A 68,833-nucleotide genomic window follows, 5' to 3' on the forward strand; every position below is an offset into this window, starting at 1 on the left:
TTTCACTACATCTGTACCTTTGGGGTAAATACCTAGTAGTGCAATTGCTGGGTTGTAGGGTAGCTCTATTTTTAACTTTTTGAGGAAACTCCATACTGTTATCCAGAGTGGCTGTACCAGCTTGCATTCCCACCAACAGTATAAGAGGGTTCCTCTTTCTCCACATCCTCACCAACACTTGTTGTTTCTTGTCTTGTTTATTTTGGCCATTCTGACAGGTGTAAGATGGTATCTCATTGTGGTTTTGATTTGTATTTCCCTGATGGCTAGTGATGTTGAACATTTTTTCATGTGTCTGTTAGCCATTTGTATGTCTTCTTTGGAGAAGTGTCTTTTCATGTCTTCTGCCCATTTTTTGACTTGATTATTTGTTTTTTGGGTGTTGAGTTTGAGAAGATCTTTATAGATCTTGGATATCAGCCCTTTGTCTGTAGTGTCATTTGCAAATATCTTCTCCCATTCTGTGGGTTGCCTCATAGTTTTGTTGATTGTCTCCTTTGCTGTGCAGAAGATTTTTATCTTGATGAAGTCCCAAAAGTTCATTTTTGCTTCTGTTTCCCTTGCCTTTAGAGACGTGTCCAGCACGAATTTGCTGTGGCTGATGTTGAAAAGGTTACTCCCTATATTCTCCACTAGGATTTTGATGGATTCCTGTCTCACCATTTAGGTCTTTCATCTATTTAGAGTTTATCTTTGTGTATGGTGTAAGAGAATGGTCCAGTTTCATTCTTCGTAATGTGGCTATCCAGCTTTCCAGCACCATTTATTGAAGAGACTGTCTTTTTCCCATTGGATATTCTTTCCTGCTTTGTCAAAGATTAGTTGACCCTAGAGTTGAAAGTCCATTTCTGGGGTCTCTATTCTGTTCCATTGATCTATCTGTGGGTTTTTGTGCTAATACCATGCTGTCTTGATGATTACAGCTTTGTAATATAGCTTGAAGTCAGGCATTGTGATGCCCCCAGCTTTGATTTTCTTTTTCAACACTCCCCATGGAGCTTCAGGGTCTTTTCTGGTTCCATACAAATTTTAGGATTGTTTGTTCCAGCTCTGTGAAAAAGGTCGAAGGTATTTTGATAGGAATTGCATTGAATGTGTAGATTGTTCTGGGTAGCACAGACATTTTAATGATGTTTATTCTTCCAATCCTGAGCATGGAATGCTTTTCCATCTCCTTGTGTCTTCCTCAATTTCTTTCATAAGTGTTCTGTAGTTTCTAGAGTACAGATCCTTTACCTCATTGGTTAGGCTTATTCCTAGGTATCTGATGGTTTTGGGTGTAAATGGAATTGATTCCTGAATTGCTCTTTCTACAATCAACTTGTTAGTGTCTAGAAATGCAACTGATTTCTGTGCATTGATTTTGTGTCCTGCTGCATTGCTGAATTGCTCTATGAGTTCTAATAACTTGGGGGTGGAATCTTTGGGTTTTCCACATAAAGTACCATGTCACCTGCGAAGAGAGAGTTTGACTTCTTCTTTACCAATTCGAGTGCCTTTTATTTCTTTTTGTTGTCTGATTGCTTAGGCTAGGACTTCTAGTATGAGGTTGAACAATAATGGTGAGAGTGGGCATCCCTGTCATGTTCCTGACCTTAAGAGAAAAGCTCTCAGTTTTTCCCCATTGAGAATGATACTCGCTGTGGGCTTTTCATAGATGGCTTTTATGATGTTGAGGTATGTTCCCTCTATCCCTATACTTTGAAGAGTTTTAATCAAGAAAGGATGCTGTATTTTGTCGAATGCTTTCTCTGCATCAATTGAGAGAATCATATGGTTCTTGTCTTGTCTTTTATTAATGTGCTCTATCATGTTGATTGATTTGGGAATGTTGAACGACCCTTGCAAACCCAGGAATAAATCCTATCTGGTCGTGGTGAATAATCCTTTTAATGTAATGTTGGATCGTATGGGCTAGGATCTTGGTGAGTATTTTGGCATTCACGTTCATCAGGGATATTGGTCTGTAATTCTTTTTGATGGGGTCTTTGTCTGGTTTTAGGACCAAGGTGATGCTGGCCTCATAGAACAAGTTTGGAACTTTTCCTTCCATTTCTTTTTTTTTTTTTTAAACAGCTTCAGTAGAGTAGGTGTGATTTCTTCTTTAAATGTTTAGTAGAATCCCCCTGGGAAGCCATCTGGCCCTGGACTCTTGTTTTTTGGGAGGTTTTTGATTACTGCTTCAATTTCCTTGCTGGTTATTGGTCTATTCAGATTGTCTATTTCTTCCTGTTTCAGTCTTGGTAGTTTATAAGTTTCCTGGAATGCATCCATTTCTTCCAGCTTGCTTAATTTGTTGGCATATAGTTGCTGGTAATAATTTCTAATAACTGTTTCTATTTCCTTGGTGTTAGTCATGATCTCTCTCCTTTCATTCATGATTTTATAAATTTGGGTCCTTTCCCTTTTCTTTTGGATAAGTGTGGCCAGAGGTTTATTGATTTTATTAATTCTTTCAAAGAACCAGCTTCTAGTTTCATTGATCTGTTCTACTGTTATTCTGGTTTCTATTTCATTGATCTCTGCTCTAATCTTTATTATTTCTCTTCCCCGCTTGGTTTAGGTTTTATTTGGTGTTCTTTCTCCAGTCCTTTAGGTGTAAGGTTAGCTTGTACATTTGGGATTTTTCTAATTTTTTGAGAGAGGCTTGGATGGCTATGTGCTTCCCTCTTAGAACTCATTTGCAGTATCCCATAGGTTTTGGACTGATGTTTTTTCATTCTCATTGGTTTCTTTTTTTTTTTTTTTAAGATTTTATTTATTTATTTGTCAGGGAGAGAGCAGAAGCAGGGGGAGCGGTAGGCAGAGGGAGAGCAGGCTCCCCGCAGAGCAAGGAGCCCGATGTGGGACTCGATCCCAGGAACCTGGGATCATGACCTGAGCCAAAGGCAGCTGCTTAACCAATTGAGCCACCCAGGTGTCCCCATTTTCATTAGTTTCAGTGATAGGAATTTAGTGCCATTGTATTGCTGGTAAAACCCCTGTTTCTGTAGATTTTCTGTTTCTTTCTGGTCTATGTGACTCTTGGGGTCTCTCTTTGCTTACAGAATCCCCCTTAATATTTCTTGCAGGGCTGGCTTGGTGGTCACATAGTCTTTCAGTTTCTGCCTGTCCTGGAAGCTCTTTATCTCTCCACCCATTCTGAATAACAGCCTTGCTGGGTGAAGTATTCTTGGCTGCATGTTCTTTTCATTTAGTACCCTATGTCTTTCCAGCCCTTTCTGGCTTTCCAGGTTTCTGTGGATGGGTCTGATATTATTCTGATGTTCCTCCCTCCATATGTAAGAAATCTCTTCCCCCAGCTGCTCTCAGGATAGCTTCTTGGCTCTAAGATTTGCAAGCTTCACTATTATATATTGGAGTGTTGATCTATTTTTATTGATTTTGGGAGGGGTCCTTTCTGTCTTTTGGACATGAATGCTTGTTTCCTTCCCTAGATTACAGGAGTTCTCAGCTATGATTTGCCCAGCTATACCTTCTAGTCCTCTCTCTCTCTCCATCCCCTCAGGGATCCCAATAATTCTGACACTTGAACATTTCATGGCATCATTGATCTCTCTAAGTCTATTTTCAGGGGCTACTAGCTGCCTATCCCTATTTTCTTCATCTTCCTTCCTTTCTATCAGTTTATCTTCTAGATCACTGATTCACTCTTCTGCCTCATTTACCCTGGCTGTTAGAGTATTCAGTTTAGACTGCATCTCATTCATAGCATTTTTAAATTCGGCCTGAGTAGATCTCATTTCTGCCCTTAGACATTCTATATTGTCACTAATGCTTTTTTCAAGTCTAGCTATTGACTTCATGATTGCTAGCCTGAATTCTGTCTCTGACATCCTGCTTATATACATATCCATTAGTTTTATGGCAGAGGACATTGTCTCTGGTTCTTTTCTTTGTTGAGTGTTCCTTCTCCTAGTCATTCTGTCGAGGGATGGTTGAAAATATCAACCACAACCCAAGCTAGATGCACCCTAGAAAAATCCGGAGTGGTCATACACCACCACCGAAGAAACATAGCCAAAATGAAACACAAGAATAAAATTTAAAAATTTAAAAAAGGAGGGGGAGGGAAGGGGGGCTATAATATCTCAGTGTGGACAAAGCAGGGTGTTTCAGTTGTTCCTGGGTGTATTTTGGTCTGAGTGTTAGAGGACACTACATCCCAAAATTACAAGGAAAGTAAAACTTGTATATATAAAAAGGTAAAACTGAATAGAGTGAAAAACGGGCTAAAATAAAGAATGTATCTATAAAAAATATAGGTGTGTAAATATACAATTTAAAAAGCGACTATGAAAAATAAGTTGATACAATAGACATCTAGTTGAAATGTGGAGAAGGTAAAAAAGGAAAATACAACAGAGAAAAAGCATGAGAAAAGGAAAAAAAAAAAGGAGAATTATATCTGAAAAATAAACAAGTCGTGAGGCCACACCTGGAACTCAATATACAATTTTCCCCTGGCATTGGGATTTTACAGTCATTTATAGGATCCATAGGATTGTCATCTGCCTGTTCTTCTAGCCTGTCTTCTGGGGGGAGGGGCCTGCTGAGCTGTTTCTCAGGTAACCCTGCCTGTGCGGAATTGCCCCACCCCCTGTCAGGGGGATGGGCTCAGTGGAAACCGGTTTTCTGTGTGGCTTTTGTTCCCTGGGGACTTTCTGCTCCTCTTCAGAGGATCAGAGCAAAAATGGCCACAGCCAAACCTCTGGCCCAGAGCAGAAAAATGTCAGTCTGCCCTCTTTAATAAACCCTCCAGGACAAACAGTCTCCACTTTTGCGTGTGCTGCTGAAAACCTCAGCCTCCTGTGGTGGGTGCCCACAGCAACTCTCTCAGAGGTAGTCTCAGGGACCTGGGAGTGCACCTGCCCTTTGCAATTCTAAAACCAAGAGCAGCTCTGGGCTCGCATGCGCACCCGAAGCTCTGGAATCAGGTCTGCGTTCCGCTCTAAAGTCCTTTCCTGGCCACTGCTGCTCTGTCTTTTTGCTGGGTCCCTTGAATAGGTTCCAGATTTTTTCAGGCTGTTCAAGGAAAGAGCAGTTATCAACCCTTCCAGCTCATGGTTTATGGCGATTCCAGCTGAGAGTCCCTTTCTGGGCTCGCTGACCATAACCTGCTTCCTGGCTCCACTGCTTGGGCCCTCTACTGTTTCAGGAATCCCCTTTTGCTCTGTGGTCCCTCATAACCTGAGACCACAATGCCCTACCTAGAATTCTGCCTTTTCATTTGCAGAGTCCCCTTCAGAGAGGGATGTCTCTTAGAGCAGATTTCTCCTGGTTCTGATTTTTTGCTCTGGTGTTATATTACTTTCCAGGAGCCAGCTTTTGGAGGCTCCCTCCCCCATCTGTTTATCTTCTGATATCTCCCCACAGATTCACGACTCTGCACGTCCTACCTTGCAAAAAGTAGGCACTTTACTGCTTGGAGAGATCCAGATATATATTCTTACATCTCAGGCTGATTTTTTTTTTTTAATTTTATTATGTTGTTAGTCACCATACAATACGTCGTTAGTTTTTGATGTAGTGATCCACGATCCATTGTTTTCGTATAACACCCATTGCTCCACGCAGTACATGCCCTCCTTAATACCCATCACCAGGCTAACCAATCCCCCCTCCCCCCTCCCCTCTAAAACCCTGTTTATTTCTCAGAGTCCAGAGTCTCTCATGGTTCATCTCTCCCTCTGATTCCCCCCCCCGCCTTCATTTTTCCCTTCCTTCTCTTAATGTCCTCCATGCTATTCCTTATGTTCCACAAATAAGTGAAACCATATGATAATTGACTTTCTCTGCTTGACTTATTTCACTTAACATAATCTTCTCCAGTCCCATCCATGTTGATGTAAAAGTTGGGTATTCATCCTTTCTGATGGCTGAGTAATATTCCATTGTATATATGGACCACATGTTCTTTATCCATTCATCTGTTGAAGGGCATCTCAGCTCTTTCTACAGTTTGGCTGTTGCAGACATTGCTGCTATGAACATTGGGGTACATATGGCCCTTCTTTTCACTACATCTGTGTCTTTGGGGTAAATACCCAGGAGTGCAATTGCTGGGTCATACAGTAGCTCTATTTTCAACTTTTTGAGGAACCTCCACACTGTTTTCCAAAGTGGCTGTACCAACTTGCATTCCCACCTCAATGTGAGACAGGAATCCCTCAAAATCCTAGAGGAGAACATACGCGGTAACCTCTTTGACATCGCCCACAGCAACTTTTTTCAAGATACATCTCCAAAAGCTAGTGAAACAAAAGCAAAAATGAACTTTTGGGACTTCATCAAGATAAAAAGCTTCTGCACAGCAAAGGAAACAGTCAACAAAACTAAGAGGCAACCCACAGAATGGGAGAAGATATTTGCAAACGACACTACAGATAAAGGGCTGGTATCTAAGATCTATAAAGAACTTCTCAAACTCAACACCCAAAAAACAAACAATCAAGTCAAAAAATGGGCAGAAGATATGAACAGACACTTCTCTGAAGAAGACATACAAATGGCTAACAGACACATGAAAAAATGTTCATCATCATTAGCCATCAGGGAAATTCAAATCAAAACCACATTGAGATACCACCTTACACCAGTTAGAATGACATCTCAGGCTGATTTTGTGGGCGGTCAAAATGGTTTGATAGATATCCAGCTAAATTCAGGAGACCAGTTGAAACGGGTTCCCCTACTCCTCTGCCATCTTGCCCCCCTTTATTTCATCATTTTACCTTTTTATATTCCCTATAATTATAATAATGGTGGAAGATATCATCACTGAGACCCTGTATGTGCTGGATGCTTTATATACATTATCTCATTATTCGCAGTAGGCATTATCTTACCCATTGTACAGGTGAGTTCACTGAAATTTAAATAAGTTAGCATACTTTATGCATGAAAATGTCAGGGCAATACTACTATAGGTATTTTAGCTGTGAATTAGTTGACTACAAGTGTTGGCTAGGCTAGACTTACAAGGATGGCTCTGTCAACACTACCAAATTGACTCACTAGAGGAGCTTCTGCTGCAACCATGAAAATGAGGAACCAGGAGGCTGCATTCAGAACTACTAAGTTGAAAAACCACACAACTGTAGCTAAGGTCACTTGTGTATAGTTGTGAAGGTGTTATATAAGCTAGAGGAGACTTGGATTATAGTCTTTCACTTCGATACCTGTCTTAGTCCCCAGTCCCCCAACTTCATCTTTCTGAGGTGACCAAGACTCTTAACTCTGGCCCCTTGCTCTGCCTAATAGGCAAAACAATAACTATGTGCAGAAGGGTGGGTATCAGATTTCCAAAGTCTAGCTCTCACCTTGCTCCTGGGTGAATCCACTCCAGACTCTTGCAACTATTGCACTGATTCTGGGGCTCCCATTCCCTATTTTGCCCATGGAGCCCAAGATAAGGAGAGCGGAAGGAGGGATGCAGAGTAATCCCACGTTTACATACTGCAGCAAAAACTAAAGCTTCTGGCAGCCTTTGGGGAGCTGGGTTATGTTTGCAGAAAGGGTTTGCTCCTTTCAGATCTAGATCTATTTGAACTGCCATTATTTGGGTTACTGATTTCCCTGTTTTCTTAAAGGAAAACAAAACCAAAAAGAAAACAGAAAAGAAAAAGCCCTAGGGCCTTTCTAGTGAAGACCACCTCCTCTGGGAAGCCTGCCTGTCTTCTGGAGTGGCTCTTTCCTCTGTGTTCCTAAGGCCTGAATCAAGTGGACTGTGAGTTCTTTGAGGGCAGGGATCATAACTCATTCCTCAGACTGAAAAAGCCTCGAGAGGTGAGACCACATCTATTTTGTTCACTGCTGTATTCTGAGAACCTAGCACAGAATCTAGCACTTGGCAAACATTCAGTAAATGATCATGAATGAACGGAGTTACTTAGCAAAGGTAAACTTCTTTGATGATTCTGGGCCACCATTAAGGACATCAGTTCTCTTGCCAACCTTTAATGCAGTAACATTTTTTTTTTTTGGTGTCGGTCTAAGCACCCTTAACTAAACATTCCCAAACTATCATACTCTTTGAGGACTTAGATTTATTTTCCTAAAATTCTTTTTGAAACAAAAAACTTACAGAAAAGTTGCAAATCTAGTACAAGGAACTCTCCCCACTCCCTCCCTGAACTACTGGAGAATAAGTTGCTGTCTTGATGCATTACCACCTCTGAACACTTCAGCGTGTATTTACAAGACCATTCTCCTGTATAACCACAATACAACCATCAAAATCAGGAAATTGCCATTGAAACCTCAGCCACTACTTGAGTTTTATCAATTAACCCAAAATGTCCTTTACAGCAAAAGGATCCATTCCAAAAGCATATATTGCAGGGGCGCCTGGGTGGCTCAGTCATTAAGCATCTGCCTTTGGCTCAGGTCATGATCCCAGCATCCTGGAACAGAGCCCCATGTCGGGCTCCCTGCTCAGTGGGAAGCCTGCTTCTCCCTCTCCCACTCCCCCGGCTTGTGTTCCCTCTCTCGCTGTGTCTCTCTCTGTCAAGCAAATAAATTTTTTTTTTAAAGCATATATTGCATTTACTTGTCACGTCTTTTTAGTTTCCATTATTCTACAACAGTACTCCAGCCTTTTCTTGATGTTGATCATGTTAAAACTTTCTGTTATTGGGATGGAACAGTTCCAAGGCCCTTCAGAGCTATTAAATATATGAACATATACACGGGTGTGTACATACACATATATACATTTATATCTATATTTATTTCTGTATCTATCTACATGTCTGCTGAAAATCATAAAGTCACTCTGATAGCTCCAATTCCAACCCAGAACCATAAGAACTGAGTTTTCTCTTTTTCCTTATTTGTGTCTTCCTTCTCTGACACTGAGAAACCTGGTTCATTATCCTTAATATATGTAATTATTTGATCAATAGCCGGTATAACCAGACTTCTATCTCCCCTAGCATCTCTTTCCCATCCATGATGCCCTCCCAACCTTGTTAGGCTCTGACACCCATGCTAGGCCATCACCTCTTGTGGACACCCTCTTTACCCTGCCAGGCCTGACACGTAGCACCGGCCCCGTGTCTCACCCCCACCTTCAGAAATTGCTTGTCTTGCTCTGTCTGCCCCTAAAGGCTTTAAGGTCTACTTTTTCAGTTAGGGGAGGGCAGGGAAGGGGGGGGGTGGAAGGAGAAAGAGCCTATCTCCTTTGAAAATTTTTTTTCTTTCCTCTTTTTTCTTCTTACTTGTCCCTTTAGTCTGCCTAATTCTAACATTCTTCCTTCTTCTAATTTGCTATTTCTAGTAAGTCACTGGCTCAGAAACCAGATTCATTAATTCATTCACTTACTCTTTCATGATACAAAGTTTTTTTATACTGAGTAAACTGAGAGGCCCTAGGTTTTGAGTGAGACCTTTCCTGGGAGTTGAGTTGACTGAGCTTGGGTGCATGGACTTGGAAACATTTGAAATTCCAGAGGCTCCCTTTGCTTCACTCCTGGAGCTCAGCTGGATTCTGCATATGGAAGACTGGTGAGCCTGGGAGGTTGGTGAGCATATCACACATGGCAGATAGGACATTCTCTTTATCACTTAGGGAACCTCTAGGAACTTAGGTCTGTGGTTAGCTCAAAGAGCTGACATGGTGGAGAGAGGTAGATGAGTTGTGTGGGTGGGACCCCTGGTGTCCAGGAGAGGAAAAGTGTGGGATTCTCAGGTGGCAGGTATCCTGAGCTATGGGTGTTGGAATTCCAATCCTGGCTTCTTCCAGCCAATCCTAGGGAGAAATAGTGAGCCCTCTGGGTCAGAACTTTGCTCAGAGATAACAGGAGTGGAGGCTACTTCTTTTTCATGAAACTTCTCCATCCTCAAGTTCTTCACAGTCATGGCCCAAATGGAGGCTCTGTCACTCCTCACTTCCCTTCCAACTCTGAGCAACTGCAGCACAAGGGCTAAGCGGGAGGTGAGATGCAGCATGTTCATGACCTGGAACAGCATGGGACGGGGGAAGCAGGCTCCATGGGCATTTCCCATACATCAGAGATTCTTAAGCCATGAGTTCTAGCCGTTAACCCAGGACCTACCTCAGACATTCCCAGAGATCTTCACACCACTGAGATCAAAATCAGATAGGAGGTAAGGTGGAGAGGGGAGTGTCCTACTATGTTAGAGAAGGCTGTCATATTCCTGGACTTCTTTGCCCTTTCTCCCTCTCCCACCCTCCATAGATAGCTGGGATCAGGGAATCCCTGAGGCCCCCTATTCGCAGGTCTTGGATCTGGCTAGCCACCCCTTCAAACTGCTTCCAAATGATCCCCTAGTCTCTGCGCTTGCCCAGGGGTTCACATATCCCATGCCCTGAAGTTAATAGCCCTGGCAACTTCAACCCTGCAGCTGGAGTCGGGTATTTTCTGGTCCTCCTCCCTGCTCTCCTCCCCCAAACACCAAACTAGAAATCTAGATTGTGATGTGAAATCTTCTGATTGGCTCCATTGTGTAAACACACACACACATACACAGTGCTTAGGCCAGAGACAGCGAACTTCACTGTGTGTTTTGAATGTCACTGTGTGTGTGTGTATTTATATAATTGAGCTATGATAGTTTTCTTCTTCTTGTAGTAAAAACCATTTAAAATAAACACTAAATAATGTATTTTAATTAATCCATAGATGAGGGATAAATGGATAACATTCATCATATGAATTTAATCTTTTTTTTTAAAGATTTATTTATTTTACAGGGGCGGGGGAGGGGCAGTGGGAAAGTGAAAGAGAAGCTCAAGCTGACTCCCCGCTGAATGCAGAGCCCAATGTGGGTCTCCATCTCACGACCTGGAGATCAGACCTGAGTCAGAACCAAGAGTTGGACAGTTAACTGACTGAGCCACCAAGGCACCCCAACTTTAATCTTTTTAGAATTATAAAAGTATTACACACACTTATAAAAGAATTAAACATAACCTAAAGGAGAAGATAAGAGATTTACAAGCACATAACAATTTGAGAGATGGAGCCTACGGATACTTGCCTTAATGTGAGAAATTAGCTTCCAGTTCACTGAAAGGGACTTTGCAAACAAATTTCCTCCCATGCCCAACTCTGCCACGGACCTAATATTCATATACAATTATAGATTTTGTAGCATACATAATAGAGCTTTTAAGAAGGCAAGACCCAACACAGGTAAGCAGTATAAACACAACCCTATCATAACAACTATTTACTGAGTGCCAACTATGTATGTGCTGGGGACTCAGGCTTCCAACTCAGACCCTAGCTTGTGCTCTTTGAAGTGCCATTGATGGGGAACATAGCTAGAATCCTTCCCCTTATCAATGACCCCATGCCCAGGGGCATTTGTTGCTCCCAGCTTGAGGAGACAGGTAGTATTAATCAGATGTCACCTCAGTGAAGCCTCTCAGGCTTGGTCCTGGTGAAGCCTTTTCTCCACTGCCAGGACTGTGCACTCCGTGTTGTTACTGGTCCTGAGTCCATCTCCTTCATGACACCAAGCTACCCCAGGACCTAGGCTGCTTGCTCATTTCTGTAACTTTATGGAGGAGCTAGTACATGAGCTGGCATGATGCTTTTCTTGACTGACACCACCAGTGAAAAGGTCCAGACTTGAAGGAGATAGGAGAGCTGAGGTTTATAGTCACCCTTTTGACCCAGGTGTATCATGTACATGATCCCATGGAATCCTCAACACAATGTTGTGAGGTAGCCATCATCATTCCTGTATTACAGATGAAGAAACTGAAGATCAGAAGAGGTAGACCTGTCCAAGGTCACATAGCTAGGAAAAGATAGACCTGGACATTCTGCTAGAAGCTGAGAGAGGGGTTGCTGCACATTCCCTTCCTTTACCCCTATTCTACCTGAGTAAATAGCTGGGATCAGGGAATCCCTGAGCCCCCCTCTTCGCAGGTCTTGGATCTGGCTAGCCACCCCTTCAAACTGCTTCCAAATGATCCCCTAGTCTCTGCGCTTGCCCAGGGGTTCACTTGGGGAGTCAGCTTGAGCTTCTCTTTCACTTTCCCACTGCCCCTCCCCCGCCCCTGTAAAATAAATAAATCTTTAAAAAAAAGATTAAATTCATATGATGAATGTTATCCATTTATCCCTCATCTATGGATTAATTAAAATACATTATTTAGTGTTTATTTTAAATGGTTTTTACTACAAGAAGAAGAAAACTATCATAGCTCAATTATATAAATACACACACATACACACACACAGTGAAATTCAAATGCAGATGCAGCAAACCTGATAAAAGGCAAATTTTGGGGATAGGGTTCTACATGCTTGGGGCTAATGGTGGAAGGATGGTTGCACAGGGGTGGGCATTAAGCCTCCTCCAACCTCAAAAAGACTAGTCTGTGCGTCTCCCAGGAACACAGGCAGCTATGGGAAGGAAAAAGAAGTCCCTCATAGCTTGGACTCTGTTCTGGGCATAGATTAGGTAGTGCTTTAGGAAGCCTCCCTCTGGTTTCTATAAGTTTTACCAATAAAAGTGCATTTATTTAGGCAGCTCTCTCCAATGTCCAGGCAAAAGAGCCACGTTTAGTCCTCAATGTGAACTTTATGAGATGCACAAGTGAACCTTTACTTTTTCTCTGTTGAGGGATCCGAAAAAGGATCTGGGGAACCCACAAGGGAAGGGACTAGAGAAGGGATAGGGGCAGATGACAAACCTTGGGCCTTTTGCCCCTGCCTAGAAATGTCACAATGCATGAACTCAACAGACAGGTCTCCTGGTCCTTTGCTTTGGCTCTGGGCCCTACCAGCCCTAGCTTTACTCCATAAAGACTGTTCTCTTTCACAGGGGTTATATACCCCAGAGTTCACATAGTGGTCCCAAGTACAAATTCTTTGGTCCTTCTGCCAGAACACAGCCTTACGATCCCTTCTGGAGGTTAGGTACCCCCCACCAGCTGTGTTCCTCACAGGGGTGTCTGACATCTGGTCCCATTCCTCTGGGATGAGGCAGCTGTTGTTCTTGGAATGATTAATCCCATCATTCCTTAGGCCCGTGAAGGGATCTGGTTAGCAGCTGCCAAAGATGTCCTACATCTGGAAGCAGCTGGGCCAGTATGGGATAGCTCCTATCATCCAAAACCCTCCCTCCAGCTGGAGTTCTGTCTCTGGGGCCTCAAAAAACAGGGTTAAACCTTCTTTTGGGGGAAGGCTCTACTGTTCTAATTCTTCCAGCCTGGGTTTCCTTGATTCAGTCCATGAATCAACAGCCTCAGAGGAGCAGAAAGGAGATTTGCTTAGAGATACTCAGGCTCCTTGAGGACTGGACCAAATTAGAACTGAAGTTTGGGCTGAAACTGAAGCCAGGGATATTGGCAGCAACTGCCGCCCTGGCACGTCTCTTGGTGCTGGCCGAAGTTGGAGCTGCTGGCAAATGCCACATTGCAGACAGATACAGTGCTTCTCACCACTGTGGGCCACATGGTGGATGAGCAGGTGAGAACTCTGGCTGAAGCTCTTGCCACACTCACTGCAAGTGTAAGGCTTCTGGCTTGTGTGAGTATGTTGGTGCTGCAGCAGATCTGAACTGTCTACAAAACTCTTGCTGCAACTGGAGCATTTATAGGGCATCTTGCCTGTGTGCGAGCATTGGCGTTTAAGGAGCTTGGAGCTGGGGTAGAAGGTTTGCCACATTCTGAGCAGGCATAGAGTTGTTCACCCAAGTGGATGCACTGGTGCTCAATGAATTGGGCGTGCTCACTAAAGCCACGGCCACGCTAAGTCGTTCTTCATTAGAGGCTTCTTCCCTGGTCCAGACCCTGACCTACACGGTATTTCAGGACCAGCAGCATTTCCCAGGAGGCCGGCTGTCGCATACACATCAGAGAAGGCCGCTCAGGTGGAACAACTCCCCTAAGGAGGGAGGAGCTCTGGGACCCCCGGGATCCTACGTCCGATTCCCCTGCCACTTCTGGCGATGTCGACTACATCGCAGTGAAGACCTGTTTCCTAAGAACCAGCCACTCAGTTCACAAGCTGAGGCTGACCAGGAGACATTCCGGATCCAGGGGGGGGGGGGGGGAGGGGTTCAGCACCGGAACCGGAAATGTCCACTAACCCGTGCCGCTCTAGGAAGTGGCAGGGAACGGTCTCGGTAGGTTTAACCCTCTCATTCACTTAACTGAGCAAGAGCTCACCATCAGTGGCCGCTGTCAGGAACTTGATACTTTGGGCCTGGCTCGCGATTCTGAGTCCGTCAGCGCGGATTTCGGTGCCCGGGCCATCACTGTGGGGCAGGGAAGCGAGCTGGAAGGAAAAGGCAGTCGCTGTCGTGAACACGCGGGGGGGGGGGGTCGGGTGGAGTAGCCACGCCACCTGGAGCAGCACGGTACTGAGACTCCATGGTCGGATGTCTGAGTTCTCCAAAGGAACCAGTCCACTGCGAGGCCCCGGAGAGTTTCTCCTCCGACTTAAGCCAGGCGTGCTAAGCAAGGCGCAGACTACAGATCCCAGCATGCACCACACGCGCCTCTTGGGTTCGCACAACGATTAGATAACCACTACTCTCTACGTGCCTTCTGCGACTGCCCAGAGTACCGGGATTGAGAACTACAACTTCCAACTTGCAAAATAACTGCGGCGGCGCTACTTAAAAAGCGTCAGAGAGGAGGTGCCTGGCCACGCCCCTCTCTTCCAGTTCCGCTCCCTTGGAGGAGCGGCGAGGAGGGGGGCGGAGCTTTAGGCTTGAGCCAAGATGGCGGCTGCGAAACCGACCCTCACGGACTCGCTCTCGTTCTGCCTCGCGCAGCTCACGGCGGCGGCCGGGGAGGGTCTAGGTGGGGGAAAGGACACAGCTACCAACGAGACACCCTTGGGCCGTGCGCTCTTAGCCCTCCGCACGCGCCACGTCAAGGCTGCAGGGGGAATCGAGCGCTTCCGGGCGCGCGGCGGGCTCCGCCCCCTTCTCGCGCTGCTACGGCGAGCGGCTGCAGCGGGTCCCGCCCCGTCCCAGGCTGGCCCCGGCTCCGCCCCCTCGTCCGTCGAGTCAGCGACTTCTGCTGGCCCCGCCCCCTCGCCGGGCCCTGCCCCCTCCGCTGCGTCGTCGTCGGCGCCCTCGCCGCCAGCGCGCCTGCGCAAGACTCTGGACTTGGCGCTCAGCATCCTAGCCAACTGCTGTACGGAAGGGGCGTGCCGGGCTGAAGTGCGCAGACTCGGAGGCATTCTCCCTTTGGGTAAGTGCTCCGCCCTCATTTCCTAGAAGGATTCCACGCGCCCAGGGACTTCTGTTTCTGGGCCTGGGCGGAGTTTTGAGTTCTTTTGTGTTGTAGCCTGAAAGAACATGCCTTCTGACCGCGCAACACCCATAAAGCCCTCAAGCCTTCTTTATCTACACCCGAACCTGATCAGATAATTCAGCCATGACCTGCGTATTGGTTGTTTCCTCGAGTTTGGGCCAGTGGAGACCAAAGGCTTATATGGTGACTTCTAGGTGATTCTTATTCTCCATTTATGAGGTTTATAGCAGACACTCAGTGCCTAGTGGGTGGCCCTGTACAGGGCTACCATTTGACGAACTTGGGTCAGAAGGTGTAATGGTTCTCTGCAGTGAGAAATGGAATAATAACTACCTCGCAAAATTGAGGTAGGGAGAAAATGAAATACAAGTAGAGAACGCAGATATTCTAAGCATGGACTGGCTACTTTGAGTCATTAAAAACTAATACAATAAGAAGAAATCCTAACGGAAGATAACAAGCGGGGCGCCTGGGTGGTTCAGTCAGTCGGCCTTCGGCTCAGGTCATGATCCCAGGGTCCTGGGATGGAGCCCCGCGTCGGGTCCCTGCTCGGCGGGGGGCTCTGCTTCTCCCTGTCCTTCGGCCTGCTGCTCCGCCTGCTTGTTCTCTCTCTCTGTGTCAAGTAAATAAAATCTTAAAAAAAAAAAAAAGATAACAAGCTTTTCTGTTTACCAGCTAAGTTGGCGCCTCTTAGTGGCAATGTTGGGAATATAGTTTATACACTGCCGCCTGTTAGGAAATTGTGCCAATTTTGATAAAATCTTAATTTTTTGGATAAAACGAAACTTTAACATATTTTAAACTTGTATAAAATGCATCTGGACCATAACATGTTTGACAAGAGACCTGGTACATTAATAAGTCCTCAATAAATTACAGGTTTTGTTATTAGCATATGACCCTTGTCATTCAGTCACTATTCTACATTTTAAATATCTCCTGAATCCATCCCCATTTATCCTTCTCCCCTCATGTGCCCAGGGACTGGTGCCCATGTGTGGGGCTGTGCTGGTAGCTATGTTTAAGCCACTGTCCTTTCTCACCTTAACAATGGGGACAGCCTCCTGGCTGCTCCCCCTGCCTTATTCTTTTCCTCCATAACCTGTTTCCCTCCATGGCTACCAGATTGTATCACAGCATTCCTATTCTTAAAATCTTGTGTGGTTCCCGGTGCCCTCATATTCAAGTCCTGTCTGATCCCTTGGCCTGGCATTTGAGGCCCAGCACAGACATTGGATCTCATTTCTGGGCCTTTGCAAAGGCTGCTTCCAAACCTGAAATGCCCTGTAACACCCCCATCCACCATCTTTCTAACAAATACCTATCTATTTAACTTTTCAGACCCATTAAGTGTTAGCCTCTCTGGAGGCCGTCCCTGACCCTCTCGGGTCACATTCTTGAGGTCATTAATGAGAGAGACAAGAAGGAGTAGGACCCTCAAGGGGCCGAATTCTCTTGCAGTGACTATTCTTCAGTGTGTGAAGACAGACAGCATCCAGAACCGAACAGCCCGTGCTCTGGGGAACTTAGCCATGGAACCTGAGAGCTGTGGGGACATCCATTCTGCTGGTGAGAAGGCTATGAGTGTGGAGTTAGCTAGGGCTTGGCGGTGGGAGAGGGGCTTGGGTATCTCCTTGCTCACTCTTTGTCCTCCTCTTCCCTCTCCAGGTGCTGTTCCCTTGCTCGTTGAGAACCTGACAGCCTGCCAGGACTCACAGTGCCTGCAGAGTGTGGTGCGCGCGCTCCGCAACCTGGCGGACTCACCCCAGCACCGCCTGGCCCTGGCACAGCAGGGAGCAGTGCGCCCTCTGGCTGAGCTTCTGGCCGCTGCCCCAGACCCTGCGCTGACCTTGGCCCTAGTTCGGGCACTCTTGGAGCTGAGTCGAGGCTGCTCCCGGGCCTGTGCTGAGCAGCTGAGTCTGGGTGGGGGACTAGGACCACTGGTCAGTTTGGCCTCCCACCCCAAAAAGGCAGTACGAGAGGCAACTATCCTGATCCTTGCCAACCTGTGTGCCCAAGGCCTTGTCCGGCCTGCACTGGGCAATGCTGGTGGTGTGGACGTACTACTGGGTGAGCTCCGGCGGCGCAGGGGGCCCAATGGGGCTGGCCCAGCCTCCCAGCAGCCCCTGGTGCGGGCTGTGTGCCTGCTGTGCCGGGAGGCCATCAACCGGGCCCGGCTGCGGGACGCGGGTGGTTTGGAGCTGTTGATGGGTCTGCTACGGGACCCTCGTGCCAGTGCCTGGCACCCTCGTGTCGTGGCTGCCCTTGTGGGCTTCCTCTACGATACTGGAGCCCTGGGCCGGCTACAGGCTCTGGGACTTGTACCTCTCTTGGCTGGACAGCTGTGTGGTGATGCTGGTGATGAGGAAGAAGAGGGAAGAGAAGCTGCTTCTTGGGACTTTCCTGAGGAGCGGACCCCTGACCGGGCAGAGGCTGGAAGCTTCCGAAGCCTAAGGTGAGTGCCCACCTGATTGCTGTGGATTGAGGGCTCTGGCTGTCTTCACTCCCCTCATCCCCCACTCTGTCTCAGTAGGACTCTTACTGACTCTGATCGATTCCTCGTTCTCCCCGGACAAGACCCCTTTCTAGTCACCATTAAACACATGTCCTCTCTTCCTGGGTCTGCCTTTGGCCTTGACTCTGCCTCAGCACCTCTGAACTTCGGGACCCAGACAGGTTCACTGGGCCTTTTTTATTTTGTTGTCTGTTTGCCCCTCACTAGAATATAAATTCTAGGAGGATGGGGACTTTTGTTTTGTTCATTGTCTGTGCCCAGTACCTAATACTGGGCTTGGCACATAATAGGCATCAGTAATTGCTAAATGAGTTGGGGGTTTTTTTTCCCCATTTCTCTTTCTCCCCTTTCTCCCCTCGGCCCCACCTCCTCTTCCCGGCTTCAGTCACCTCTTTTTGCATGACAGCTCTTGCGGCCCTGCTCCTTTACCGTGGCTGTGGGTTCAGTCTCTCCTTTCTCCCTCTGCAGGTCGTGGCTGATCTCTGAGGGCTATGCCGCAGGCCCAGGAGACATCTCCCCTGACTGGTCCCCGGAGCGATGTCCCCTGCCTCCACCACCACCCGAGCCAGCTGAGCAAACCAGCTCCACCCCGGGTCCCACCTCACTGCGGACGCCCCGCACGCTGCGCACACTGGGCCGCAGCCCTGCTGCCGCCTCCGAGGAGCCTTGGGGCCGCGAGGGGCCAGCGCTGCTGCTCCTGTCTCGATTCTCCCAGGCTCCTGACCCAAGCGGGGCATTGGTGACCGGCCCGGCCCTGTGTGGCCTGCTGGCCTATGTGACGGGCTCGCCAGGCCCACCGAGCCCCCGCGCGCTGCGCATCCTGGCACGCCTTACCTGCAACCCTGCCTGTCTCGAGGCCTTCGTGCGCAGCTATGGTGCTGCACTGCTGCGTGCCTGGCTCGTGTTAGGCGTTGCCCCGGATGACTGGCCCTCACTGCGTGCCCGGCCGGCTCGGCGCCAGCACCGGGAGCTGGGTGTGTCTCCTATAAGAGGCCCCATCCCCCTCTAGTTCTGCACCAAGAACCTCACCGTGCTGCTCACGGTTCTCACTGCCCTCTCCAGCCTACCATCCAACTTCAGTCACCACATGGGAGGAGGAGAGGGACTCCCAGGATGCCAAGTTCTGCCCCATCCTCTGCCCAAGTCTTTGGGCCTAGATAACCCAACACCAGGCTTGGCCCCAACAACTTAGAATCATGCTTGTCTGTATTTCTTTACCCAGTCTGCTCTTGGTTCTGCATTGTCCTGACTGCCTTCCCACTGGGCACACTGACTTGGAAACCCACGGCTCAGGCCCCATGTCTTCCCAGGCCCCCCAACTACTCCCAACACGGCCAGGAACTGCCCTATCTTCTGTGTTCTGACTGCACTCCCTGACCATCACACTTTGTTACTGTCCCTGACCTCCCATTTCCTAGCATCTTGACCCTTTCCCTCTAGGGCCTGTAGTCATCCCCTCTTCCGTGCCCTGAGGTTTTTGCTTCCTTTCAGGGACCCAGAGTTGGGACATCAACTCCCAACCTGACCTGCTGTGTCCATCTCTACAGGTGAGATGTTGCTGCAGAACCTGACCGTGCAGGCTGAATCACCCTTTGGCGTGGGCGCCCTCACTCACCTGCTGCTCTCTGGAAGCCCTGAGGACCGTGTGGCCTGTGCACTGACCCTGCCCTTCATCTGTCGGTGAGGGGGATGTGGGTGTCTCACAGGGGTCAGGGGGGCAAGGTTGCTATTCCGCAGTGTCATCCTTTTTCACCTTTCTTCCCAAAGGAAGCCCTCTCTGTGGCGCCGGCTACTTCTGGACCAGGGCGGCCTCCGTCTCCTCCTCTCAGCACTAACTCGGCCAGCTCCACATCCACTCTTCCTCTTCTTTGCTGCCGACTCCCTTTCCTGCCTCCAAGGCCTGGTGTCTCCCACTGTGATCCCAGTCCTTCCACCTCCAATCCCCTTGGACCTAGATTCCCCATCCCCTTGCCTCTATGAACGTCTGCTGGGCCCAGCCCCCATCCCAGCCCCTGACCTGCACTTCCTACTGGACTCAGGCCTTCAGCTCCCTGCCCAGCGAGCTGCCTCAGCTACTGCCTCGCCTTTCTTCCGGGCTCTGCTAGCTGGCAGCTTTGCCGAAGCCCAGATGGACCTGGTGCCACTTCGAGGCCTGTCACCCAGCGCAGCCTGGCCTATCCTGCATCACTTGCATGGCTGCCGGGGCTGTGGGGCTGCCCTGAGGCCCATTCCCCCACCAGGCCAGCCCCTGCTGGGCTCAGAGGCTGAGGAGGCACTGGAGGCCGCTGGCCGTTTCTTGCTGCCTGGGCTGGAGGAGGAGCTAGAAGAGGCTGTGGGCCATATCCACCTGGGACCCCATGGTGGCCCAGAGTCAGTGGGTGAGGTATTCCGCCTGGGCCGGCCCCGGTTGGTTGCTCATTGTGCCCGCTGGACCCTGGGGCCAGGGCAGTGCCCGCAGAAGCGGGCCTTGGCCTTAGTGGGGCTTGTGGAGGCAGCAGGAGAGGAGGCAGGGCCCCTGACTGAGGCTTTACTGGCTGTGGTCATGGGGGTTGAATTGGGGGCCAAGGGTTCCAGCTTAGACTGTTGATGTTCCCTGGGAGGGGATCCAAGGATGAGTTGGCTATGACGGAGGACTCCCTCAGAGCAGCATGAGAGGAGGCTGAGCAGAAGTCACCATCAAGGATTGATGAGAGAATGGAACTATACCCCAAGGTGATGGTCTGAAGATGCAGGAGTGAGAAGCCAAGGCCGCGGTTATAGTATGGAGCCCTCAGATGGAGAACAGCCCAGGGCCCCAGGCAACCTGGCCTGGCCCAGCCTTCCAGAGTTGAGATTAAAAACTTTGGAGTTGGATACTCCTATTGTGTGGTGTCTCTGCTTACTTTCCTGTGGGACTCCCCCCCCCCCCCCCCCAATCAACCAGCGTCTTGTTCAGGTCGCTGTATCTCAATATAGGCCACCCCTGGCATGTAGGAGTTTACTAAGTAAGTTCCTGGAGTCCTGGGATAGAATAGAGTACTGAGAGGAGCCTGCTTCCTGCTCATGCAACTTCATTGCTCAGACAAATACCCAGCTAGATATACAGACTTTGGTCAGGGATGAAGGGGCTGGGCTGAGGGAATGCAGTAAGTGTGGGGATGTATGTCCAAGGCCTTGGCATTACCGTTTCCTGAGGGTCTTTCACTCATCTTGGGCTTTCAGTCTCTGGGTCTGTTTTCATCTCTTGGGCCACTTATGTATCCTTCTGCTATTAGCCTAAGGGAAGCCCTGCTGTGTTCCTGGAGTCCCTGAGGCAGGCCCTGTCTTGGTTTTGCTCAGAGATAGCCAGAGCCCCGGGGTGCATTCAGGTGAGGGAAGGGCTTATGTTGCGCTATGATCTCTCAAGGCAGGGTCTATCACCTGGATCCCAGATCACTAACCACTCGGGTGGCAGCCTGACTGAGGAGCGTGCCTGGACTGGGCCTGCCTGTTAGCCTCTGGGGAGCTAAGGTTGACACTTGCTATCTGTGCCTCTGTGTCCAGTTCTGTGTTCTCAGGCTTTGCATTAGAACCACCCAGAGAGCTTTTAAAAATGTTGATGTCTAGGTACTTTCTCACTGAATTGACTGAGGGGAGGATGCCCTGGGCATCAGTATTTTTAAAAAGCTCTCCAGGTCAGTTTAATTTGCCCCTAGGTTGAAGCCCACAGCCCAATACTCATGTCTGGATGGAGGGCTGGGTGGAGACCCACAGTCCAGCGGCTGCAACACTGTTGTGTCTGTCCATACTCCTCTCTAAGTGTTCATTTCCACTTTGATTTCTCAGGGTCTCAGTCCAGGGAAGACCTCTTGTCCCTTTTGTGACTGGAGTCTGTGTCTTGCTTGTCTATGTTCACCAGTATCTTGGGAAAGGGCTCTTTTGGAACAGGTCTGGCTTGCCTCAGTGTTGGGGAAGGGCTTTGTCTTGAAGGCTGGCTGTGGTCTGGCTCCCTGGGAATGTCTTCCCTGAGTCTGCATGGGGTTTGGGCCTGGGTTCAGTTTACCTGTGTCTTCTGAACCTGTTGTCTGATCCTTAGACCCATCACTCCTGTCCTAAACCCAAAAATTCTGTCTGGAGCAAGTCTCTCAGGAATGGCCTCAGTGGACAGGGCTCTGTATAGGACTCAGGGTGCTAGCTTCCGGAGGTGTCTGCTTGAGGTCCTCAGTCTGTGTCTAAGAGTCTCACTGAGCAGAGGATCCCGAGCTGGATCTGGGAGAGCCACTTCTCTGACTTTGGCTCTGGCCGCCTGGGCTCCCGGCAGCTGAGGCCAAGGCTGGGGTGTGGCTGCCTCCGCGGCAGACAGGCGGGCTGGGCCTGGGTGGGCCGTGGCCCTTCCTCCCTTACACGCCCCCATCCCGAGTTCTCCCGTTCTTTGCACCCCCGCCCCCCACCCGCCCCCCGCCAAGCCCCATCCCAGCGGGTCCCGGCTTCCTTACATGGTCACGGCCGGGCCTCCAACTCCCGGACGTCCCCCCCCCCCCCCCCCCCCCCCGGACACAGCCCCCCCCCTGCTCGCCCCGCGCGGTGCGCCCGCGCCCCGCCATGGAGGACCTGGGTGAGTGGGGCTCGAGTCCCCTTTTCCCCAGCTCCTCACCGCCATCTGGACCCGCTTCCCCATGCTGGAAACCCCTCGCACTCCCCGCATCTTCCCATCCCCGCCTCCTGTCTTCTTGATTCTGGTCTCTGCCCGCGCCTCCTTTCCGACTCCACGTCCCCCTTCCTGTCTCTCCCTTCCTGCCTTTTCCTGGACTGGCCGCTCCCTCCCTTCTTCCCTCGCTCAGCTCCTCCATCACTAGCTGCCGACGGATGGGCAGGGAGGTGCAGCGACCGCCAGTGGGCGCCTCGGCTCAGGGGCGCCTCGGCTCAGGGGCGCCGGGAAAGGAGGGGTTAAAGGGGTCTGGGGTCCGGGCACTGGGAAAGTAGACAGGAAGGGAGAATATGACATCAAATTCTGGAGAAGAGAACAGGCCCGTCTCAGGGTTTGGGGAAGAAAATAATTAAGGGCCCCTAAATATGGTAGGGGTCGGGCCTTTGGGGGGCACAAAGAGAACAGATGAGTGCCAAGATGCCAGGGAGAGGTTAAGGGTCCCACTATACTCAGAGATGAGTAAAGGAGCAGGGACTTCTAGGTTCTGGGAAGGAAAGGGTTTAAAGGATCTAGATCTGGGGAAGGGAGGTGGGGGGGGGGTGTCTTGGTGGAGGAAGGAGGACCCAGGCATCTCCTCCTTCTGGTCTGTTGGAAATGGATGGAAGGCTGTGCTCTCCATGCGAGAGAAGGGGTTCAGGCACCCTGCGATAGGGGGTGCTGCTCAGCAGGGGTAACCGGCTCTGTGGAAAATAAGCCAATCAGAATGCAGGTCCCAGCAGACCTGCCAATGAGGAGAATAGGGTGGGACCCAGTGCCTGGAGATGCGCCAGGGCTGGGCGGGCCTGTTTAGGTCCAGGAGGGGGGCAGGAATTAGTGGGCAGAAAGAGCACCCAATCAGAAAGTTGGGTGCCAGGCATCCAGCCAATTGAGCAATTTGGGGTGAAGCCAAATTTGGCTTGAGTAAAGAGTCAATTTTGACTGCATCAGGGAAGATGCAGAGAATAAAAGAATCAGGCAGCTTTTGTGCATGACTCCCAAGATGAGCCATTTGGGATGTTTTGGTCATAAATATTCCTTGCTGCCCTTCTACTTCTCTGCCTTGGTCTGACCTGTGTTTCTGTCTGACTCCTGACCTCTGCTCTTAATACTGGCTTCTGTCCTCCCTAACTACTGCCTACTTGGAACCCTTATCCTCTAACCTCTTAAGGCCCTGTCTCTGCTCTAACCTTAACCTCTCAACTTCTCATCCTGACGGCCTCTTCCCTGCAGATGCCCTGCTCTCCGACCTGGAGACCACCACCTCACACATGCCAAGGTCAGGGGTTCCAAAAGAGCGGTCCCCAGAGCCTCTCACAGGTCCCCTGCCCTATGGCCACCAGCCACAGGTGAGATCAAATACTAGGGACTGGAGCATAACTAGGGCCAAGCTTGGCTAGGGCTAGGGGAATCTGGGCTTGAGTGGGGCAAAGTACAGGCCTATCAACCCACACTTGTGTCCTTCTCTCTCTAGACAGGGTCTGGGGAGTCTTCAGGAGCCTCTGGGGACAAGGACCATCTGTACAGGTGAGGGGCCTGGGAACTGGGGGATGGTGAAGGCAATTGAGACGCAGGTAAGGAGGCTTGGATTCCCCACCCCTGAACACAGACTCCCACCATGTTTTCCAGTACGGTTTGCAAGCCTCGGTCCCCAAAGCCTGCGGCCCCTGCAGCCCCTCCATTCTCCTCTTCCAGCGGTGTCTTGGGCACAGGGCTCTGTGAGCTAGACCGGTTGCTTCAGGAACTTAATGCTACCCAGTTCAACATCACAGGTACCAGGTTACGGAGACCAGGATGGGGACAGGGCAGGGAAGGGCAGAGACTGAGGGGTATACTCTTCGCAGAGTAGCAGCTAAAGGAACACAAGCCTTAAGTGGGAGAGGGTGGAGTATGGTCCCATGTCCAGTGCCCTTCTTTCCTCTCTGCAGATGAAATAATGTCTCAGTTCCCATCAAGCAAGGAGACTGCAGGGGAACAGAAGGAGGACCAATCTGAGGACAAGAAAAGGCCCAGCCTGTGAGTTTGGCATAGTTGGCAGAGCTGGGAGAGATGTGATGGATACCTGAGTTACTGGAGGATAGCATTCATTACTCTGGGGGGCTCTGAGCTGACACAAATTGTGTTCTTCACAGCCCTCCCAGCCCATCCCCTGTTCTCCCAAAGCCTTCAGCAACCTCAGCCACCCTGGAGTTGGATAGACTGATGGCTTCGCTGTCTGACTTCCGTGTCCAAAACCACGTGAATCAGGTGGGGTGTGGGCCAGTGTAGATTTGTGGCTTCCCAACCCCTTTTAGAACCTTCCACATCTGCTGCCTTGCTGACTCAACTCTCATGTCCTCCTTGCTGCAGCTTCCAGCCTCTGGGCCAACCCAGCCACCAGTGCCAAGCTCTGTGAATGAGGGCTCCCCATCCTCACCAGGGCCGGCTAGCAAGGGCAGCCTCGACACCATGCTGGGGCTGCTGCAGTCCGATCTCAGCCGCCGTGGTGTTCCCACCCAGACCAAGGGTCTCTGCGGCTCCTGCAATAAACCTATTGCTGGGCAAGTAAGTGGAGCGCTGTGAGTAGGGATGGAGAGACCCATGGACCCATCCTTTCTGACAGCCAGACTTCGTGCTGTTCCCTTTTAATAAATGACTCTGGGAAGTGGGTATTACCATTGTTCATATTTTACAAATGAGGAGACTAAAGTTCTGAGCCACATAGCACATAAGTGGTGGGATGAGACTCCCAACCCAGTTACCAGTGATTGCAGTTCTACTGTGTGCAGGCACCGTATTAGCTCCTTTACACACCTCCATCTCAGTCTTCACAAAAGTCTTGCTGGTGCCACCTACCATCTCTCAGGCACCAACAAAGACTGTTTCTCCTCCACCAGCAACTGGTTTGCGAGCTCTGGTTCTTGGCTTATTGACTGAGTAGATATTATTGATAACAACTGTGCCCAGTGGTTGACCTAGATCCTCTTGCTGTATTTAGTGCCCTGCTTCCATCCCCAAATTTCCAATCTTAGCAAAGCAGGGTGGCATTATGACTCTTGTGGGCCCTAGGCATGTTCATCTTCATGGGCCCCTTCCTCCATTAAAAAAATTTTTTTAAAATTGTGTTTTATGACTGTGTTGGTGTAAAGACGAATATATTAGTATTATACATTAAATCGTTTTCTTCTAGTTCATTTTTTTCTTCTGATTTTAAAAGTAATTCCAACATTTTCATGGGCTTCTAAAATTATTGAGGGCCCTAGGCACTGTGCTGGAAGACCTGGGTTGAAATCTCTGTCACTCACAGACTGACTCGAACATTAGGTTCTTCACCCTGGCCTCTCAGGGTGGGTGCGGAGAAATGAGTGAAGGGACTCAAATGGTAAAAAGAAAAAAGAAAACTTGAAATGTGCCATGTAAATCTTAGCTCACTGGGCACATGGCAACCCGAGGTCCACTCTGACCCAGGCCTTACCCCCAACCCGCAGGTGGTGACCGCGCTGGGCCGCGCTTGGCACCCTGAGCACTTCATTTGCGGTGGCTGTTCCATGGCCCTGGGAGGCAGCAGCTTCTTTGAGAAGGACGGAGCCCCCTTCTGCCCTGAATGCTACTTTGAGCGCTTCTCTCCACGATGTGGCCTCTGCAATCAACCCATCCGACACGTGAGCCCCGCCTTTCCCACAGCCCCCGCCCAGCCATGCCCCGCCCCTTGGCCTCATCCAAGGCCCTTTGGACTCCGCCCACTCTCTCGGACTTCCAAGTCCCTCGTTAGGCTCCAGCGCCTCAAACTCCTACTTAAACCCGCTTACATAGGTTCATGATGGGAGAGGGAGGGTAGAAGGGATGGAGGGCCACGCTGAGTGTCCCCGTTCATTCTCCGCAGAAGATGGTTACTGCCTTGGGCACCCACTGGCACCCGGAGCATTTCTGCTGCGTCAGTTGTGGGGAGCCCTTCGGAGATGAGGGTGAGAGCTTGGCTCCAGTCCTGAAAGATACCTGTCTGCGCGATATCCCGCCTCGGGCGCTGTGGTCCAGCCTACTACAACCTCCCAAGTCTTCCGGCCCCACCCTCTCCCACACGCGGGGGCCCCTCCTATCCCCTCCCGCTTGGCCTCCACCCTAGACCCGATCCCTCCCTCCCTCTCTACTGCTCATTCTGACTGCCCCTCATCTGGCCCCAGATCTTGCAAGTCTCAGATCTTGCAAGTCCTGGGTGCAGCCAGCAGCTCTTTTTCTTCCCGCTCCGTTCCCGCCCCTAGGTTTCCACGAGCGAGAGGGCCGCCCCTACTGCCGCCGGGACTTCCTGCAGCTGTTCGCCCCGCGCTGCCAGGGCTGTCAAGGCCCCATTCTGGATAACTACATCTCGGCGCTCAGCGCACTCTGGCACCCGGACTGTTTCGTCTGCAGGGTGCGCTGCTGCGGGAGGGGGTGGGGGGGGGGGGGGGAGGAGGGGAGCTGGGCCAACCCGGAGCCCAACGAGGAGCCTGGGGCGGGGCGATTATTCAGGTATTCAGGGCAGGGTGCTTCACGTCTGGGGCGGGGCTGTGGGCTGCGGGGTTCCCACGTTGGGTTATTAAGCTCCTAAAGCTAGTTATCTGGTGAGGGGGTTGGCGGCTGACCTATCCTTTCGCGGCCTCCCGCCCCCAGGAATGCTTCGCGCCCTTCTCGGGAGGCAGCTTTTTTGAGCACGAGGGCCGCCCGCTGTGCGAGAACCACTTCCACGCGCGGCGTGGTTCGTTGTGCGCCACGTGTGGCCTCCCCGTGACCGGCCGTTGCGTGTCCGCCCTGGGCCGCCGCTTCCACCCAGACCACTTCACCTGCACCTTCTGCCTGCGCCCACTCACCAAGGGCTCCTTCCAGGAGCGCGCGGGCAAGCCCTATTGCCAGCCCTGCTTCGTCAAGCTCTTCGGCTAATCACCTGTGAGGCCTGGCCCTGCGAGAGCCCAAGGCCCCAGTGACCCCACCCTTCCCCAAAAGACGTGCTCTCCAGACCCCAGGGCCTTGCCCTTTGAGCCTGGGGGTCTCTCCCCAGCCCACCCTGTGAGGCCCCACCCACTGGAGAGACCCGCCCCTGAGGTACTCTACTCTTGAGGTCTCCATGGTCAAATTCAGAAAAGGTCCGGCCAATTTCAAGACCACACGGGTGGGTCGTACACTGTAAAGCAACCCCGCCTGAGGTCTTCACTTTATCCCCACCCTTGAGGGAGGCCCCTGACTGGAGGTGGGCCCTTGCAATTCCGCCTAATCAGAGGACAGGCCAGGACAGACCTGCTCCCCACTCCCTCACTGTTCTGTGCACTTTTTTTGTACCCACATAAAAACACATGGCACATCATGCTGGTGCGGTGTCTCTGAGTGCTCGGGAAAGCCTTGCGTGGAGATGCCCTGCCTCTTGCGCTGGCTCAGGCTGCAGCGGGTTCTAGGTCACTGCCCTGTGGCCGCAGTGGGACCTGCAGCCTCAGCCTTGGCAGGCTGTCCTTCACACGTCAAATGAGCCTGCGCTGGATTGTACAGATAGTGGGGACCAGAACAGGAGCTCAGGCTGGGCCCCAGGGAAACTTCCCACCCTCATTCCCCACTTCTTCAGCAACCTGTATCCTTGAAATAAGCACTTAATCTGTCTCCACCCCCACCTCCCACTCCCACTCCCTCCCACCCTTGTCACCTTGTCTAATTTTCACATTTTTCTCCCCTCCTGAAAAGACCCTCAGAGATGGGGCTCCATCCAGAAGTGCCAATCTGTGCCCACTCTTTGGATCTGGGCACTAAGGCACAGCTTCCCTCTAACTCGTATTGACTCATAACATCCCCCCTAAGCAGAGGATGACACTTGGGGTGGTCAGAGCAGTGACCAAAGGAAGCACTAGGGGCTGTAAGAGCCAGAAGAAGGCTTTTAACTCAGACTGGGAGTCAAGTAAGTCTTCCTGGAGGAGGAGACACCTGAGCTAAGCCCCAACAGAAATGGGTGGGCCACAGATTTTTAGATGTGGAGTTTAGGCTCCATCTGAATCCCTAAGCCCCAGAGCCTTTCTGAGCCTCTGAACCTTCACTTTGGACCCTGCAGTTCCCTAGGGAGAGGGCTTGGATTCCTGGGTCCAAACTGTAGGAGACTTTGAAGCTGGAAATGATGGATTCTCAGAGGCCCTTCCTGCTTGAGGAGGAGCTGGTAGCCAAGGAGAGCATGTGTGGGTAAGACAAAGGTGAGGTGTTCTCTGTCCTCACCTCGGCCTGACCCCCCAGATTCTTTCCTCTTGGAGGCTCCTCTCCCTAGGTCTTCTCAGGCTTCCTGCTCTTCTCCTTTCACATATTCTCTCTGGAGAATTCTATTTCCTGGCTTGTAACCACCTTCCTATCTTGAGGATGCCCCAGTTGGCCATCTCTAGTCTCGATTCATTCATTGCACCAAGTGTTTATTGAGGATGTACTATGCCAGGCTCTAGGGGAGACCATAGGGAGCCAAGCAGACATGCTTCTTGACCTCGTGGAGCTGAAGTCTAGTAGAGGAGACAGATGACAAATACCAAGTGACACATGTGATGAACTAATGGAGACTTTCCTGATGGCCTAAGTAAAGGTCACTCTTCCTCCTTGTTTCCATCCAAAGCACCTCCCAAGTCCCTCACAGCACTTATCACTATTGCAAACAGGTGTTTATTTGTTGCTTGTTTATGTCTGCTTTTCAAACTGGAATGCAAGCTCCTGAGAATTTGTCAGATTACGTGTTTGTTTTGCTGACCATTGTCTCTCCAGTGTCTAGAATGCTATCTAGCCTGCGGTAGGTGCTCAGTGAATGCTTGTTAATGAAGGATGGAATGAAGAAGAAAGGAAAGGAGGGAAGGGGAAAAGGGGCAAAAAACAGAGAACTAAGTTAGAGAAAGTGAGGAAGGGATTACTTTTTTTTTTTTAAAGATTTTGTTTATTTATTTGACAGAGACACACGGAGAGAGGGAACACAAGCAGGGGGAGTGGGAGAGGGAGAAGCAGGCTTCCCGCGGAGCAGGGAGCCCGATGCGGGACTCGATCCCAGGACCCTGGGATCATGACCTGAGCCGAAGGCAGACGCTTAACGACTGAGCCACCCAGGTGCCACCAGGAAGGGATTACTTTTAACCAGATAGTCAGTCTCTGTGAATATGTAACGTCTAAGTTGAGACTCGGAAGGTTGAGGAAAGAAAACAGCCAGGCAAAGAGCCTGAGGAGGGCATTGTGGGCAGAGGAAACAGCAAGTGCAAAGGCCAGGATGTAGGAAGGAGCTTGGCATATTGAACGAAAGGAAAGAAGGCTAGTAGGGCTGGATTAGGGAGAGTAGTAGGAGATGAGGTCAAAGAGGAAATACGTGCCACGTCATGAAGGGCGTTGCAGGTCACAAAGAGGGCATATAGATTTTAAGGGCCTATAACCCCCTTGTATCCTCTGACATTTGGACCTGGATTTCTCTCAGGCACTTCAAATTTATCACCCCCTGAAGCAGAAGCTGTGGATGTGCTGCCCATACCCACTCGGCCCACCTGGGAAGTCATATGTAGACAGTTAGTTCCCAGACACCTGGTCTCCCCAGCTGCTCCCCGAGTTTCTGTCTGAGGGTACTCTCTGGGGGAACAAGTGTGCTTCTGCACCCAGCAGGTCTGAAGCGGGAGGGCGAGGTTCTGTGATCTTAGGGACAGGAACTGGTGAATGAATACTCCAGCTTCTTGGCTCTGAGGGGTCAATTCTGAGGTGTGTTCCCCACAGTGTCTCAAAGAGGCCCCGCTGGGATGGTTCATAGTGGCAACCTTTTAATCAACATGCCCCTTATTGGCTTTTCTTCTTTCTTTGTCTCACTTCCTTCCCGGGGTCACCTCCTCAGGAAAGTCCTTGCACCCAATTCTCATCTTCGGGTCTGCTTTGAAAGGACCCAAACTAAGGCATTCCTTAAATATATTCCCCTAAAATATTGTTTTCTGTTTTCATCTCAGGCATGAACCCAACTTGTCACAATCAGACATCCAAGTCTGGTCAATTCTTCTAGAAAGGCAGAGGTACTGATACTTATCAATACCCTCCCTTCTTCGGTTCAGCCCTGTGCTAAGCAATGGGACTCCAGGGATGAATCAGGCCACTTCCTGCTTGTGGGTAATCTCTAGTCTGTTGGGAAGGCAGACCTGGACCCAGATGAGAACAACACGATGTGCTCATAACTGTATCCGAAAAGTCAGAGAAGCCTTTCCTGGAGAGCTGACATGGGCTGGGTACTGAAGGTTACCTCTGAGAGGTATGAGTGGGCCATCTGGGAGGCAGAGAGGCACTCTAAGCAGAATGCACAGCTTAGGCAAAAGTTTGGGTGTGTGAAAATACAGGGGCTGGGCCGGGCAAGGGAGTTGGAGGGAAATGTGGTATCACCCCAGGTTTGGTGTGGAGGAGCAAGGGGAAGGGTGGGCAAGAGTCAGGGGATGACAGGCCTTGAACATGAGGCTGAAGAGCTCCTACTTCCTTTAGTATGATGGGAAGCTAGGAAGGGTTTCTGAGCAGGGGAGTGACACTGTCAGATTTGGGTTTGAAAATGATCCCTCTGGATTAGTCAAAACCAGGAGGCTGGCTCAGCCACGCTCCCTAGGTCAAGGCTGAAGGGTAAGCATGGGTGAAAGGAGTAATTTTGAGCCCAGGTCACTGGGGAAGGGGTGGGGGCTAAGGCCCAGGAAGGAGTGCTCCTGAACTTGAAAGTGTCTGCTCCACAGGACGAGTTTTCGGCCTTGATGAGACCTGATTCAGCTAAACAAAGCTGGGGAGGGGGGACAAGACCTATGGGACTTGTCGGCTCACTGCCCCTGAGGTAACCATTAATCCCTCCCTTGAGGAAATCCACGGGCTGGTCCCTTGAGGGACAGATCCTAGGCAGAATGGAGGAACACACAGAGGCAGGCTCCGTACCGGGACTGGGAAACCAGAGGGTTTTAATTAACAACTCTGCTGACATCCTGGTCATTGCTGCTTATTTCCTGCTGGTCATTGGTGTCGGCTTGTGGGTGAGAAGTTGGGTGCTGCTGGGGGCCAGGCTTCTGGGGCTTGGGGGGAAAGTCTCAGGGAGACCCCATGTTCAGTAGGGGTGGGATGCCTGGATCTTTGAGGAAGAAACCTGGGGCTGGGGGGCAAGCGAGTCTTTTGATAGCCTCCGGAAGGCCCAGCCAATACTCATTCCTTGTCTTCCCACCTTTGGACTGGGTTAGTTGAAGGGATCAGTGGATTTTCATCAGGGACAGCATTCTAAATGAGGTCTCTGTTCCCCTGTCCACACGGTATCTGACCAGAAGCCCATCCTTACCCAAGGCCCCAGGAAAAGTCAGGCAATCCAGCCACACTCAAGCTTAGGTAGCTGGGCACTAGGTTAGGGCCTGGGTTGCTCTAGATGGTTCAGGGGAGGTTGGGGCAGGGGGTTGGGTGGGAACCATCAAGAGAGCCGAGGACTGGTTAATCTTCAGCCAGAAACAAGGCTGAAGAATGTGTCGAGAAGGCTAATTAGGTCCAAAGATGTGCTCGGAACCCACGTCTCCCTCCTCCCCCACTCCTGTCCCTCAGTCCATGTGCAGAACCAACAGAGGCACTGTCGGCGGCTACTTCCTGGCAGGACGAAGCATGGTGTGGTGGCCGGTGAGAGAGGCTGTGCGGTGGAGGCGGGGAGGCCTAAAGAAGCAGCCTAGCTCACTGCCCCCTCTGGCCATCTAGGTCGGGGCCTCCCTCTTTGCCAGCAACATCGGCAGTGGCCACTTTGTGGGCCTGGCAGGGACTGGTGCTGCAAGCGGCTTGGCTGTGGCTGGATTTGAGTGGAATGTGAGACCTCCTTTTTGCTGACACCCCCCCCCCGGTGGGAACCCCTAGAACTGTCACACCTGGGGAGGCTCCAAGCGGGGTGGGGGGATGTAAGACTGGAGGTGGGACTTTCCAAGTGGTGGGGTGTGGTTGGGCTTCGAGTGAGGGTCACACATCCAGCTTGCAGGCAGGGGGATGTTGGAGATGACGACTTTCAGGGCCTGCTCCTGACTCGCTGTGTAAGCCTGGACCAGCCACTACCCTCTGGCCTTGATTTACTCCTCTCTGAAGTGGAGTGAACAGCCTCAAAGATAGTGAAGTGCTTGTTCTAATGCTCTCTGCAGCTGTGGCCTGTGAAGATCCCTGGACCAAATTAAAGTCCCTTGCAGAAGTGGGAAGGAGGCAAAGCTCTGGGACTGAGGCTTGTCTTTGAGGGTTGGGGAGATCAGGGCTTCCTGGAGGAGGAGGTCTCTGTGCTGAGTCTTGAGGGACAGAAGGTTTGGTTGGGTGGAGAGGAGAGGGGAGGCAGCCCTTCCTGGCAGAGGCTGTGGTCAGGCTGAGGGGTCTGTGGTTGGATTCATGTGCTGGGGGGTGAAGGGATAGGGACCATCTTGGGAGGGACTGGCCAGGGGTCTTGGCCTGAGAGGACTAGGAGGGCTCTAGTTAAGGGCCCAAGGAGGTGTCAAGACCCTGTCCCTTAATATCCCGGGCCCAGGGACATCCTCTGCAGTTGCATCCTCTGGGTCCCCAGTGAGATCTTTCCTTGGTATAGCACTTTCAGGAAGAGGTCTCTTACACCCTTCAGGGGCGAGGGCTCACTCCTAGCCGGATCTCTCAGTCATCCTCAGCCGTCAGCTGTGCCCACAGGCGCTGTTCGTGGTGCTGTTACTGGGCTGGGTCTTCGCACCAGTGTACCTGACCGCGGGCGTCATTACCATGCCGCAGTACCTGCGCAAGCGCTTCGGAGGCCATCGTATCCGCCTCTACCTGTCAGTGCTCTCGCTTTTTCTGTACATCTTCACCAAGATTTCGGTGCGCATTCATGGAGGGCGGGGCGGGGCCCTGGAAGGGAGGGACCATGGAGTGGAGGTCTCTAGAAAACCCTGGAGGGGGCCGGACCAAGGGGAAAGAGCTTGTAAGACCCATGACTGAAGCAGGGTCTGTAAGGAAAAGGTTTTGGGCCGCGGCCACAATGGGTGGGACCTGGGAAGGCCAGACCATCGGAAAATAAGAGAACCTTTGAAGCATGGCCACGTAGGGTCGTGGTCTGGGCATGAGGTAGACCTGGGTCCCTGTCCGGGTCCCTGGGTCGTGACCCGTGCTATCGCTCCTTCCCCCAAGGTGGACATGTTCTCCGGGGCAGTATTCATTCAACAGGCTCTGGGCTGGAACATCTATGCCTCTGTCATCGCCCTTCTGGGCATCACCATGATCTACACTGTGACAGGTGGCTGTGGCAGGGGCTTAGGGATGGAGTGGTCTTGAGAGATGTGCTGGGTGGGAGTGTCACTGAAGCACATTCTGCTAAGCCCTGACTCCTGATGCCCGGGTACATGATCCTGGAGAATGGGCCATTTCTTTGAAATTTGCTCTCCAGGAAGGGGCCCATTTGTCAAATTCGCACAAAGACACCGTATGTACTCGTGGCATCCTGTTTGGGCTGTCTCCACTGACCCAGGCCCGTTGCAGGAGGGCTGGCGGCGCTGATGTACACAGATACCGTGCAGACCTTCGTCATTCTTGGGGGGGCCTTCATCCTCATGGGTTACGGTATGGAGCTCAGCCAGTGGGGGAGGGGCACAGAGGATGCGAGTCACAGAGCTCTCAACCTGGGAGCAGAGACATCGCGCGTCTCCAGCACGAGGGTCCTAGGGAGGGCCTTGCCGGGTCCCCTGACAGCCTTGCCTTCACAGCCTTCCACGAGGTGGGCGGGTACTCGGGGCTTTTCGACAAATACTTGGGGGCAATGACGTCGCTGACGGTGTCCGAGGATCCGGCGGTGGGCAACATCTCCAGTTCCTGCTATCGACCCCGTCCGGACTCCTACCATCTGCTCCGGGACCCTGTGACGGGGGACCTGCCGTGGCCGGCACTGCTCCTGGGTCTTACCATCGTCTCGGGCTGGTACTGGTGCAGCGACCAGGTGCGGGGTCAGGCCTTGGGCCGGGAGGGAGGCCGGGGCAGAACCAGAACCGCTGTGGGAGGAGCTGAGATGGGTGGCACCGGAACCCATATGGGGACGCTCAAAGGCCGGGTCTGAGCGGTCAGGAACCCGGCCAGGACGGAGCTAAACCAGACCCGGCGGAATCCAAAGACTCTGGGTCTGAACGAAGGTGAACTGGCAGCACCGCTGAGCCAGAGGCAGGCCTGAATTAGAGCAGCGGAGTAGAGGCAAGGCCTGAGAGGGCGAGGTATCCAGGATTGGACGCGGGTAGTTGAAGAGCCCCCGCCGCAGGTCATCGTGCAGCGCTGTCTGGCCGGGAAGAGCCTGACCCACATCAAGGCGGGCTGCATACTGTGTGGCTACTTGAAGCTGATGCCCATGTTCCTCATGGTCATGCCAGGCATGATCAGCCGCATTCTTTATCCGGGTAACGTCTGCAAACCCCGCCCCCACCAAGAGTCCTGTGCCCCATCCAGCCCCTTTCTTGTGTATGGCTACCGGTGCCTATTTCCCATTTCCGTTACTGTCCTTTGCTTTGGAAATCCCGTCACCCAGTCCCACCTCCCAGCAGAGGTCCCATCTCTCTTCCGCTAGGATTTCCCGTCCCCGCTTCAGGGATCTGAGTTCCCAGACCAGGTCCCGTCCTAGCCACGTCGTGGCCTCTTTCCCGCAGACGAGGTGGCGTGCGTGGTGCCCGAGGTGTGTAAGCGCGTGTGCGGTACCGAGGTGGGCTGCTCCAACATCGCCTACCCGCGCCTTGTTGTGAAGCTCATGCCCAACGGTAAGGGCTGGCCGGCTGCGGAGACTGCCCCTGGGAGGAGTCACCCCTCACCAAGTCCGCACCCTCCTGGGGATACGCTGGGGGCCCGGGACTCACAGCTCGCATCGGCCTGCAGGTCTGCGCGGACTCATGCTGGCCGTCATGCTGGCCGCGCTCATGTCCTCGCTGGCTTCCATCTTTAACAGCAGCAGCACGCTTTTCACCATGGACATCTACACGCGCCTGCGGCCCCGCGCAGGCGACCGCGAGCTGCTGATAGTAGGACGGTGCGGCCTGGGTTTCCCCCCACGCCCTGCCCCACCAATCAGCCCCGGGGGGTGGGGGGGGCAGGGAACACTCGTAGGATTAGGGGCAGACGGGGAGTCCTGGGTGAAATCTCCGGATGGTCACCCGCTGCAGGCTCTGGGTGGTGTTCATCGTGGCGGTCTCCGTGGCCTGGCTGCCCGTGGTGCAGGCAGCGCAGGGCGGGCAGCTCTTCGACTACATGCAGGCCGTCTCCAGCTACCTGGCGCCACCTGTGTCTGCCATCTTCGTGCTGGCGCTCTTCGTGCCCCGCGTCAACGAGAAGGTGAGTCTGTGTGTGGGTGGTGAGCTTGGGGCAGAACCTGGACATCCCGAAGACGCTGACACTCTCTCCCCTGGCAGGGTGCCTTCTGGGGACTGATTGGGGGCCTGCTTATGGGTCTGGCACGACTTATTCCTGAGTTCTCCTTTGGCTCGGGCAGCTGCGTGCAACCCTCGGCGTGCCCAGCACTCCTCTGCGGCATGCACTACCTCTACTTCGCCATCGTGCTCTTCATCTGCTCCGGCCTCCTCACCCTCGTCGTCTCACTGTGCACAGCACCCATCCCACGCAAGCACGTAAGTGGCGGCCTCGGCATGGGCGCCAAATGTGCACGACGTGAGTCTGTGCAGCCCTCTCTCCCCCTAGCCTGCCAATCCACTTCCAGGAATGCCCGGTGCGGAGGACCTGGATTTCTGTGCTGGGGGTTCATGAGGGTAGACTGGCAATCCAGGTGGAAGCTGCATTCGCAAAGCAAGCACAATGTTTTATTTAAATGACATTTATTTGAGGTATTCGGGGGGGGGCGGGGAGGTGGCTTGAAGACTGTGGGGGAGGTGATGAAAGCCCCCCAAAGTCCTTGGAATGGCCCCTGGGACTCAGACCACAGATCTGATTGGTGGCTGAGAGGGACAGAGTACTATCCTGAAGGCCCACAGAAGGGTTTGGTCTTGTACTGCTGCAGGGGAGGGGCCCCAGAGCAGGGCGGATTGGGGCCAGGACAGAGGAGCTGGGCAGGATGGGCGGGGCTGCACGGGTGGAGGAGCGGGGAAAGGGAGCAGGAGGAAACTCTGTGAACAAATATCCACAGGAAGGAACACTGTTAGCAGGACTAGAAGACTGGCGTCTAAAGGACTATAATTTGAGTGTAGACAGGGACTTGGGGTAATGAAGCAGGGCTGACCGGGGCCAAGAGCTTTAAAGACACAGTTGAAGAGGGCAAAGGGCAGCCATGGAAGGTCGGGTTTGAGTGAACGGAGTCTGAACTGTGTGTACAGGGCGGACAGAGGGAGCTGAGAGAGTACCGGGAGGACAAGAGACTTGAGGGTCCCGGGTGGGGGAGCAGCACTCTCACTTGGTCCCTGCCCCCTTCCCCAGCTCCACCGCCTGGTTTTCAGTCTGCGGCACAGCAAGGAGGAGCGAGAGGACCTGGATGCTGATGAGCCGGAAGGTCCCGCCTCCCCCCCCATCCAGAATGGGTGTCCGGAGCGTGCAGTGGACATGGAGGGTAAGGCGCTACTTCGGGAGGTGCAGCTAGGGACTAGGGGAGCCAAGGTCCCCTGAAACTAACTGTACAGTGTCAATTTTTCCTAGAGCCCCAGTCCCCAGCTCCAGGCCTGGTCCGCAGGTGCCTGCTCTGGTTCTGTGGAATGAGCGGGGCTGGGGCCGGTAGCCCCGCTGCCCCTACCCAGGAGGAGGTGGCTGCCGCAGCCAGGCGGCTGGAGGACATCAGCGAGGACTCGAGCTGGGCCCGTGTGGTCAACTTCAATGCCCTGCTAATGATGGCTGTGGCCACGTTCCTCTGGGGCTTTTATGCCTGAGGCGAACCCTGTTGGACACCATGAGCCACAGCCAGGACAGGGCTCAGCCTCACAATGAATGGGCGTGAGGAGCCTGCAGTGGTGAGAAGGGAGAACGGCAGGAGCAGGAGTGGGGGGGTAGGCCCTGGTTCCCCTTCTCTCCACCTTGTCTCTGTCTGGGGCCCCTGTCCATCCGACTGGCGGTTATAGCCCATGAGGCCTTGGCCAAACTGCCACAGCAATTCCCCTAAACGAAAATAAAGCCACTGTTCCCACATCCTGCTGTGGCCAAAGTGTGCCTGCTCCAGGCTCCTATCCTGGGACCTGGGCCTCTATCTGGGCTGCTCACAAGATCTTCTTTTCCGGAGAGAGAAGCCATGTGGCCCTCCACTCGTCCACCTCTAGCTGGTGCTTCTCAGTCTTCCAGCCTGCATCCTGCAGTCCTGGGGAGAGGTCATAATAAGGGTGCCGCTGGGACTGCTGGGAGGAAGGCTCTAGGGAGTCTGGGGGGAGTGGTAAGGAGCAGCACGGGCCAGGTGCATGCTCTGTGTACTGCCCAGCCTCCTCTTGCCTCTGCTGGGTCGTTTCTGGCACAAAATGAGGCTGAAACCTCATCTGGCTGTAGCGAGAATTCACTGAGTTAGCACATGGAAAAGAGCCGGAATGGACTAGGTGCTAAATGAAAGATCATCATTAGTCATTTGTGAGCAGCCCACCCCCCTCCCCGCCCCCAGTTCTTCAATGCCAACTGGGATTATACAGATTGTCAATACTGACAGTATCCCTACCCTCCCCATACTGCAGACAGGGAAACAGACTAGGCAGGGTCTCTGGGGAAAAGGCCCCAGAGGCCAAAGAGCCGTGGAGCTTAAGGATGTTACCTTTCAAGAACTTTGGGAATAGCGTGTCCAACACTCGGTGTGTCTCCCTGACGATGACCCAGCTCTCTTTCTCAGGGCCTGGAGGTAGGTGCAGAACCAGAAGCTGTCAGGTCCCCAAGTGGAACACAGTCCTTCTTCTCTCTACCCCTCTTCGAGCCATCAGCAGTCTAGACTGTGAGGTGCTTACCTGCCTGTACTAGGTTCCTCAGTTCCTCCAGTTCTCTTGGGAGGGGCCCATCTCCCTGCAGGGCTTCAAGCACCAGTCCGTGTATGGCAGCCCTTAGGATGGTTTCAGGGCCTGCCATCTGGCTCAAAACGACTTGCACCTGGTCTGGAGAAACCCAGAGACAGACTGGTACTAGGGAAGGGCCACCTCCCTAAACACCCTCAAACCTACCATCCTGCTTCATCCCTGTCTGCCCTGAGGCCTTAGCCTGGCATGGATGGAGGCTATCTTTCACCACTTCCCTTCCATCTTCATCTCCTATTGTCCCAATGTTCTGGCCAAACTGAAATGCCCAATTTCCAAATACAACTTTATAGGAGCCCACTGAGGTGGGTTTACTTTGCATGTCTAGTAAGAATAAGCACCTTTTAGCACACAACCAGCAGACCGGTAAACTCTAGTACTCGTTTCCTTAACAGGTGACTCTGGATGGGAGAGAAAAGTTCTCCCGGGGTAACCAAAGGTCATAATCTTATTTGAGTACGCTGCAATACATAAATTGCTTTACATAATCGCCTTCTCTGATTCTTATAAAAACACACAGACAATAAGGCAGGTATTGTCAGCCTCATTTTACACAGGGACAATGTGAATTTCATTGGGGCATGCAGCTATAATTTGAATGCACCAGGTCTTAGTCTAGAGCTCCCTTCAGGACACCAGGCAGCCTCTAAATTGCCCAGGGCTTGAGGCCTTGGAGCTGGTGGAATGAGAAGTTGGCCCCAGAAGGGTGAATCTAAGGCTGGAAGAGCACAGCACACTTACTTTGCGACTGGTCCCAGCGAAGGAGGTAGGGTTGTTGGTGTCCCTCAACCAGCTGTTGCAGCTCAAAGACACTGAAGGAAAGAAGAGAGTGGAGTGGGGGAGGAGAAAGCAAAAGCAGGAGTAACCATTCGCTCAGCTGAACTGTCCTTACTTCATCTGTCCTTCAGCCCCTTCTCATCTCTCAGCCATTACCCATGCATGCCACATCCATCCTTCTTTTCTTCCTGCATCTAACAAATGTATCCCTTATATCTCCTCTGCGTCACACCCCTGCTGCCCTCAAGCACCCATGCTGACCCCAAGTCTGGTCCGTGGCAATAAAGAACCTAGAATAGAGAGGTGAGGCCCATGTGTAATCGGAATAAAGAGCATGTATGGGGGGGGGGTGGCAGCAGAGGTGGGTAGGAGACACTGGGCCACTTACCTGGAGATCAAGCGGTGTAGGGGGACCCCCAGGGATAGAGACAGAGACGGCCAAAAACCTGTGGGAAGCTGGAGTCAGGATGCCCAGACGGGGAAGAGACTGGGAGACACAGTACTTGAGACCAAGGGGTTGGGTCACCTGTCCACAGTGGCTCCATCTGATTAGCTGAGGTGGGGCCAAGTACCTCTCCCCTCTGAAGGAAGTGCTTCAGGACCAGCCGGAGCCGGCCTTCATTCAAGGTCTCTAGGACAAGGGCTCGGACTGCCCGGTAGTTGGCGTAGATGTGAAGGGCGGTGAGGAAGAAGAAACAACCAAGGCTGAAGCTGGGTGGGAGAGTGGGGTGGTCAACAGGGGCAGAGGCCCGGCGGGGCACCTCCTCCCTGCCCTTGATCCTGTCTTACCTAGGGCAAGCTGACACCAGGGGAAGCATCAAGAGGCTGACCAGGAGCCCTGCCAGGTTTACCAGTGTCTCCTAGAAAATGGCAGAAGGGCTGGGAGTTGGAGAGCTTCCTTCCAGGCCAGGCTGAATATCCTTGAGTGCCTTTCACCACATTCCTCCCTGCCCCAGTCCCTCCCAGGGCTCCCTACACTGATGAGGATGCCTAGTAAGTTTTTAACGAGTGAGCTATCATTTAAGATACCAGTTGCTTCTGTCTAGGTAGATACAATGCCCTTGGAACATGTCTTTGTTTTGCAAGAGTCCTCTAAGCAGCCCTATACTCAGGCAAGCGAATGTCCTCGGAATGGGGAAGTTCTTATATTTGGTGGTTTAAAAAGACTGATCCCCCTCAGCCCCTTGGTATACAAAAACTGGCAGACACATTTGCAAAGGGTTCAAGGAGCCACTCAGGAAGAAAGGCACAAGATCCAAACCTCTTCCCTTGAGAATCAATGTTATCAGAACCCTCTGATGGCCTGAGATGGCCTGACTGGCCAGACACCAGGCCACCTGTCCCCAACTCATCATGAGGGAGGAAGAGTCTGGATTGGTGCCCCTGACTACTGGGGTCCGAGGGAGAGCTGGTCCTGGCACAAAGCGGGCTTGAGGCTGGGAGAGCTCTTCCTACCCAGCTGTCCTGGCAAGGGGGTGGGCTGTGGAAATAAGAGCAATGGGTGTAAATAGGTGGTAAATAGGAGATTAGAGGTCTTGGTTGTGCAGGAGCAGAAGGACCTCCTCTCCCTCAGGTGGGAAGAGTCATTTCCGGCAGCCCCATCAAGTGGCAATAAAGCAACATCAGTAGAAAGCAGGGGCCTGCCGCAGGACTGAGCATATGTCCTGCATTGCCCCTGTGATGTGTCCCTGTTTCTGCAGACTGAGGGAGCCCTGGGGCTTGGAAAACACAGCCTGGGGGTATGGGGAGGGCTGGGGGTTAGAAAGAGAGGAGGTGAGAGGCAGCAGGCATGGAGCTGGGAGATCCTAAAGCACAAGTCCTGGGTTGTACTCATTTCTTCCTTCCTAATAACCTACGGAAGACATAATGGGGAAGAATTAATCCAACCATTTCCTGAGAGAAGGGATGTGTCCAAAGGTACTCAGGGGGACTGAGGCTATGACTTATTTCCTCATCTGTAGAATGGCAACAATGAGTCCCTCCTGTATAAGACCACTGTAAGGATTTAATGAGTTCATATAAATGAAATACTTGGCACATGGTTAGTGCTTAATAAATATTAGCTGGTGTTAATATATATATATATATATGTTTTTTAGCTTCTGTTAATATTGTTGAAAGGAGTTAATTTTAAATTTAAGAAAATTTCTATTTAGAAACTGAGCAGAACAACTTAAGAGAAGGATAGAGTGTAGGACTGGACAGAACAGAAGTTTCTAAATTGCTTCAGTGTCCAAACTATGTCACACTTCTGACTAACCTGGGCCTCATTTTCCTCTTCTGTAAAATAGGGATAATAGTAATAATAACCCTCCTGGGGCTTGTGTGAGAGTTAAACACCACAATACACATAAGTACCTAGCACAGGAGCCTGGCAGGATCCAATACCTGTCGAGTTTAGCCTTCGGGGTCCCCACCTTTCCTCCAGGATGCCCTGGTCAGGTGAGGGGCTGGGTCAAAAAGGCCTACGAAACTGTCAAGTGGAGACCTCTGGCCAATGACCCCAGCTACCTCACACGCTGAGCACTTTTTGACTTGCCAAGTGCTTTAACATATGGGGCCTCACTTGGTCAGACATCCACCTCCCAGGTTGGGGCTATGGCCCAGAGAGGGCGAAGGCCAGGGCAAGGGCCCACTTTTGGCCACACAAGCAGTGGGAAGGGGCTGAGATGATCAGCTTGGACTTCTGCCCCTAGAACTCATGCCCTCAACCTGACTACCTCTGTGAGTCGGAGCAGGGAGCACGACATTTCTTCCTGTGTGTCTGTCTCCCAACCCTACCCTCAGGAGCACTCAGGTGCGTCTCTCCATACTCCCAAATCATGGTCTGGCCTGCCTCCCTGCTCCGACTCCCCCCAACCCCAATTCCAGCTGCTCACCTGGCTGCTATCCTTGGCTGACACATCAGCCATGTTGTTTCTCCTGGCCTGGTGCATGGTCAGGGCAGCCCGCGTGGCCCCGCCAGCCACGCTCACAATGCACTAGGTAGGGAAAGGGAGAAGAAAGGTCAGAATGGCCACGTGCTGTGGCAACATAGGCACGTCTGTAGCTGAGCCAAATAAATGACTCAAAGCAGTTAGAGAAAACCAGGCATCAGGTGACCAAACAGCAAAACCCTGAATGCTGTCCTTGGGTATCTCATTCTCATCCCCACACTTCCACCAGATCCACCTCCCCTCTTATTCCTGGAGAAAACTAACGCCCTGCCTGTCACACCTCCCTGTGGCCTAGTCCCAAGGAACTCCATTTATTTCCCCAAGGTGGAGGCCCAAACACTGTTCTTAGCCCACAACTTCTCCAACCCCCAATTTCTACTTTGGCTGTACCTGCCCCTTTGCTAAGCTCCCAGGCCCAGTCTGGTTTCCAACTTTATGCTTCCATTCTGCCTGTAACTAACTCCACTCTCGTCCTGTCCCAGTGGAGGCCCAGTCAAGTCTTCCAGGCCACTTCAAAACCCACAGTGATGGCCCTGACCTCCCAGGACACCTGGGCCTCCTCAATCCCTGAGATCTAGGATGGTAGAACTCATCAATGAGGGTCACTGATCACTGTCATCCATCTCATATTTATCAAATCTCTTTTAGATGCCAGACACAGATTGATATATCTTTATATTTGTATAAATCAATAGACAATAAACAAACAAGTTGTCACGCAGGCAGAAGAAATAATTTGTTCAAAGGTTAAGAGGAATATGGTACAAAATGAGGCTGGAGTGACCAGATCATGTGGACCTTGTTAAGGAGCAATGAGGGCAGGGAAGTGACCGGATTTAATTTCCATTCTTAGAAGGATTATGGGCTGCTCTGAGAAGTAATGAAGAGAAGTGAGAATGGAAGCAGGGAGACTACCTAGGAAGCAACCATGCTTTTTCAGCAACAAGGAACCACCAGATGGAGGTTTAGCTGAAGGTAACACGAAAGTAACAGTGGGCGGGGAGAAGGCAGGGATGACAGCCAGACTTCTGACCAGTGTACCTGGGATACGGAGGTACTAGTCACTGAGACTAGAACTCTAGAGAGGGTGGGAGGTGGTCAGGGAAAGTCCATGGCCCTATCCTACTCCTTTATTTGACAGATGAAGAGACTGAGGCCCCAAAGGCAAAGTATAATGCCCCAGAGGTGGATACCTTGGCCAGGTTGCTGGTACAGACACTGCTCTGAAGTGATTTTGAACAGATAGATGGGCTTTTGAGATGGATCTTATGTCTTCTTGAGTCACTTGCTCTGTGCCAGGTACTTAACCCTGTGGTGAAGACAGGCTAAGCTCTTTGCTGAACTTTGCTATGCCTCAGTTTCCTCACCTGGATGCGGCCAACCTGAAGGAACTGTGAGGGTGAACAGCCCGGCAGAGAGGAAGAGCCCACATTCACCCCATGTGACCCTCCAACCTCACAACCACTTCATGCTGTCTTGCCCCTGGACCTTGACCCACACTGTTCTTTCTACTCAAAAACATCCACCCTTCACCTTAAACTCAATTCTTCAGGACCCAGGCCTAGGGAAGGGGCCCATCCCTTGACTAGGCCAGAATCCCTGCTCAAACCTCTTATAGCCCCCTACACTTCTCATCTGCAATACCTGTAGCTACAATGTTATAAACATTTGTTTAATTATGTGCAGCTTTCTTCAAAGAAAAAAATGGGAGGGCCTATATTTTATGCCAAACATGCAGTAGGCACTCAATAAATATTTTCCTGAAAGAATGAAAGCTAGCCAGGGAGCTGGTTCCAAGATGTTGACATTGGAGCACCTCTTCTATCTTTCAGCTCAGAGCTCCTCACCAATCTTGTGGTTTCAGACACTGTCTTAGACTACGTGAGGCACTATTTGGCTGGAGGAGAATCAGAAAATATGGTTGAGTTCGAGTAGAAAAAATCTGAACTTCTTCACTTTTCTGCAAGTGCTTTGAACACAGGGCCCAGGCTGGTCTCACCTGTGGGCCCCAGGTAAGCCCACACACAGCACCACCAAGGCAGGTATAGGGGTGCCCCAGAGGTGGATACCTTCGCCAGGTTGCTGGTACAGACGGTCATGGTGAAAAAGACTGGATATATGGGAGCCATAATCTCGAGGAACATGGCTACATCGTTGAGGATATCAGCAAAAAGCCTGGGGGGAGGGATCAGAGGTTAGAGATCAGAGGTAAGAGACCTTCATAATAGAAGACTTCCCTCCCCTCTGTCTCAGCCCCTCCTTACCTCCACTGCTTGGCATTGCAGTCCAGTTTACTCCTGTTGGGGAGGAGACGTTGGTTTGCAATTTGAATTTAAGGAGAAAACACATCCTGTGGGCAGGCTGAGGTAAGGTCTGAAGGACTCAGCAAAATCCATACCCCAGGCAGACATCTGTCCCAACACCCTGTCACTGCTGCCTGAAACACCATTAGCTGGGAGGACCTTCAGTGGTTACTTAGTGTTTGCCCTTCACTAACCCATGATGCATCAGGGAAAAGAAGTGATTGTCTTGTGGTTGCTCCCCACCCTCTGGCCCTCCTCTGGGAGAAGCCATCCCTGGGTCCCTCTGACAGCTCCCCACCCCTTCCTCCCACTTGATCGAGGGTACCCAGCAAGAAGTCCACATATTTTGGACTGGTAAACAACTACATTTAGTTTAACCCCCCAGAGGTTACAGATAAGTAGCCCAGAGAGGGGACATGACTTCCCTCAGATCACATGGAAAGCTGGGGCCAAGGAAAAAAAAAAAAAAGATCAAGAGAGAGGCAGGCTCTGACATCTAGGCCTAGGATATTTCTATCACCAAGAGGATAGATGCCTCTTCTGTCAGGCAGAGGGACTCCCTGGCCCATGCACAAACTCCTGGGGACCTCTTCTCCAACAGAGGGTGTTGTAGCCCCAGAGCAGCTCAGAATCTGCAGCATTAGCCCTGTCCCTTACTTTAAAATCTCCTGGAGGGAAAAGGAGCATTCCTAGGTGGGGTATGGGACACACATTAGAAACTTCTGCGGGAATAAATGGCAAAGACAGGAGCAGAACACGTGGGCTTGGTCTAGGGCTCTGCCCAATAAAGCAGCCTGATACTAATAGTTATAAGCTGTGCAACTTGGGTAAGTGACCTCCCCTTTTAGGTCTGCTAAAATGTACACATTTAATCCTTCTCTACAAAGTTGCTCTGAAGATGAGAGAGGATATGTAGAGAGCTTGTGAGGCACAGAGCTGTTAGCAGCAGCTAACACTTATTAGTGTTAATAATAAGTGTTAATATTATACTTATTATGTGCCACAATATGCTATGCACTTTGCATAAACCATCTCACTGAACACATTGTAGGTAGTGTCTGCCTACAATTAATTGCAGATACTAAATCACTCCTGAGGTTGCCCATTACTGACATGAGGAGGAAGAAGGCAGCACAAGATCCTTAATTCCTGGGGCGCCTGGGTGGCTCAGTCGTTAAGCGTCTGCCTTCAGCTCAGGTCATGGTCCCAGGGTCCTGGGATCGAGCCCCACATCGGGCTCCCTGCTCCGCGGGAAGCCTGCTTCTCCCTCTCCCACTCCCCCTGCTTGTGTTCCCTCTCTCCGTGTGTCTCTGTCTGTCAAATAAATAAATAAAATCTTAAAAAAAAAAAAGATCCTTAATTCCTTCTAGATAAATGGTAACGCTGATTCCATGTGGGACAGCGATCCCGATGACCTGCCCAGGTCTACTCCCCACTAGGCTCGGCAAAGTCCAATCAAGTATCTGAGCCACCAAAGTAGCTTTTGGAGTAAAATCACTCCTTTTGAATTCAGCATTGTCCCGTTCAGGCTTCTCTTTCAACAAGCAAACAGAGGACACTTAGAGCCTTGTGGCTGTATTTTTCCACGATGGGCAGCAGAATGGCAAATCAGTGCTCTTGAAGGCAGGCGTGATCATAACAAAGGCTCTGTGGCTTCATTGCTAGGGCGAGCCACCTGGACTGGGTACTTACTAAGTAAGTACCTTAGCTCTGATGAAATAATTGCTAAGTCTCCCCTCACTTGGAGACTGGTAGGAGAGAGGAGCTGCTGAAAATACAGCCAGGGATGAGACACGTGACCCCCGTCTGGGGAGAGTGGCCAGACCAGGAAGACAAACTCACCCCTTCCACCAGGCAAAGATGATGCGGCCCAGCATGCCAGTTGAATCTGGGGGAGAGAGGCACTGGTAAGGAACAAGGAAGAGCCTTGGGGGCTGTTGGGCCTTGCAGACCCTGGCACTGAAATGGCCGATTCACCTTGCATCACTGCTCTTAGGAACTCAGTTTGGCAAAATAAATATTGGATAGACAGAGCTGTATGATGGGGTCAGAAGTGTCTAGACTTAGCAGTTCCTCAGTATGTACCCAAGAAAACTATGTGCCCATGCACACCAAGAGACATGGACCAGAAATACCCTTTGCAGCATTGTTCATAAACAGCCAAAGACTGGGAATAATGCAAATGCTCATCAGCAGGAGAATGCATAGATAGATTCTGGTATATTCACTCAGTGGCATATTAGACAGCAGCAAAAATCTAATGCACAACTACTCATATCAAAATGGGTGAATCCTAGTATTATAATATTGCATGAAAAAGTAAGCCATGAAGACTACATACAGCAAAATACACTTTTCATAAGGCTCTAAAACGAAATAATACAGTGTTTATATATATACATATGCATATATATATATATATATATATGGAAAAACTATTAAAAAAAAAAAGGAAAAGCAGGAAATCCTGTGTGGAAAGTTCAGAGGTTATTGTTGATATTCTAGCTCTTAGGTTGGGCCATGGGTTCACGGGTGGTCATTAGAGTATCAATTAAAAAAAAAAAGGATTTGAATTACAGTTTGATGACGACAGCTGGGGGTGTGGGGCAGAGGGAGAGGCTTCCTCAGGCTAGACAGAGTCAGAGAAGTTTCCAGAATCAGCTAGACCTTCATTTGCACAACAAATGCTTACTGGCTACTTAACTCTGTGCCAGGCATTATAAGAGGTAAGGGGATACCGTGACCCAGAAGGTCATGGTTCCAGACTCAAAACACAGCATAAAAGCAAACAGCAATCGGTATGAAAAACACTGATTTAGACCAAGGATCAGTTAACTGTGGTCTACAGTCTTCTGCTCCCTGTTTTATAAATAAAGTTTTATTGGAACATAGCTGTGCCCATTCATTTACAGACTGTCTTTGGCTGTTTTTGTGACACAACGGCAGAATCAGTTGCTGTGACTGAAACTATACAGCCTGCAAAGTGTAAAATATTTACCACTTGGTCCTTTACAGAAGGTTTTCCACCCCCTGATATAAACCCCTTATATTGAGAGTAGCATTCATTAAGTTCAGCAGGGGGATCACAAAGGACTGTTTTAGAACCAAACAACTGGGAAGGCCTCATACAGTGGACACTGGAAAGCAAAGATACAGTAGGCAGAAGACTCCTGACTTGTTTGAACTCGAGGGTATGGACCCTTAAGGGAATGCAAGAAGGGAAACTAGGTTTTGGGGAGGGTTGGGAGTATCCTACAATATAAAAAGGTGGTGACAGGCTGGCCTTCCCCATTCTCCACTGGAAAGAGCGGTACTCACCCCTCGCCCCAACCTCCATCCTTGGGCAGTGAGGCCTTCTACCTAGACATCTTTATGAAACTCGGGGCCTGAGGAACACCAGTAAACAGGCTGGTGGTCACCTGAAATCCCTCCTCCTTTCAACCTTCACCACAATCCTATGAACTTCTGAGAGATCCTCCCTTTCATAGATGAAGTAACTAAAGCTCAGAGAAGCTAGATCAACAAAAATGGGACATTTTATGAGAAAATCTGGATTTCCAGCTTTTCTGGAAGAACCTGAAGACATGGCAACCCTGAACCTATCTTCCCTTACCACCACAACTGGCTGGGGCTGAGCGGTGGCTACTTCAGATGAGGCATATGTACATTTCTTACTGGGCCTGCTCCACTTCTCTATTTCTGTCCCCTGTATATCCCTGGAAGTAGTAATACCCACCAGGTGGCTTTATAGGCTTCCTCTATCACCCACTTTACCCTCTTTCTTTCAACTATATTTTATTCTCCACAAAAATTTTATTGTTCCACTTAAGATTCTTGTATTGGCTCAACTTAGTGACACTGAACATGCCAAGGTTACTTTTACTTGTTGACAGCTCACTGGGCCAGACTCTATTTTTCTTCCCTCTGACTGCACACGCATCCAATAGGGTGTATGTCCTGCATACGAGGGCCACTGGGTAGAAAGGGGACCTACTCTATGTTTCATCGGCAGTCTGCAGGGCCCTTGTCAGAATCTGGAAGTTGGCACTAGGATGCGAGAATGACACACACCCTCCCTGTATCTGAAAGTCAACACTGTCCACTAGATAGGAATCTTAATTCCCGTTTGCTCTTCTTTGCCTCACTTACGGTTAGCTGAGCTATACGATCTAGAAACTTCTGAGCAGTTGTAAGGGATCAGCTGTCCACAAATTGTACTAGGCTCCACTCTAAATCCCACTGGCAAGAATGTGGCAGTTAAGAGTGAGACACAGGAGTCAGTCCGTCTGGGTCCAAATCCTGGCCCTACGTTAACTCAGGCAAGTTATGAAACCTCTCTGAAAAAGGGACTAATAATGGTATCTACCTGATATGGCTGCTGTAGAGATTAAATTACATATTACATGTAAGTGTACAAAATTCCTGGCATATAGTATAGGCTGTCAAAATATTAGCTGCTAGTAGTATTACTATTGTTAGTCATGACAATTAACACCACGTTCCACTAAGAGATCTGTAACCAAAAATGACTTAAAAAAAATTCCAAAAGAGTTTTTTTTTTTCCCCCCAAGGGAGTTTCTTATATAAAGCTCCACATACAAATTTCCCAGGTTTGATGGAAATGAGTTTGGAAACTCTTTTCTAGTTAAGGCTTCCTTTAATATCAACAATAGGCTTTAAAAAGTGGGTATTTTTTTCCCTCCCTTAAAATGGTCTTATTTTTTCTTAATACCTTAAACACATATATGGGCAGCATGTTGGTGGTTAAGACTAGGGTGCTTAGAAATGACATGAAAACATCAATTACTGATTCATGTTCCTGCTGCATTCCAAACACTCAGCCAACAGAAGAGCAACAGAAAAGGTCCAAATCAAGCAGTTTGGTGGTATGAAAATGAATCCGGAACTAAACCTCCTGGGTTCAAATCCATGCCCTACAATTTACTGGCTGTGACCCTGGCCAAGTTACTTTTTTGTGCCTCAGTTTTCTTATCTGTAAAATGGGCGTAATGACAATACCTATCTCAGAGCTACTGTGAAGTCAGCATATTTAAAGACTGGCAAATAATAAACACTGTTTGTGTGAACTATTATTATTAAGAGAAGAGATAGCTAGGACAAGAAGCCACAGAGAAAGGCTTCTTTCAAGAGGTGACTCACGTTTGGCCAGTTTGCTCAGTCTTAATAAGGATGTTAAGCAGGAGCCTCCAGATCCTCCGAAAGATCCATGGACACTCACCAGAGATGTGGCCAGGCTCATGCTAGGGGCAGAAAGAGCCTTCCCTTGGGTCTGATTTAAGATCCCACAGGGAACCAGTAATGAAAGACAAAGGACAATGGAGAGAGCCACAGGCCCTCCTGATGTGGAATCCGTGGCAGTTTCCCTTTTCTTCTCTACCTCACTCTTTAGGTGGCATGGTACCAAACCATATGTTCTATTTTTCATTAGTGGTTTTTCAAAAAGCTGTACACATCCAACAGAAGGTTACTACAGTTATTATCATCATCCAGTATCCCAGAGGTTCTAAAATGCCTTCCGTCTTTCCCAGAACCTCCTCTTTCCTACTCAGGACTAACTACAAAATTGTTTTTTTCTAGAACTGAGCAATTTCCCACATTTCAAGCAGCCGGTCGTTTTATTCAATAACCGCATTCTTAACGCAGTGCTCCACAAAAAGCCTAGGGGTAAAGGAGAGGGGATGATTAACTTAGGGATATGAGCTCCAGATGATTTAGAGGCTCTGAACAGTATGGGGAACTGAGTGCGGCTGCAAGGCTGGTCTCAGGATGAGGATATTCTGGTCGTGGGCGATTAATTAATTGTTGAATAAAACCAATAAAAATACTGTTTTAGGGGCTGGGGAGAGCTGCCTTCCAGATCCAATCAGGAACGAGTCCATACAAATACACATCACAGCCCTGAACTAGAGGCCAGAACACTGGGATGGGGGAAAGGAGGGGTTGGGCTTCGCAGTAGGAGGAAAAAGAGGCCAGTGGGGTGGCAGGGCTGACAGCAGCGACAGGTAAGGTTCCAGGGGCCCAGCTCACCTTTCACCAACCAGGTGGCAGTGGCAGCTGAAACAGAAGCTTTTTCGTTCCCCACCCCTATGCCCAGCAAGACTGCATGGGTGGCCAGGGAGCCTGAGAGGCTGGAAGCAAAGGCCTGGAGAAGAAAAAGGGTGGGGTGAGTGGGTGCCTGGGTGGCTCAGTTGGTTAAGAGACTGCCTTCGGCTCAGGTCGTGATCCTGGAGTCCCTGGATCGAGTCCCACATCGGGCTCCCCGCTCAGTGGGGAGTCTGCTTCTCCCTCTGATCCCCTCCCCTCTCATGCTCTCACTCTCTCAAATAAATAAATAAAATCTTTAAAAAAAAAAAAAAAAAGGAGTGAGGAGTGTGCGCAGGGGCACGGAGGTCTAAGTTCTATTATCAGCTCTCATAGATGTGTGACCTGAAACATGTCACAGCCCCGCTCTGGGCCTCAGTCTCCAACCTCTACATGCAGACGGGTGGCCCGCATTGTCTCCCTCACCCGTGGCTCCCTGCTGCCCCCGACCCCGGTCGGCCAGGCTGACCTGCACGGAATCCCACAGCTGGTAGGGCAGGTAGTCCGGGCTGACGCTATCGGGGAAGCCCTGCGGCAGGAACACGGCCGTGAGCCCCGAGAGAGGCGGTGAAGCGGCCCCGGGAGTGCCCCCTGCGCCGCCGTCCCGTCCTCGGGGTGTTACTGTGAAGGGCCCAGAGAACCCCCAGCAGCGCCACCCCCAAGCCTCCCACTGCAGGCTCCCGTCGGCGGCGGCGAGGCAGCCCCGGGCCGCCCCGGAACCGAACTGCTCGGAGCACAGCTGGGCCACAGGGCTCCCGCCGTCAGCCATCTCAGAACTCGCCCTGCGGGACCTCTACACGCGAAACGTGGCCGAACTACATTTCCGGCTCGGCTACGGCGGCTCTAGAGGGGCAATCTTTCTCTGCGAAGGGGCCGGCGGCCGCTGCGTCCTCCTCTGTCCCGCTCAGGATCCCACACGTCCTCCCGGGGCCTCTGGGCCCCGCTGCGGATACCTCAGGGCTGCTCTCTGCCTTTGTTCTCTGTAGCATTTTGTTGCTGGGCCGCGGGAGCAATCGGAGCCCTTGAGCCCGCCAAGTCCTGGAGATGGCTGCGTTCCTGTAACCCGCAACTTTCAGCTATGGGCGGAAGGGAAGAGGGCATCCCCGGGGAACCGCTGTGTTTGAGACCCAGGACGGCCACAGGGTTTTTTGATTTGGGGCGAGTCAGTGTCCTTCCCTGGGCTTAGGTGCCTTCTTTGTTGTGAGAGCAGGGACTATATATTACTCCTTATTTTATGCCCGGTATCTAACACATAGTAGGTGCTGAAAAGATATTATGAACGGGGGCGCCTGGGTGGCTCAGTTGTTAAGCGTCTGCCTTTGGCTCAGGTCATGATCCCAGGGAGCGAGCCCCACATCCGGTCTCCCCGCTCAGCAGGGAGTCTGCTTCTCCCTCTCCCATTCCCCCTGCTGTGTTCCCACTTCCCCTGTTGTGTTCCCGCTCTCGCTGTCTCTGTCTCTGTCAAATAAATAAATAAAATCTTTACAAAAAAAAATATTATGAATGAACGAATGAACAAACAAAGGAATGCATGATGAGAAGTTGGAGCAAATGATCCCCGAGGTCCTGTGCCTTACCCAAGACTGGAAGGCAGTCTTGGTCTTTCTTTTTCTAAAATTTAAATTCAGTTTAGTTAACATACACTGTATTAGTTTCAGAGGTAGAATTTAGTGACTCATCAGTTGCATATAACACCCAGTGCTCATCACATCAAGTGCCCTCCTTAATGCCCATCACCCAGTTACCCCTTCCCCTGACCCACCTCCCCTCCAGCAACCCTCAGTTTGTTTCCTAGGGTTAAGAGTCTCTTATGGTTTGCCTCCCTCTCTGTTTTCATCTTATTTTTCCTGGAAGAGTATTATTTCTGAAAGGATCCTTAGGACATCTGAAAAATGAGAAAATCAAGGGATTGCAGCTAATAGTCTCAGAAAATGAGAAATAGAGAAGTTCTTGTGTGTTTATTGGTGGAAAGGGTCCATGAAATTGGGGTGAGAGTCTAAAGACAGAGTGTTTCTCTCTCTCCTACCTCATCTCTTTTTCTCTTTCCCTCTCTCCCTTTCTCCTTCCATCTTGTGTAATGTACGGATTCCAAAGTAGAAATTTGCCAAAAGTGCCCTCTTTTTTATCAGAATATAAAACATCCTCGTTTCTTACGCTGGCTTTCTTGGACTCCCACAGTCTGACTCCCTGGTTTAAACTTCTGATTCTCCTGAACTATCACCTTCTTCTTGGACCTCAGCCTGGAACACCCTTCTACCCTGCCTCACCTTATCTGAGACCTACACAGAGTCTCTCTGATGCTAAGATAGACCTGGGGCACTTCATTATTCTTTTCTTAAGTTTTGAGTTTCGTGTTAGAGTGAAGAATTGAAGGGTTACAAATGTGTAACATTTTTATTTATTTATTATTTGTTTATTATTTATTTAAGTTTTTATTTAAATTCCAGTTAGTTAACATAAAGTGTAATATTAGTTTCAGGTGTACAATTCAGTGATTCAACATTTCCATACAACACCCGGTGCCCATCACAACAAGTGCACTGCTTAAATCCCCATCACCTACTTCACCCATCCCCCTACCCACCTCCCCTCTGGTAACCATCAGTTTGTTCTCCACAGTTCAGAGTCCGTTTCTTGGTTGGTCTCTCTCTGTCCTATTTTTTCCCCTATGCTCATTTGTTTTGTTTCTGAAATTCCGCATATGAGTGAAATCATGGCATTTGTTTTTCTCTGACTGATTTATTTCGCTTAGCCTAATACTCTAGCTTCATCCATGTAGTTGCTGATGGCAAGATGGCATTCTTTTTAATGGCTGAGTAATATTCCATTGTGTGTGTTTTGTATATAATATATAAATATTAATTAATAAATATATATGTATATATCACATCTTCTTTATCCATTCATCAGTCAATGGACACTTGGGCTGTTTCCATAATTTGGCTATTGTAGATAATGCTGCTATAAATATTGGGCTGCATGTATCCTTTCAAATTAGTATTTTTGTATTCTTTGGGTAAATACCAAGTAGTGCAATTGCTGGATCATGGGGTGGTTCTATTTATAACTTTTTGAGGAACCTTCATACTGACAAATGTGTAATATTTTAAATATTAGCTTCTGTGAATGCATTGAACTCTGAAGCCAACCTCTATGAATGAATTCCTTCAGAGAGCCTTAGTTTGAATCCAGGTTCTGTTACTTAGTATCTGTGAGATCTTGGGCAACTTTCTTATCTTTCTGTTCTTTAGTTTCTTCATCTATAAAATGGGAATAATACTAATATCTACCACAATAGGTTTGGATTGAGCATTAAATAAATCACATGTGTAAAGCTTTTAAATTATGTTTGGCACACAGTACATGCTATTTAAGTGTTGGCCATTATTTGGAGCTAATGTCAAGTATTCAAATATGGGTTTTTTTTTTCTCCATATGAGGCAAGTGGCCCTCATGACTAGCATCACCATATAACTCATTATCCAAATCAGAATTTTTGAGCATGTCATTAGAGGAGGCACTATTAACAGTTACACTGGGGAAACAGACTGGAGCTGTTCTGGGCATATTGGTATATATTGTCACACTAATCATGAACCTCTCAGCTTTACTGACCACCATTACCCACATTGATTTCTCCTGCTCAGAGACCATGGCAGCCCTTGTTCACTGTAGCACTTATTTAGCCCTTAGCATATGCTCTCTGGAGCCAGTTGGTATTTGCTTTTATTAGGTACCTATGTCCTGTCTTTCCAACTGAACTATAAGTGAGGACAAGGACTCATCATACACTTCTTTGAGAAGTGTCCAGATCAATGGCTTGACAAAGAGATGAGTGATGGTTCCCCTTTTCCTACCCCCAGGAAACCTCTCGGTAGTCTGCATTCAACAGAATACCAAACACTGGGCAGAATAGTCCAAGCTGCTTGTCTCCTCGACTTTACGCTCATTGATTCCCACACTTCCACTACGGCTCTCTTACAGTCCACTCTCCATGAAGTTTAAAGCTCCTCTGTTTCAACTTTTCAGTGGCTTCCTCTTACTTTTGTGGAAGAAGATTGCAACATTCTCCTCCAAGCCCTTCAGTGGTTTTTCTTCGCACTTGGAAATGAAACACAAACTTCTTGTCACGGCCCACAAAGCTCTGTAGATTGGGTCTGGCCCTATCTCTCAGATGCTGCCCTAACCATTCATCCCCTTGTGCCTCCCACTAGAACATAAGCTCCAGGAGGACAGGAACTTTGTCTTTGGCACTGAATGTATTCCTAGTGCCCTGTTCCAGTGTCTGGTGCGAGGTAGGTGCCAAACATCAACTTGTGGAATGAATGAACTTATTTTCTCAAGAGGACTTGTAAGGTAGTGATTTTTTTTCCCCTTCTTTGCAAACAAGGAAACTGAAATTTATATATGGGAAGTGACTTCACCAACGTCACAGAGCTGAAAAGCGGCAAAAGCATTCATTTATTTATTCATTCGACAAACATTTAGTGAACAGCTGCTAGGCCTAGTTCTTCTAGGCTCTGAGGCAGGATTCAAATTTGAGGCCAATGATTTTAGAACTACACCATCTTCTCTCTATCTTTTAAAGTTTGTATTCTTTGTAAGAATTATAAAAATAATAGAAGGATGCATTCTTTCTGTGAAATAATTCAAACAATAACATAGATAGGTAAGGTCGATTTCTCCCTTGACATTTATTCCTTTTTACATTTCCCAGCAAATACTAATCAATCCCCACAAGTGAACATTGTTTACTATTCTAGACACACACACACACACACACACACACACTTAGAGAGAGAGAGTTTTATGTTTAATCCTTACTCCTATAGGGTAGTCTGCTCTGTGGTTCATTTAACATTATCTTAAAGATTTTTTTTATTTATTTGTCAGAGAGAGAGAGAGAGCACGAGCAGGGGAAGCAGCAGGCAGAGGGAGAAGCAGGCTCCCCACTGAGCAGGGAGCCCGATGTGGGACTCGATCCCAGGACCCTGGGATCATGACCTGAGTCAAAGGCAGACACTTAACTGACTGAACCACCCAGACATCCCTTTTTAACATTATCTTAGATATCTTTTCATATCAGCACATAAATATCTATCTCATTTATTTTAATAGCTGCATGTCATGCCATAGTATGAATATGCCATAATTTCTTTAATGACTCCTCATATTAATGAGCGTTTGGGTTTTTCTGCCCTTTCATTATTACAAATAATTTCATTATTATTATGGCAAATTCCTTGTACAGGCCTTTCTGTGCATTGAATTGAATAATTCTTTAAAATAGAGTTCAAAGCAGAATCATTGGATTGAAGCATATGCATATTTTAATTTGAACAAGTATTGTCAAATTATCCTTCTAAAAATCTTTACCAATTTACACTCCTGCTAACAGTGCATGGAACTGCTTGTCATAATCAGGATATATATATTTCTGTTGTCCAAAAAGTTTCCCTTGGGCAGCTTTGCATTTTATTTTATTTTATTTATTTTTAAAGATTTTATTTATTTATTCGACAGAGACAGAGACAGCGAGAGCAGGAACACAGCAGGGAGAGTGGGAGGGCGAGAAGCAGGCTGCCTGCTGAGCAGGGAGCCCGATGTGGGACTCGATTCCAGGACCCTGGGATCATGACCTGAGCCGAAGGTAGACGCTTAACGACTGAGCCACCCAGGCACCCGGGCAGCTTTGCATTTTAATCTCCACTCTTGTGTTTGGATCTGCTTTCTGTCACTATCGACTATTTTTGCCTATTCGAGAATTTCATAGAGAATTATATTGTATATAATATTTTATCTCTGGCTTCTCTTTTTTCAAAAAATTTTAATTGCAGTGTAGTTAATATACAGTGTTATATTAATTTTCAGGTGTACAAAATAATGATTCAACAATTCCATGTATTGCTCAGTGCTCATCAGGATAAATGTACTCTTAATCCCCTTCACCTATTTCACCCATCTCCCCACCCACCTCCCCGCTTCATGTCTTTTTTATTCCCGTTTCTTCCTCTTTATTGTATGTCTGACTTCTTTTGCTCAACATAATTATTCTGAGATTCATCCATGTTGTCATGAGGACCATTGGTTTGTTCCTTTTTATTGCTGAGTAGTATATAATTGTATGAATATACCCACAATCTGTATATCTATTCAGTGGTTATTGGACATTTGGGTTGTTCCCATTTTTTGGTTATTATAAATAAAGCTGCTGTGAACATTTGTATTTGCATGTTAAGTGTTTTTGTAGACATGTATGTTCATTTCTCATGAACTCTACCTAGGACTGAAATTGATGGGTCATGTGGTAAGTGTATGTTGAACTTTATTCTTTTTTTAAATTTTTTAAAAATTTTTTAAAAAGATTTTACTTATTTATTTGACAGAGAGAGACACAGCGAGAGAGGGAACACAAGCAGGGGGAGTGGGAGAGGGAGAAGCAGGCTCCCCGCGGAGCAGGGAGCCGGATGCGGGGCTCGATCCCAGGATCCTGGGATCATGACCTGAGCCAAAGGCAGACGCTTAACGACTGAGCCACCCAGGCGCCCCGTGTATGTTGAACTTTATAAGAAATTGTCAAATTGTTTTCCAAAGTGGTTGCACCATTTTACACTCCCATTAGCAATGTATCAGAATTTTATTCCTCCCATATCCTCACCAACACTTAATCTGCCTTTTTAAATTTTAGTCATTGTAGTGGCCATGTGGCGGTATCACCTTGTAGCTCTAATTTGTATTTCCCTGATGAGGAATAATGTTGAATGTCTTTGCATATGCTTATTGGCTATTTGTATATCTTCTTTGTGAAATGTCTATATTAGTCTTTTAGCAATTTAAAAGACTAGATTGTCTTATTATCAAAATATAAGAGTTTGTCATAAATTCTGTATACATGTTCCTTGTCAGGTTGTATTGCAATTTTTTCTCCTAGTGATAACAAATATTTTCTACCCTAGATAAATGAAAACATGTTCACACAAAAATCTGTACACAAATATTTATAGCAGCTCTATTCATGCTTGCCTCAAACTGCAAATAATCCAGATGTCCTTCAGTGGGTGAATGAATGAGCAGACTACAGTGCATCCACGTGATGCATGCTCAGCAATGAAAAGGAACAACTTACTGCTACTTGCAACAAGTTGTATGAACTTTAAGGGCATTATTCTGAGTGAAAGAAACCACTCTCAAAGGTTATATACTGTATAATTCCATTATAGGACATCCTCAAAAGCACTAAACTGTTGTGATGGAGAACAGATCAGTGGTTGGCGAGGTTTAGGTATGGGAGTGGGGGTCACTACAAAGGGGTAGCATATAGGAGCTTTTTGGGGTGATAGAAATATTCTGTGTCCTAATTGTGGTAGTGGTTATGTGAATCTATGTAATAAAATTCATAAATGTACACAAAGGGAAATCAATTTTGTTGTATGTTAATTAAGAACATGCTATAAACAAAAAAGCAAATCAACAAAGCCTATATGAGTATGTAGGTGCCTATGAATGTTGGTTTTTGAATGGAGAAAGATGTGACAGGAAATAAATACATCTTTAATGCTGGTAACTTTGTTGGGGGAGGAAACAAAAATGACTAACTTTTTCAGTGTACATTTTTGTATTGTTTTGAAACAATTGTTTCAAAGCACTTACTTCAGTTGGCATTTGGTGATTTCAACATTTGAAAAAATCTACTAAAAATGGAAAACATTAGGAAAATATTTAAAAAGAAAAAAGTATTTCTGCTTTGTTGAATACCTGATGATATGGTAGAGAACAAGACAAATCTGTTTCCGTTCTTTTTTTAAAAAGATTTATTTATTTATTTTAGAGAGAGAAAGAGAGAGTTCGAGTGGGGAGAGGGCAGAGGGAGAGGGAGAGAATCTTAAGCAGATTTCCCACTGAGCACGGAGCCCAATGGGGGGGGGGGGGTCCATCTCACAACCCTGAGATCATGACCTGAGCTGAAACTGAGAGTTGGACACTCAGCCAACTGAGCCACCTAGGCGCCCCAAATGTGTCTCCATTCTTACAGAGCACAGCCTGGTAGAGTTCAGTTTCCCACATCTTACAGGTGTCTCATCCACAAAATGTGGCTTCTATTAGTCTCTGCCCAGCTGGATTTTTCATAAGGATAAATACCTTAATACATGCTTAAAACAGTGCCTGACACAAATGATTAATGTAGCTGCTATAATGTATCATCTATGAATTGGAGAATAATTACCATATGTAAATGGAATATTATTCAGCCATAATAGAGAATGAAATCTTGTCATTTGCAACGACATGGATGGAGCTAGAGAATATAAGTGGAACTAAGTGAAATCAGTCAGTCAGAGAAATACACTATATGATTTCACTCATATGAGGAATTTAGGAAACAAATGAGCAAGGGAAAGAGAGACAGAGAGAGAGAGGGAGAGAGACCAGCCAAGAAACAGACTCTTAACTACTGAGAACAAACTGATGGTTACCAGAGGAGAAGTGGGTAGGGGGATGGGTGAAACAAGTGATGGGGATTAAGGAGTGCACTTGTCATAATGAGCACAGGGTGACATATGGAATTGTTGAATCATTATACCGTACACCTAAAACTAATATAACACTGCATGTTAAGTACACCGGAGTTAAAATAAAATGAAAAAAGTGTCTGTCATGTCATGGGGAGTCAATTAATATTAGTTTTGTTGGCCTGAATTTTACTTTTGGAGAGTGAATACTGGGATGTGGGGCAGATGGCAAGGATCTGTCCTGGGTATGGTTTTCTGGGTCTCCCCACTTATCTGTTTTTCTTGGCCTTGCTATCTTTTAACTTCAGGGAAACGTCTCCCTCCTTCCCATCCCCTGGTTGACCTATCACCCTCCTTCAGGACCTAGATGCAGGGCGTTTCCCTTTTAGGCTGATACTTGACTCCTTGCCTACATTTAGTTCAGAGAGGGACCTACATACCCTGGAAAGTGTGGGTGAGACATACATAGCACTGTTAGACCTGCAGGTGAGCCAACCTGGGAGAAATGTGATCTCAAGGGGGGCATGATTTGAAAGGTGTTGGAGAGGTGGTCCTGCAAGGCACCAGAGATCTTTAAGGGGAATGAGGGAATTGGGGGAAATACCCAAGAATGAGGAAAAAGGATACTTAAATTCTATCTCTTTCTCTAACTTAGGCAGATGGCTCTTCTTCAGGCCAATAAGGATCTCATTTCTACAGGAATGAAGGAATTTAATGTTCTGCTGAATCAGCAGGTAAGCCCGGGCACTGTTTCAAAGGACAGGCCTAGACTCTTGGCAGGTGGGTGAGGGCAGAGAAGAGAGAATAATTTGGAGCTGGGAGAGCAGTGGTGCAGTTGATGGAAACAATTAGAGACAGGGGATACAAATCAGAGAAAGGAGGATGTTGGAGTTCGTGAATTATTCCTGAATCACACTGCTGACCACATTCTCCCTTGCTACGCCCTCACCCTACAGGTCTTCCCTAATCCTCCCATCCCTGAAGAAGCCATGGTGACTATGGTGGATGACTGGGTGGACTTCTACATCAACTATTACAGGAAGCAGATGGTGGGGGAGCAGCAAGAGCAGGAGAGGGCTCTACAGGAACTTCAGCAAGAGCTAAATATTCTGTCCGCCCCTTTCCTGGCCAAGTATAAGGCATTCCTGAAGACCCTTTGAGCACCTAAATCACCCACAGCCTTTCTCCTAGCCCAAATACCCAGGCCTGCATTAAATCCTGCCTCTGTGTTATTTAAGTGCTCAGGCTCTGCTCCTTCATGGTATTACTCTACCCTGACCCCTCAATAAAGACCAAATTGGTTTGCTGGTCTTCCTGGCTTTTCTGGGTTTTTTTTCAGTTGTTGGTCCCTGACTTGCAGAGGCATTTGGTTCCCTTTCCTTTAACTCTGCTTCCTAGATATGATCTTGGATATTTAATTTCTTTAGAGCAGAGGTTAGCAGCCTTAAGTAACCACTGGGCAGTATTAAAATAGCCTGAAGGAGAGGCCAGGCAGGCAGAGACTAAAGAGAAAGTGCTGGGGGAGGGGTCGTAAAAAAAAAAAAGAAAAAAAAAAAGCTCTCCAGAAATTGTGGCCCTGTGGCATTCTTGTCTAGAAGAAAGTTGTTGAAGACTCCCAGTCTTGTTCATCCTACGCTAAGTGGAATCAAGAGGCCACCCACCTCAATTTTCCAATTCCTTTCCCTTAGCCCCAGCTTGAACAAAGTTCTAGGAACTAATGACTCTAATACCAGAGAATACCTCCCTGGAGCACCATTGTGATTTAGAATTGGAAAGGATCTTGGGAACCATTCAATACATCCCTTATTTTTCAGATAGGAAAACCTTTGGCTCTATAATTCCTCAGCCTCAGATCCCAGGTTTGGGAAGCAAGATTTCTGCCTGCCTCTGAGGCCTCAACCATTTCCTGACATTCCCTGGCCTAGACTTCTTTTCTCTTCAACCTCTAAACCTTGTAAACCTATTCATTGCAGGGTGGAATCACGGTGGGGTCAGGCTCACAAGTGTTTAAAAAAATGAAGTGAAGGTGTTAGAAAGAGGACTATCCCACAAGGTTTGTGACATCTGCAGAAAGCATCAGAGGTGCCCAGCACCAGTGAGCAGAGGAGGAGGGATAGAGGTGGGGAAGGGGCAGGAAGTGCTGGTCTAGGGACGAGGCATGGGAATCAGAGGCTGCCCAAAGCCTGGGCTGGCAGGAGGGAGCAAGGAGCTCTCCCTGTCATTTCCTGTTTTCTCTTTAGCCAGAAAGGTTTGGTGGTGAGAGGGGTTGTTTTCTCATTCCAACCTTCAGCAAGTCTTCCCTTCAGATCCCACCTCTGATTTTGGTTTGGTTTGGGGGCCTCGTTAGTCTAGTTCAGGTGATGTGGGAAACAAAGGCAGAAGAAAAATTACTAAATTAAATTTCCTTACTACCTACAGCCCATTGACAAGTCCTTAAAACAGGCAGAGTGGCATTCCTCTAGGGACTCAATTGCCTCCATGCTGACACTTTGCTAAGGGCAAAAGGCAATCCTAGCCGGATCTGCCCACCCCGCCCCCCATCCTGTAACTCTACTTTAACATATAAAAATTCCTTTAGAAATTTCCTTTATCCCTAACCCCCCCAAGATATGTGTTGGCAATCATCCCCCAAGCACATGGCTTACCAATATACATCTGAAGGGTCTCATGACTAAGGTTTTATTAGCTGGTAATAAATGATCTTTTCCCAACAATAGCTAGACCCCTCAAAGTCCTAGAAATCTTGCTTCCAAAATTCCTTAGAGACTTATGCTATCCCCACCCCCCTCCCAACTTGAAAGTATATAATGAGCCACTTCTGACCCCATTGCAGCTCTTTCTGACTACGAGTCCTATCCTCATGCTTTAATAAAATCACCTTTTTGCACCAAAGATATCTCAAGAATTCTTTCTTGGCCATCAGCTTTGAACCCTAATGTTGTCTTTCCTACATCACAGGGTCCAAAGGGAACAAGCCCAGTGCCCCCAGCCATCATTCCAAACTTAGGGTGTGAGGATGTCAGGACCCATCAAGAGAGTTGCAGCCTTCCTGGGAATCAGGCAGTGAGCACCTTTGAGGTGTGGTTGGTGGTCCAGGTAGAGGCCAGGGCCTTCCCACTGTGCCCCTCAGGAAATTTCAGCCTGTTAATGGGATCCAGGGTCTGCTCAGATGGGACAGTGGTCATAGGATTACTTTTGCAGAAAGACCTGCACTACTGTGCATGAGTGGAGGAGACAGACTGAGGAGCCATATGAAAAAAAGTATTAGATTTAGTTTGTTGCTGTATGAAGGTGAAAAGAATGGTCAGAAGCCACTTTGGCTCAATTAATGATGATAAATTTTCCATAAATTTGAAACTATCTAACCTTGGGAGTTGCTAGCTAGCCATTTCTCAAATGCTCAAAGGAAGATGATCATTTATCAGGTATGTTGTAGTGGAATGGGAAGTTCAACGTCTAAATTCTATTCCAGTCATTCCATAAGCTTGAAATTTAGAAGTTGCAAGACTTTTTTTTTTTTTTTTTAAGGACAGAAACCTGTTAAAACTGTACTGCATGTTCTTGCATTACTATTTTTTTTAAGATTTTATTTATTTATTTGACAGAGAGAGACAGCACAAGCAGGGGGAGTGGTAGGCAGAGGGAGAGGGAGAAGCAGGCTCCCTGCAAAGCAGGGGGAGCCCAATGTGGGACTCAATCCCAGGACCCCAGGATCATGACATGAGTTGAAGGCAGTCGCTTAACCAACTGAGCCACCCAGGCTCCTTATTCTTGCATTCCTATCACCCAAGCACTGGTTGTAAATCTACAAAGGCATACAATTTGGAATATTTTGACTTTTCAGAGGTGTGAATCATCAGGATCTGATGGTGCATAAAAATACAATTAAAATTACTGTGCCAGTGAGTATCCCAAATCCATTACTATTCCTGCAGAAATATAAACCAAAATTAGCAGGAAGAATAATGTTTCTTTTGTTCTGACAGCAGTACCTGAATTAATGCTGGAAGTAAGATTGTAAACAGAAGAATGAAATATTACAGCAATAACCCTGCTCTTATCCTGACCCTAACACTGACGACCCTAGGGCTGACTCTGAACTTTAACCTCACCTTTAATCTCACCTGACCCAGGGGGTAGCTTTGAATTTTAACCTCACATTTAATCTCACCCTGACCCTGACACCCAGTCCTACTTGACCTTGATTCTGACAATGACAGACACCCTTACTCTCCCAAATTGTCCCTGACCCTCATGCTGACCTCTCTCATTTTCTTTTTTCCTTTTTCCTTTTTTTTTTAAAGATTTTATTTATTTATTTGAGAGAGAGAGAGCGCGCACAAGGAGGCAGAGCAGCAGGCATAGGGAGAGGAAGAGGGAGAAGCAGGCTCCCCACTGAGCGAGAGCCGGATGTAGGGCTCCATCCCAGGACCCTGCCCTCACATTGATCCTGATGTCTAACTAGACCCTGAACCTTACCTGACCTTACTTTTCACCTTGATTCTGACCCTGACTCTCAACCTGGATCTTGTTTTGATCCTTACCCTGAAATTGACCTTCACTATGACCTTACCCTAACCATGACATGACTCTTAACTCTCAACATGTTGCTGACCCTGTGACCATGACCACGACGCTCATAGACCCTTACTAAGGCTCTGGCATTCATGCTGACTTTGATTCTGAACCCAACACTTAACTTGATCTTCACCCTGACCCTGATCATCAACCTGACACTAATGTGCTGACTTTGATCCTGAAGCTGATCCTGACACTATTACCACCAAGACCCTGACACTGACCTTAACTATCAAAATTTCCTGATGTTGACTTTCACCCTGACACTGACCCTATCCCTCAACCTGATCCTTACCCTTACCTGAACCTGCCTCTCACCAAGACCCTGACTATGAACATGAAACAGACTCAACCCCACTATATCCCTATTCTCAATCCTGACCATGACATTCATCCTCTGCCTGATCCTATCACCAAGAATCATGTTTATACTGACCCTCACCCAAGCCCTGACTTCAATCCTAAAGTTTATCTGTCTCAGACCCTCATCTTTAACTTCACTGTACACCTGATCCATTTTCTTCAATTTCACCATACACCTGACTTTTATTAGACCTTCAACCTAAATCTAAGCCAATATTGATATTCAAATTTACTCTTGAGACCTTCACACTCACCCTAATACTCACCCTCAAGTTGATCATTACTCTGAACCTCATACTCAACCTGACCAACTTGATCCTGACCCTGAATTGGATTCTGAATCTAACCCTCACTCTGTCCTTGAACTTCATCTTCCCCCTCTCCATGACCATAACTTTCAACTGATTTTGACCCAGACTTGATCCCAACACTGACTCTATATTCTCCACCCCTCAAAATTTAAACTGAATTTGGTCTTTGACCTGAACCTAATGCTGACCCTGATTCTGATTACTCTGACCCTGGACTGATATCCTGACCTAGGCAATAACTCTGAAGTTGACTTTTACTCTGACATACATAATCACCATGACCCTAAACCTTACTTTGACTCATGCCTGACCCTGTGTGTGACTTAGATTCTGACCCTTAACCTCATACACTACATAACTCTGATCCTCACCCTGACCCTCAACTGCTTCCTCAAACTGACTGTGACTCTAACATTGACTTGATATTCAACCTAACACTGACTGTGCTAGTGACTTTCTTATGATCCTTACCATACTCTGATGCTGATCCTACCGTGACCCTCACCATGTCCCTGAATTTCACACTGACACTGAACCTCTATGTCACTCTTACCCTTACTGGATGCTCACACTGACTTCAACTTTCACACTTTTCATCACCATGACCCTGACCTTGACCCTCAGTTTGATCTAGATACTGATCATGACCATGATTCTGACGCTGAGGTATATACTCACTGTCACCTTGACTCTGACTCTCATTCTGACACTATCTCTATTCTATACCTAAACCTTACCCTGATGCTCCCTCTCACCTTGTGTCTGATCATGACACTCACCCTGACTCTGATCCTAATTCTCATTCAGACACTCTGTGTCATGTTCATTGTGACCCTCATTTTCACCTTTACTTTCAATTTCATCCATATTCTGATCCTGAAGCTATCCCTACACCAGCATTCAATTTGACCCTCCCCCCTGCCCCTGAATTTAACCTCACCATGACCATAAACGTGACCCTTACCTGACCCTGACTCTGATGCTCACACTCTACTTACCCTGACTTGACCATGACTTTCTCCCTGACCCTGACCTCACCCTGACTCTACAATGACCCTTACACATATCTTCATTATGTCCGAGAAAGAGCCTTGAATTTGAAACTTATGCTGAACCCGAACCAGACTATCAGCCTGACCGTGACACTAACCCTTCCTCACCCTGACCTAGGTTGGCACTGCACTCTGATTCTGATGTTGAAACTGACCCTGACTCTCAACCTGAGCATGACTCTCAATATTTGCCTCATATTCCTGACTTCTCATCTTCACTCTGACACTCACAGTGACTCTCAATCTGACCTTGAGCATGACACTTACCTTGAAAATGACCCTTACCTTGAGCATGACCCAGCAATTTGTTTTGGCCCTCACCCTGAACTTGACACTGATCTTCACCCTTAAACTTACCTGATTCTGACCTTTCTCCTGACATTGAACCTGATCTCATACTCTGAATCATACCCTGATTCTTACTCTAGAAATAACTTTGTTTCTAAACCTTACCATGTTCCTGAACCTGACCCTAATGTGATCCTCACCCTCATACTTACCTTTATCTTTATCTTGCACTCTGAACTTCACCTAATCTGTCAACCTAACTAAGACCTCATTTTGACACTCAAATGACCGAATCTTACTATGTCCATGAACATAACTCTGACCCTAATCATTAACTTCATCCTCACTAAGATATTGCAGTTCACGTTGACCATTACCCTGACTCTGACTCTGATCCTAACTATGAACTTTAGCTTCATTTTATCCATAATTTAAACCTGACCTTCACCCTCACTCTCACCCTGACACCATTCTGACCCTCATCATGAACCTGACCTTGACCTGACACTTACCCTCACTCAATTCTGACACTAACTTCACCCAGAAGCCACTGACTCTGCCAATGACCATATCTCTGACGCTGATTCTTACCCTGATTGGACCCCAGTGCTCACCCTGATACCAACTCACATTCTCATCCACACTAATATAGGAGGCCCTCACATTGACCGTGATCCTGACTGTGACTCTCACATTGACCCTTATGATGACAATATATCAGAATCTGACCCCGATCCTTCTTCTGACCCTCCTCCTTACCCTAACCTTTACTTGACACTCACTCTGTCCCTCATACTCTTCCATACCCTTACCATGATTAAAATGCTGACCCTTATTGTGATCATCACCCAGACTCTGATCCTGAAGCTCATCCTGACAGTGATTCTCTCATCTTCACCCTGATCTTGAAATTTTACCTCACACTGACCCTGACAATGACCACCATCCTGACCTTGATTATCACTCCACCTTGATTCTGACCATAACAACATGCTGACTCTGAAACTTGGTCCTCACATAAATACTATCTGATTCTTGTCTTCACCTTGAAGCTTCAAGGTGACCTTCAACAAGACCAGGACCTTGACCATCACCCTGACCCTGACTCTTACTCTGATCTCTCAGTCTGATTATCATCTTCATACTTAACTTGTCCTTGACCTACATTCACCCTGATTTTAACTCTGACCTTTACCCCAAATTTTATACTCACCATGACCTTTACCCTGATTGGGACTTTGACTCTGACTCTTACCCTGAACCTGACCTACATTCAGCTCTTATCCTTACCTATGCTGACCCTGATTATTTAAACCTTATTCTGAACCTGACTTTTGCCCTGGTGCTACACTTACTCTTACCTTTGCCCTCACCATGACCTTCAACCTGATCATTACCATAAGAACCTTGCCCTGAACCTAATCCTTGCCATCCCTCACACTTTGTATTAATCATGTTTTACAATTTTCTGTACTTTATGATACATTGAATTAGAGTTTTGCTGACCTGAGAGAGACTGCCCTTCCCTGGACTAGCTAACTCCTACAGATAGCAAATGACTTCCATTGTAGCATGCTTTTCATATGCAAACCAACCAATCCAAAGTCCATGCCTCCCAACTACCTCCTTTACTGGGTTTTCACAAGGCTCTTAGATTCTTGCCCAGTATTCCTCTGCCTTAATCATCCCAGCACCAGGTACCAGACAACCTGGGACAGCCCTTATGCCTCAGAACCCACTGGAATTATTCAAACTAGCTAATGCTTAGCTTGTTTACCCTATCTGGCCCATTCCTTTCTATGAAAACCTATGCTTTTAGGTAATAAAGCCTATGCTTTGCCTTCACTCTTTTTGTTTCCTGACTAACCCCAGTGATTCCCCATGTGGCTCTGTGTGACATGCCATGCCCCTTCCTCTTGGGAGCTGCAAGTAACAAAATATCTTTTTTTTTTTTTAAAGATTTTATTTATTTATTTGAGAGAGAGAATGAGAGAGAGAGAGAGCATGAGAGGGGGGAGGGTCAGAGGGAGAAGCAGACTCCCCGCTGAGCAGGGAGCCCGATGCGGGACTCGATCCCGGGACTCCAGGATCATGACCTGAGCCGAAGGCAGTCGCTTAACCAACTGAGCCACCCAGGCGCCCACAAAATATCTTTTTTAAAAAAAGATTTTATTTATTTATTTGACAGAAAGAGAGAACGAGCAGTGGGGAGGGGTAGAGGGAGAGAGAGAGAGAAGCAGACTCCCTGCTAAGCAGGAAGCCTGATGCGGGGCTCAATCCCAGGACCCTGAGATCATGACCTGAGCCAAAGGCAGACGCTTAACCAACTGAACCACCCAGGCACCCCAGCAAAATATTTTTTAATGGTAATCATATCTTGATTTATTGGCCTCACCTTACTTGAATAATAATAAAACCTACATTAAAAAACACTCTCATCCTCACCCTCTCTATTACCATCTCCCAAAACTGACTCTGATGTAACCTGACACTAACTCTGACCTCTTCTCTCCCTTGAGCCTTACCTGAAATTGACCCTCAACTTGACCTTGACCCTACCCTGAACCTGACTCTGATCATCACCCTACACTAAAACAACCTGACTGTGACTCTGATTCTGAAGCATAGGAGATTTCTTTGGGTGGTGGAACTATTCTGTATGATACTGTTATGGTGGATACATGGCATTATGAATTTTTCAAAATCCATAGAACTTTATGACACAAAGAATGTATTGTAATGTATGTAAATTTAAAGAAAAATTAGTTAGATAAGTCTAAAGAATTGCAGGAAAGAATACAGAACATGACAAGAGAATCCAAATGTATTACAAATGTACAAGGCAGCCTCACTAAGGGGATGGGGGAATAAAAGGTGTTAACCTAAGTGACTTTGGACATGATAGAGTTGACAAAATTATTCCCCACAGAAATGCCTGTTAATAATTCTGATACTGTTATATATGCACATTGGAATTAAACAAACACATAAATAGATGGTTGGAGTTTGGTTTTTCAATGTTAGAGTGGGAATTGAGAGACAGTCAAGGGGGAAAGTTAAGAATTACCCATGTGGTAATGGATTAGAGTTAGAAGTAGTGTGAACAGACTTGTAGGAGTGAAGTCATCATTATGGCAGTGTAAGGTGTTCTTCTTTTCTCTCCCCCATTTAAAAATAACCAGTGACATCCATAATTGAACAAATGTGCCACTGCGCATTACATCAAAGAATCCAAGAGGTTTCTAGCCCACCTCTCCATCTGAAAATAAAGAGAATCTCGGTAAAG

General features: G+C 48.7%; 5 protein-coding genes across 7 annotated transcripts; 4 read left to right on the forward strand and 1 right to left on the reverse strand.

The window, feature by feature from the left end:
- Positions 1-14,694: 14,694 nt before the first annotated feature.
- ARMC5 (armadillo repeat containing 5) lies at positions 14,695-20,576 on the forward strand. The gene is made up of 6 exons (XM_021700523.1): positions 14,695-15,187; positions 16,712-16,819; positions 16,919-17,705; positions 18,234-18,739; positions 19,313-19,445; positions 19,533-20,576. The coding sequence occupies exons 1-6, from the start codon at positions 14,710-14,712 to the stop codon at positions 20,350-20,352; spliced, it is 2,832 nt and encodes a 943-aa protein (XP_021556198.1). The 5' UTR covers positions 14,695-14,709; the 3' UTR covers positions 20,353-20,576.
- Positions 20,577-22,305: 1,729 nt separating this feature from the next.
- Positions 22,306-27,715, forward strand: TGFB1I1 (transforming growth factor beta 1 induced transcript 1). Of its 2 annotated transcripts, none has more exons than XM_021700615.1 (11): positions 22,306-22,338; positions 23,641-23,756; positions 23,882-23,934; positions 24,037-24,179; positions 24,336-24,423; positions 24,540-24,654; positions 24,757-24,951; positions 25,875-26,048; positions 26,270-26,351; positions 26,646-26,794; positions 27,034-27,715. In XM_021700615.1, the coding sequence occupies exons 1-11, from the start codon at positions 22,326-22,328 to the stop codon at positions 27,298-27,300; spliced, it is 1,395 nt and encodes a 464-aa protein (XP_021556290.1). In that variant the 5' UTR covers positions 22,306-22,325; the 3' UTR covers positions 27,301-27,715. The 2 variants fall into 2 exon arrangements, with proteins under 2 accessions (XP_021556290.1, XP_044771625.1); XM_044915690.1 differs by having other exon boundaries at positions 24,540-24,645.
- Positions 27,716-31,243: 3,528 nt separating this feature from the next.
- On the forward strand, positions 31,244-37,473 carry SLC5A2 (solute carrier family 5 member 2). Its single transcript, XM_021700612.1, has 14 exons — positions 31,244-31,388; positions 31,939-32,010; positions 32,086-32,190; positions 33,037-33,201; positions 33,511-33,616; positions 33,859-33,939; positions 34,083-34,312; positions 34,625-34,760; positions 35,007-35,114; positions 35,230-35,380; positions 35,514-35,682; positions 35,760-35,975; positions 36,775-36,904; positions 36,991-37,473. Exons 1-14 carry the CDS (start codon positions 31,263-31,265, stop codon positions 37,215-37,217), a joined length of 2,022 nt encoding a protein of 673 aa, XP_021556287.1. The 5' UTR covers positions 31,244-31,262; the 3' UTR covers positions 37,218-37,473.
- RUSF1 (RUS family member 1) lies at positions 36,173-51,259 on the reverse strand. Of its 2 annotated transcripts, none has more exons than XM_021700613.2 (13): positions 50,915-51,259; positions 50,392-50,506; positions 46,186-46,231; positions 44,305-44,337; positions 44,110-44,215; positions 41,984-42,085; positions 39,894-39,964; positions 39,631-39,815; positions 39,493-39,550; positions 39,069-39,139; positions 38,265-38,408; positions 38,078-38,155; positions 36,173-37,443 (listed from the first exon to the last, which is right to left on the reverse strand). In XM_021700613.2, exons 1-13 carry the CDS (start codon positions 51,212-51,214, stop codon positions 37,208-37,210), a joined length of 1,545 nt encoding a protein of 514 aa, XP_021556288.1. In that variant the 5' UTR covers positions 51,215-51,259; the 3' UTR covers positions 36,173-37,207. The 2 variants fall into 2 exon arrangements, with proteins under 2 accessions (XP_021556288.1, XP_021556289.1); XM_021700614.1 differs by having other exon boundaries at positions 37,325-37,639.
- An 8,355-nt stretch (positions 51,260-59,614) lies between these two features.
- Positions 59,615-60,242, forward strand: LOC110589934 (alpha hemoglobin stabilizing protein). Its single transcript, XM_021700597.1, has 2 exons — positions 59,615-59,689; positions 59,912-60,242. Exons 1-2 carry the CDS (start codon positions 59,615-59,617, stop codon positions 60,113-60,115), a joined length of 279 nt encoding a protein of 92 aa, XP_021556272.1. The 3' UTR covers positions 60,116-60,242.
- Positions 60,243-68,833: the final 8,591 nt, after the last annotated feature.

This window comes from Neomonachus schauinslandi, chromosome 5 (assembly GCF_002201575.2).
Source record: "Neomonachus schauinslandi chromosome 5, ASM220157v2, whole genome shotgun sequence".
Lineage (NCBI taxonomy): Eukaryota > Metazoa > Chordata > Mammalia > Carnivora > Phocidae > Neomonachus > Neomonachus schauinslandi.

What these genes read in the sequence shown, in the direction of transcription:
- ARMC5 (XM_021700523.1), top strand. Translation starts at nt 14,710, where the DNA reads ATGGCGGCTGCGAAACCGACCCTCACGGACTCGCTCTCGTTCTGCCTC. An exon ending in CGGAGGCATTCTCCCTTTGG is followed by an intron (nt 15,188 to 16,711) that starts GTAAGTGCTCCG and finishes ATTCTCTTGCAG; the next exon opens with TGACTATTCTTCAGTGTGTG. An exon ending in TGGGGACATCCATTCTGCTG is followed by an intron (nt 16,820 to 16,918) that starts GTGAGAAGGCTA and finishes TTCCCTCTCCAG; the next exon opens with GTGCTGTTCCCTTGCTCGTT.
- TGFB1I1 (XM_021700615.1), top strand. An exon ending in TACCCAGTTCAACATCACAG is followed by an intron (nt 24,180 to 24,335) that starts GTACCAGGTTAC and finishes TCCTCTCTGCAG; the next exon opens with ATGAAATAATGTCTCAGTTC. An exon ending in GCAATCAACCCATCCGACAC is followed by an intron (nt 26,049 to 26,269) that starts GTGAGCCCCGCC and finishes CATTCTCCGCAG; the next exon opens with AAGATGGTTACTGCCTTGGG.
- SLC5A2 (XM_021700612.1), top strand. Translation starts at nt 31,263, where the DNA reads ATGGAGGAACACACAGAGGCAGGCTCCGTACCGGGACTGGGAAACCAG. An exon ending in GAAGCATGGTGTGGTGGCCG is followed by an intron (nt 32,011 to 32,085) that starts GTGAGAGAGGCT and finishes CTGGCCATCTAG; the next exon opens with GTCGGGGCCTCCCTCTTTGC. An exon ending in GGTACTGGTGCAGCGACCAG is followed by an intron (nt 34,313 to 34,624) that starts GTGCGGGGTCAG and finishes CCCCCGCCGCAG; the next exon opens with GTCATCGTGCAGCGCTGTCT.
- RUSF1 (XM_021700613.2), bottom strand. Translation starts at nt 51,214, where the DNA reads ATGGCTGACGGCGGGAGCCCTGTGGCCCAGCTGTGCTCCGAGCAGTTC. An exon ending in ATCTTTGCCTGGTGGAAGGG is followed by an intron (nt 44,338 to 46,185) that starts GTGAGTTTGTCT and finishes CCTCCCCAACAG; the next exon opens with GAGTAAACTGGACTGCAATG. An exon ending in TGCAATGCCAAGCAGTGGAG is followed by an intron (nt 44,216 to 44,304) that starts GTAAGGAGGGGC and finishes CCCTCCCCCCAG; the next exon opens with GCTTTTTGCTGATATCCTCA.
- LOC110589934 (XM_021700597.1), top strand. Translation starts at nt 59,615, where the DNA reads ATGGCTCTTCTTCAGGCCAATAAGGATCTCATTTCTACAGGAATGAAG. An exon ending in ATGTTCTGCTGAATCAGCAG is followed by an intron (nt 59,690 to 59,911) that starts GTAAGCCCGGGC and finishes CTCACCCTACAG; the next exon opens with GTCTTCCCTAATCCTCCCAT.